Source organism: Fukomys damarensis, unplaced genomic scaffold, assembly GCF_012274545.1.
Source record: "Fukomys damarensis isolate Sample0158 unplaced genomic scaffold, DMR_v1.0_HiC HiC_scaffold_1, whole genome shotgun sequence".
Taxonomy (NCBI): domain Eukaryota; kingdom Metazoa; phylum Chordata; class Mammalia; order Rodentia; family Bathyergidae; genus Fukomys; species Fukomys damarensis.
Window position 1 is genome coordinate 71,577,521 of NW_022900913.1, and position 71,481 is coordinate 71,649,001.

The 71,481-nt window shown below is 45.5% G+C and overlaps 2 protein-coding genes and 1 pseudogene across 4 annotated transcripts; 1 reads left to right on the forward strand and 2 right to left on the reverse strand.

Annotated features, from left to right (window-relative positions):
- Positions 1-2,006: 2,006 nt before the first annotated feature.
- Alox5 (arachidonate 5-lipoxygenase) lies at positions 2,007-48,431 on the reverse strand. 3 transcript variants are annotated; one of them, XM_010622483.3, is made up of 14 exons: positions 48,137-48,431; positions 38,361-38,559; positions 32,701-32,782; positions 22,461-22,583; positions 17,365-17,471; positions 16,034-16,206; positions 13,696-13,839; positions 5,612-5,815; positions 5,275-5,361; positions 4,925-5,103; positions 4,637-4,758; positions 4,458-4,558; positions 4,078-4,248; positions 2,007-2,664 (listed from the first exon to the last, which is right to left on the reverse strand). In XM_010622483.3, the coding sequence occupies exons 1-14, from the start codon at positions 48,284-48,286 to the stop codon at positions 2,485-2,487; spliced, it is 2,022 nt and encodes a 673-aa protein (XP_010620785.1). In that variant the 5' UTR covers positions 48,287-48,431; the 3' UTR covers positions 2,007-2,484. The 3 variants fall into 3 exon arrangements, 2 of the variants coding, with proteins under 2 accessions (XP_010620785.1, XP_010620784.1); XM_010622482.3 differs by having other exon boundaries at positions 2,009-2,664; positions 13,696-13,842; XR_779920.1 differs by having other exon boundaries at positions 2,588-2,664; positions 4,078-4,303; positions 13,696-13,842.
- On the reverse strand, positions 41,005-41,690 carry LOC117285479 (annotated as a pseudogene).
- Positions 48,432-57,427: 8,996 nt separating the features above from the next.
- LOC104861159 (olfactory receptor 13A1) lies at positions 57,428-58,408 on the forward strand. The gene has a single exon (XM_010622481.1). It carries the CDS (start codon positions 57,428-57,430, stop codon positions 58,406-58,408), a length of 981 nt encoding a protein of 326 aa, XP_010620783.1.
- Positions 58,409-71,481: the final 13,073 nt, after the last annotated feature.

The following is a 71,481-nucleotide window of genomic DNA, read 5'->3' on the forward strand; positions in this document are numbered from 1 at the left end:
TTTCCTCAGATACTTTCAGATTTCGAGTCTCTAGGCACTTTACTCCTCATGCTCTTTCCTTGTCTTTCATAATGCAGTTTTATTGCTGACATACCCTATTTTTTCATAAATTGGAGCACATTTCTTTGCTCAATTCTTGGTGCTCAGTTTAACTGAGCACAAACAAAAGCTGTTTTTTAAAAAATGCTTATGAATAACATAAGCCTTTCTTGGGGTCTGTCTTAACTATCTTTTCTCTGGAGAATTAATCATATTTTCCTAACTTGTTGTATGTTGAGTAGTTTTGAACTGTGTCCTGCCTATTTTGAATGTTATTTGGTAGATTCTAAATTGTCTTAACCTTCTTCCAGAGTGTTGACTTCGTTGTTGTTGTCAAGAAGGCTGTCAGCTTCGTTGAACTGAAACTGAAAATGTTTTCAGAGCTTATACCTCACTTTGGTTGCACTGTGGGGTGCGTGTGTGTGTGTGTGTGTGTGTGTGTGTCCCTCCAGAAGTCATTACCCTGGAACTTAACAGCCCGAAGGCACACTAGGAGGCAAGGCTTTGGGAGACCAGGAAGCTGTGAAGGATCCCTCTGAGTGAGTGGATTAACACCCTTAGAGAAGAAGCTTGGGAGTGTCCACCTGTAAGGACACAGCATACTAGGTCCCCTGTTGAAAGAAGAAATCGGACCTTACAAGTCACTGGACTTTTTATGGACTTCTGGCCTCCAAAACTGTAGTAAATAAAGTTCTGTTCTTCATAAATTACCCAGATGTCAGGGTTCTGTTTATTTGTTTTTTTTTTTTTTTTTTTTTTGAGACAGGGTCTCCCTGTGTATCTCAGGCTGGCCTTAAACTCACTATATAATCCAGGCTGGCCTTGAACTCATGGGATTGCCTGAGTGCGCTACCATGCCTGGCTATTTTTTGTAGTAGCAGTACAGATGGACTAAATTCGTTGCATCCTAGGTTGGATGGTGCATAGTGTACCCTATGCATGCATTATGGCTTAGGGACAGGAGTTGGGGTAGAGTCTTTGTGCAGAATTTGGGACTCTTTCTCCTGGGGTAGCAGTGAGCTCTGCTACTCAGATATCCAGTGACTAAATGACAGATGGCTTCAGCTCCACACCTTGGATACATAGTGGTGCTTGTGTTCATACCTTGTCACCTCCACCAGATACAGGCCTTCTGTGCGGCGAGGCTTGGCTGAGCTCCTATTCCCCAAGAACCCTGGCTCCCCTCTCCTTGTACAGGAGACCCACTCCTCCACTCCTGTCTCCTGTTCCTTCCCTGTCCTTCCTGTCCCTCCTCATGGCTTTTGAAGCTGGAACATTAAGTTCAGCACCTCTGCCATGACCAGACATTCAGGACATGTCCGAAGGTCATCCACAGGGTGATGAGAAGATCTCGCAAGGGTCAGATGTAGTGAGTCTGGTGGGAAGGGCTGATCTCAGGCTCTACTGTAGCCATTCCCAGGGTCAAAACTGTACCAGGAGCGTGGCATACCTCCTCCCGTGACAGGTCAGCCTGGTAGGGACCTTTTCCCTACACTGAGCTGCTGGCCCAGCACATAAGGGAACGTGCTAGAACCCTGGATGCCTTGCTACCACAATGCAGAAGCCAGGCTGAGGCTGGGGCTGGGTATGTGTTAGAAGGTGGGGTGGAGTGGACAGCTGCCCCCATGCTCAGGCTAGTGCTACTTTTGGGCCTGGGAAAGTCACGCTGTGAACCTTGCCTTAGGAGAAGATGAGTGCCCTGCTCCCGAGGCAGGCCTGAAGGAAGAGGGAGGAGGCCCAAGGGCTAATGCCAGCCCTTGGCACAGAAATAGACATGGTGGAATCACCATCCTTCCAGGGTGCCCTCCGTGGGGGAGACCACACAGAAGGGTGATAGTGAGGCTGGACAAAGCCCTGGGGAAAAAGCAGCTCTGTCTGGAGGATGAAGGAGGCTTCTCCAGGGGCGGAGGCACTGGATAGTCACCTCCCAGCCAGAGGGTAGTGGGCAGGCCCTTGCCTGGGCAGTCATAGCAATTGGGGCCTTAGGTGGTGGTGGTGGTGGGCCACGAGCTGTTTGGGGGTGCCTGGAACATACCAGGTCAAACAAGACCTGTTTCAAGTGAACTTTGTTTTTATGAAAACCTGTTCTTAATTCACTCAACAGGAATTTATTTGGGCACCTACTACAGGCACAAACGGATTAACCCTAAGTAGAACAGGAAGTGCCCCCACATCTGCAGTAAGAACAGGCTGGTTACCCTGTTGTGCTGTCGCCAACGGCTTGGCCACTCCCTGAGCTGGGCATTGGGCAGAGGCAGGGCTGAGGCTTGCAGGGCTTGCATTGAAGAATGGGATCCTCGGGCCTTGAGGGCAGAGCAGAAAAAGGCACTGAAGCTTTGTTGTCCCTCCATGTCCTGGAACAGCCTGGAGTGAAGGCAGCACACCAAGGTGTGACAGGAACCTGCCCAAGGCCGGTATCCAGTAGATCTTCCTGGAGGGTTGACCTCAGATGGCCACGCTGTTGGGGATCCGGTCTGGGGACAGGTAGTAATAGGGCAGCTTTTTGTTCTTATTGCGCTCTGCAATCACACTGACGACAGCCTCCAGGCTCTTTTGGAAGCGGGCCATGGCTTCCTTCATGGGCTTCTCAATGAAGTGCTCTTCAGGATACATGCCCAGGAACAGCTGAGGGCCAGAAATGGACAGACAGGTGGCTTCGTGTATCGTGGGACCCCATAACCAGGCCTCACCCGACCCCAGGGATCTACTCCCCAGAGGAGCTTCTGCTCTCTTCCCATTTCCTCTACCCTCTGCCACCTGCAGAAGAGACAGTCACAAAAACGACAACATCCTGTCATTTGAAACATGGTGAACCTGGATGTTTTGGTAGGCGAAATAAGCCAGGCACAGAAGGATGGCGTGGTCCCACTAAAAATGGAGTCTGAACACCTATGTGGCTACCACAGGGGGAGAGGTAGGGAGAGCCAGGTCAGTGGGTACAGGCTGCAGTCAGGCAGTAGGAGGGTTCTGGTGGGCTGTGGCACAGCAGGGGACTCCAGTTGACAACATTGTAAAGCATGTTTTGTAGTAACTTGGAGCCTATGTGCACCCACGAGGTGATGGTGTGTGAGGTATTGGATCTGCTAAACACATAGACTGGTCATTACCCCGTGTGTGTGTGTGTGTGTGTGTGTGTGCTTGTGCGTGCGTGTGCATAGACATCATACAGAACTAGAAGTATGTGTGAGTATAATGTGTCCACCAAAAACAAAAGGAAACTGAAAGCCAGGGCATTGCTGCTTCCCTGAAGAGGCTCCAGGGCCCAGACCTGGCTAACAGGTTAAGTAGGAAGGACCACGTCCACTTCTGGGGCCACAGAGCCAGAAGTGGTGCCAGCGGGACTGGATATGGTACCCTAAGTGATGCCCACTTGGGTTCCAGGCCTGCAGGGCCCCGAGCAAGGGCTCTGAGGGTCAGGGAATTGCAGGCAAGAGCCTCTGGGGGCCTGTGTTCATGTTCCTACTCACAAAGATGTGCACAGTAATACTGGACTCATCTGTGAAAGCACTACTAGGTTACAAAACCAGAATATCTCAGGTGGAACAGCAGTGGGATTTGGATGTGGTGTGAGGGGGGAAATTCAGTCCGTGAGATCTCACGCCTCGGAATACATCACACTGACACAGGTACAAGGATGGCCAGGAGGGACCAGCACCAGGCTGGTGACTGGCTCCTGCTTTCCACACACCCAAGATCCTACCAAGGGCTGTGTCCACCCAGAAGCACCCCTGTTTTGCAGTGGGGTACAAGAGTGCACCTCTTTCTGGAAGGAGCCAGGATTCTTCTCTCCCTTCCCTTGGCGGTCAGAGGGACCACATCGAACAGTTTAGCTGTCACTGCGGGAAGTGGGATGGGCACACTGCACCCTCTACTGGCAGTGAGTGGGACAGCACCAAGCCACTCCTGCCCCTCGCTCAGGCCTGGGACTTGATGGCACCTGTTCCCCTCTGCCCCTGCAGGCTGGCACCCAGGCTCCTGGTTTATAGGATGGAGTGGTGGAGCCTGTCCTCCAGCGCCCTGTCCCCGCCTGCTCCTCACCTCGTTCTCCTGCACTTGGCTCAGCGCCCACACGGCGCCTAGGTGCCAGCACGAGCGGCCGCGGTCAGGCAGTGTCTCCACGATCTGCTGGATGGTCACCACGCCTTTGGCCGTGGGCGGCGGTGCCCGCATGGTAGGGGGTGCGTTGGGGATCCAGGAGTACCAGTCGTACTGGGCACACACAGCGTGGACACACGTGGGGTCCCGGAGTCCAGCTGCGGAGCAGCTTACGACCCACGCGGGTACTTGCACTCAATTGACTGCGGGGCTCCGCGCCCCTCCCAATGCCCCGCCCCTCGCCAGCGGGGACGCGTCATATGGCCCTGGGTAGGTTGGGCAGGGTTAGGGTTAGTGTCAGGGTCAGGGTCAGGGCTGCCCACCTGCCCGAAGTTGACGGCTGCATGCTGCGCGGATGCCGTGAAAATGATCACGGTCAGGTACTCGGTCAGCTTCTCCCGGCTCCGCAGTGCCTTGGGGAAACCTGGGGAGCAGGAGTTGCGAGTCAGGGTTGAGCCCACCCGACCTCAAGCAGAGCGACACCCATCAGTGTGATGCCCACCTGAGGCCTTGCTGCCTCGCATGCCGTACACGTAGATATCCTTGGCGAAGGCCTGGAGCTCCACATCCTCTGCCACCACCTGATCACTCTCATAGTAGAGACCCACGACCTCAGCCACGAAGCTGGAGATGGGCAGCTGATCAGCATGGCCGTCCAGTCCCAGGCACCTCCTAGGGTCTCCCTCCTGGTGGTCCTAACACCACCCCCACAGTCCAGTCCACAGGGCTCTCCAGCCCCCACCCCCTTCTTGGCCCCGTCCTCTGGCTCCCCAGGTCCAACCCCGTGCACCTGTGGATGGACTCCCACACCAGCAGACCGTCATCTCGGTAGAAGTAGTAGGGGATGTCCTCCGTGCTGTCCATGCCCCGGGCCTTGATAGCCTCAGGGAAGCACAGCGAGCTGTAGGTCAGGTCCTTCATGGCTCGCTGCACCATCTGCACATGCCCGCCACCACCTGTGGCGTTGGCCTTCAGGAAGGGGCACCACTGAGCCAGCACCCTGGGTACTGGGGCAGCAGGGTGGGGATGTGGGGCAAACCAAGTTGGGGGAATGATCAACTCAGGAAGGACAAGCCCCCAGCCCACCTCCTAGTGGGACCTAGACCCAGGTAAGTGGGGGCACAGGGTTGGGGTTTGCACCTTGTCAAAGAGGCCATACTCGCAGATGAGCTGCTCTCGGGCCTTGGTGTTGATGGCGATGGTGAACCGCGTGTGGGCCACCAGCAGCTGGGGGACAGGGAACCTCAGAGAGGATTGCCACAGCACCCCAGCCCAGCCCAGGGTGCTGATCTTCCTGCTGAGAAACTTCAAGGACTTGGGACAGGGCTTCAGTGATCACCATGGCATTGTGGCATCATCTGCACTTGGCTACTGCCTTGGCCTCCTGAGCATCTCTCCAGGGCTCTCTCCCTGAAGCTACTCCCACATACCAGCCCCTGACAGGTAGTGAGGTCCCTCCCCCGGCAGCTGGCTGTACCTTGAAAATGGGATGCACAGCAGGCAGCTGGCGGTACATGGCAATGCCAAACACCTCAGACACCAGGTGTGTGCGCAGCAGGTGGGTGATGGTCTGGTGGACATGGAAGTCACTGGAACGCACCCAGATTTTGGCCAAAAGCCAGTCATATTTTGCATCCGAAGGGAGAAAAATAGGGTTCTCCTCTCCTGGGGTTTGGTTGAGCTGACAGGTTGAAAAGAGAAAAGGTGTTGGTGCGTTTTTCTCCAGAGGAGCTGTAGGACAAACTGCCTCCCAGAAATCCCAGAAGCATCTAAGCATCTTCAGCAGCAACTCTCAGACCTCGGGAAGACTACGGAGGTTCTAGGAGGAGCCAGGACTGGTGCCTCCTGTCCCAACCATGTCACTGAGTACATGTGCCCATCTGGGCTCTGGCTCCTTCTTCTAGGACAGGGGTGTTGGCAGAGGTGGCCTGGGCACTGCCTCGGGAGTACAGTGCAGTGACTGTATCCCCTGCTCACACTTCTCCCTCTCCACTGCCCTTGACTGCTGCTTGTCCTCAGCATTTCCTCAGTGCTCAGCTCCCCTTCCTGCCCTCATGAGCTTCTCCAGTGCCCAGGGCCTCCTGGAGCTGAGTCCACTAGTCCTGATCAGAATGATGGCTAGGCCTGGTCAGCAGCTGGACCTGAGGCACAGTGTGCTGCCATTCCTTTTCCTTGACAGTTCCATCCACTCTGGGGCCAAGGTAGCTTTGCTCTAAAATGCAAGTCAGGTTGTGTTGATCTTCTCCTGAAAAGCACACTTAAAAAAAAAAAATCCTCTTGGTGGGGGTGGAAACCAGGGCCTAGCACATCGCTCTTTCTGAGCTCCTGCAATTCAGCACCTGACAGAGCAGGCCTGGGGAGATGGGAAAGCTGGAAGGCACTAGTATCTACAGGAAGGTCTGGAGTGCTAGCATTTAAGGTGACTTGGGGGAGCACTGCATCACCACAGGTGCTGAGCCAAGAGCGAGAAAGGGGAGCTCTGGAGATGGGAGAGAGGCCCACTGTTTGACACTTGGCTTCATCCTGCAGGGATTTAGCAGGTAACTTCCTTGTCTGTCCCTCAATCCAAACAGAGCTGTCTAAAAGAAATGTAATGCCAGCCCCACAGGGAATGTCAATTTTTCAGGAAGACACATTTTAAAATATAAAAGGAAAACAGGTGAAATATAGGTTAATAGTCTAATTTTATTTTACCAAATATATTCAAAATATCATCTCAATATGAGGCCAAATTTAAAATTATTCAATAATATTTTCCACATAGTTTCCCCACTCTGAAATTTGGGGTGATCAAAATATGTGGTGAAAGATTCAATATAAAATTTTATTAAAGTAGAAGACACATTGCCATTAGTCCCCTTAAAATACTTTCTCTTGCTTTGATCACATTTATCCCATCGTTCCTGCCACTTTCTGAAGCAGGTCTGGAAGTTCTCTTTCATGAGTGTCTTTATGAGGAATGACTGGAAATATGGTAAATGCTGCTGCCAAGTACCATGCAACAGAAAGGCAGGCTCCTAAAAACATCACAGTGTGCCTTCATCCATCTTATTCACTGAATCTGGCACCACTGGACTTCCAGCTCTTCTCCAAAATGAAAATGATCATGAAAGGTAAATGGAGAGCAACCAGACACTTGGCAAAGAGGACCTCCAGAACAGCTTCTCCAAGCAACAGAGAGTATATTGAGGGAGATGCATAGTGATGGTCTTTTTCTGTAATAAGTTTTAAAAATTTGAATATTCAAATGTTCATTTTATATATATGTATATATATATATATATGCACACACACACAAATATTAATTACTGTTGTACTTTTCAACTAGAGTAGCTCTTGGTTTGGACCAGCTGAGTCTCAGTTCTTGCACCAGGCAGGGACAGGACAGCTCTAGCAGCTGCCTTGGCTATTCCTGGAGGACATGGAAGGTGGAGGAGGGAAGAGCAGCTGCTTATCTGCACAGTACTGTTTATGAATGAGCTTAGCTCTCCAGCTTAACTGTCAGGTAATTTTTAGGTAAAATTTGGATTACCAGGTAGGAGGCTGGAGAACTTCGCATCTGTATTCTTCTCACAGGGACTTAGAGGCTGGGCCTGCAGCACCAAGTATGTGGCCACTACCTTCATTTTTATTTATCTCTTTTATTACTTTAAAATTTTGGGTCAGGTTCCTGGTTAGTTCTGCACATAGGCATGTGCAACACTTAAGAAGTGTCACAGTTACTCTTCGAGTTGCTGAGACAGCATACCTGACATCCAAAGTAAGGAGGAAAGATTTGTTTAGCTCACAGCTCATAGAGGCTTCAGTTTATAGTTGGCCAGTTCCAAGGCAAGGGAGCATGGCAGAGGGGAATCTCAGAGGAGAAACAGACCGTGGCAAAGCAGGGTGGGCACAAAGCAGCAAGCAGCAAGCTATAAGTGACCCTCTTTCTGTCTCTTATATTTTATTCAGGCTACCCATCCTTAGTCCATCTCTAAGAGTTGCCAAAGTCCTAATAGTTTCAGCATTGCTGAGAAGTCCGTGTTCAAAGTCTCCTCTGAGATTTAAGGCAAACTTAACTTTGAGCCCCTGTACAAATGAAAAAAAAAAAGTTAAATACTTCCAACATACAATAGCACAAGACAAACACTACCATCCCAAAAGGTACAGCTAGGGGGATATAGTGGAATGGACCAAAACAGGGAAAACAGTAAGTCTTATAGTTTCGTGGGTAGCATCTAAGGTAATATGTGGCAAGATGTGAACTGTAAAGGGCTTGCCCCTGTGACACTGTTTACATGGCTTCTTTCTTGGGCTGGTTCCGCTCCTTCCTTGCAGTTTCCCTTGGACAATCTATGTTCTCCAAACTTCTGGGGTTTCCACTGCACCTTCAGCTTCACATTCACAGCTTCACACACTCCCCTGTCAGGGGCACACTGCTTGGCCTCTCAGGTCTTCTTCTGAAATCTGCGTGGAAGCCTTCCTGACTCCACAACTCTTGCATTTTGCATGTGCCTAAAACCAGCACTGTGTGGATGAGACCAAGATCTGCTGCCAACTGGAGCAGTAGCCAGGCTTCCTTCTCTTGGCTGTAGGTTTTGAGTGCCTGTGAACCAAATGCTGAAGAACAACTTTCCTAGGCCACCACAATGGTACTCTAGAGCTCTCTTCTCAAAGCAAAGTCTTTCACCTTTGCAACTTTGAAGCTGCAAAGTCTGGAATCCTGCTGCTCCTTGTGATGCCCTCAGGCCACCTTTTCTAATGTCCTCTTCTGAAATACTTGATATTTTCTTGGTAGTCTTTTAAGAGACCAATTTCTCTTCTGTTCCATCCTTGCAAGCCACAACTTTACCAGAGCTTCCTTTCTGGCAAAACTCAAAACATTTAAAATCATTTTTCTGGACTCTTTGCTTTTGATTCTCAACATAAATCTGGCGAAAAGACCCCAACAGTAGCCATGCCAGAGCCTCAACATTAGATTGCTTTGGAATTTCTTCTGCCAGATTAATTAGTTTGATGCCCTTAATCCCAGTCTTGGGAAAAGTCTCTGGACATGAGCAAAATGCAGACAACTTTCTGCCAACCCATAATACACATTTTCTGGAGTCCAACAGCCAATACAGTCCTTCTTCCCAACAGTCCTTATTCTGAGTCTGATCTTACTGGCAGTGTCTCTATCAGCCTTCTGGTCTTCTCAGCTCTGAACAGACTTTCCCATCAAGTATAGCCTAAAGAACCAAGTCTGCTTCTTCAGCCAACATCTCCAAACCTTTCCAAACTCTTCCCACAAGCAATTCCCAAATGCTCCTGAACCACATTGTCAGGTACAGTCACAACAATGACCCCACTTCTCTGATAGCAAATTCTGTCTTAATTACTTTTCTCTCATTGCTGAAACAAAAATATCCAACAAAGGTAAAGGAAGGAAGGTTTATTTAGCTCACAGTTTGCAGAGGTTTCAGTTTATAGTTGGCTGACTCCAAGGCAGGGTGGTATGGCAGAGGGTCATCACATAACAAGCAGGCAGAAGGCAGCAAGCAGCAAGCAACAAGTAACCAGTGATGCTCCTTCTGTCCCTTATATTTTAGTATATGTGTTGCTGAAGTGATTACTGTCCCTTATATTTTATACAGGCTGGTACCCATGCCCTTAATCCTAGCACTGCACAGTGAATCAATCTCAGCATCAAGCCCTTGATCCCAGCATCACACCCTAAATCCAGCCACCTCCAGAAAGCCCCACCTATGACCACATGAGGCTTTGGTGGGACATCTAGATACAAGCCATAAATAACAAAGATAATCTGTTTTAAAAATTTAGAATACAGGATTTATTGATCTTACATATTTATATAACCCGTTTCATCCCCCTTCAAGATCGAGGACATTAGGATTAATAGAACTAAGGAATCTTCAAGATTTTCAGGGTCATCCAATGGCCAGCTTCTAAAGTGTCCTGTTCTAGACTCCTGGAGCAATGCCTGAATTCTGTAGTCAGTGTCCTGAGTCTGCAGTCATCTTGGACTCCAGGAAAGGCAGAGCCTCTCATACAGATCACCCCAGAAAGGACCTAGGGCAGACCCCATCTGACAGGACCCAATTGCCCCTCCAGGCCATCAAGACTTCTCTGGACCTCCCCACCGCAGAACCAGTTTTGAACTCACCACCAGCCAGAACATAGCTCAGCCAGGCCACCTAGCCTGCCCACTGCCCAATCCGCAATGTGAACCCCAACCCTCATCTTTGCACTCTTTTTCTTGAAACTTCAGTGTTCCTCAGCCCCTGAAGACAGATCTTGAACCTGTCTGTGCTTCTGGCACAGCTGTGCTGATTCAAGCTCCTTTCCCACCTCCCCTCCACTGGGTCCTTGATGGATGCATCAGGGCAGGTGATCGAGCCTGGTCTGTTCGTGTCCCAGAACCTGAGCTTTTGCTTAAATTCCACTAGCACTCACACAGAACAATGTTCTTCCTCTTTGAAAGTGTCCCAGTGCTCACAGTCCCCAGGGTCCTCATCTGCCTGCTGTTTCACTCATTGGCATAATCTGTGTGGCCCACAGACTCCCATGGCTGGGCCCTGCCTAGAATGCATGGTGTGGTGAGTTACCTGCCTCAGAGGAAGGAAAAGGTTTCCCTGCAGACTCAGTTAACCATAAATGGCACCGGAGACCTCTCAGGGCAACTGCCATGCTGGCGCTGGCCCAACTGCATGCCACCTGAAGGTGTATCTCTCTCTGTCTCTCTCTCCCTCTCACTGTGAAAATCTATCACTTTATAATGTACTCTGCCTATACTCTATATGGTGGCCTATGTGTCTTATCTAAGACCTTTCATCAAAGACAGAAGAAACCGAGGAGCAAGCATTGCTGGCCCTTGCCGTGTTAGGACCAGGCTTTCCAGTCACAACCCCATGTTTTGTCTCCCACACCCCCACAAGCATCTGTCTGTGTATACAGTGTCCTAGATTCTTGCATCCATTTTGCATAAATGAGATCCTATTTGTTTATCAGTCCCTGTGTCTTGCCTTTCTACTCTGTCAACACATGGCAGAGACATCTACAGGTCAGCAAGGACAGATCCAGTACTTTCATGTTGAAGGTGTGACAGTTTGTGGCCTGGCCATGGAAGGTTACTCGGCTTATTCTTCCCTGCTTTAGAGAGTTTTAAGTCTGTATCCCCCACAAGCAGTGTGGATCATCATCCTTCCCAGCACACCAATGTGCTGTGTCCCCAACACTCTGACTGAAAGATGTGGGACGTGCTAGCTGGGTAGAGCATCCTCTTCCTCCCAGAAAGGCCGGTGCATTCCTGTTCCATGGAACCCTTGTTGGATGGTAGGACATTTAAATGATACATATTTTGGCCTAGATCCCCCACCCAGTCTGTCTCCAGTGGCCCTGGGCATGCCAGCCCAACCCCGTGACCCTCACATCACCTACTCTGTCAGAGCCATGACAGGTACACTGGGTACCAGGTGCTGCAGGACCTACTCAGGTGCTGGCCCAGATATGGTACCAGCTGCAAACACCTAGGTTGCTAGGCTACTGATACTGCCCTGGGCTGTAGGCAGCACCAAGGTGGCTTTCCTTGCTGGCAGTTCGGTGTTCACCATCTTTTGTTTTTGTCCACCTGGTATCTCATTGTTAATTTTACTTTGCATTTCCCTAACTGCTGGCTGAGAATTTTCCATATACTGATGGCCAGATTTCCATTTCCTCTTCTGAGAAGCCCTCTGTATATATCTGCCCATTGTTCTAGGAGGTGTTTGTCCTTCCTTATCAATCTGCAGGAGCTCTTTGCATGTTGTACGTTAATGATATTCACCCCTTAGCTGGCACTTGTAGCATAGTTATTTCCCCTAATTTATTACTGCCATCTGGCTTTGCTTGTAGTGCATTTTACCATTCAGTGTTTAAGACCTTATGTAACCAAGTATGTCTGCTTTTCCCTCAAGACTTCTTGGTTTTACTTTTAAAATCTCCCTAGTCCACACATGATCCACTGTTTCCTATCTCCTATTTCACTTTTTCACTTTATACTTTACTTATTTGCCTGTCCTCATGCAGCAGCCAGCCTTACTTGTGCCCTCACACCGGTCCTTTCTATCCTGCAAGGAAAGTGCTCTGTGGGGAATCAGGATAATTTTCCTGTTGTTTCTTTAAAGCCTTCAGTCCACTGAGTGGGGAGTCTGCAGTGGGACACAAACTTTCCACTGTGTAAGCTACACCCCAGAACCATGCATCCATCATTGGGTGATCTAACCACTCATCATGTCCTGAACAACACCATGTGTTCCCCGTTCCCATAGGATATCGCAAGTCCTTCTCAAGCACATACATATCTCATTCTGATCTCCTGACATCAGGCAGACCCCATACATCTGTCAATTAATTTCCAGACACATTCCTTACGCAAAAATCTCAGCCTCCCACCTCAAGGACACAAGGTCCTCCTGGACTTGCCTGCAGCCCCAAGTCAGTATTCTTATTTATGATTTTAATAAAAAATGGAGTTGCACTTTTCCGAATGACATTTGCTTTGTTGATTGACACAGTTGTAGTCTTTCCCTCACTGGTGGAATGAATCACGGGCAGTTCTCCTGAACCACCTGGAGTAACTTCCTTGGAGCCTAGGGCTCATTGTCACACTTCTATGTTCACTTTCTGTACTCGTGACTTCTTTAGATTTCTTTTTAAATCCTAGATGGTAACTTAGCTTGGTTTTCAGCCTCCCTTTGCAGGCCCCTGGATCCCACAGAGGCTACACTAGTGGCATGGAGTGAATCTGGGGGCTGATGAGCCTTTGAAGGCTCTGGGAACACCCACTGCGCAGAGGCCGGCTAAGTCCAGTGCTCATCACACCCACCAGGGATGCAGTCTAGAGTTTCATCAACTTTCCAACTGCTGGTGTGGAAACTGGCCTGTTTTCCATAGTTTCTTCTAATTTATATTATCTTAGCTTTTAAAACTGTTTCTTCTAGTGTATCTATTTTTTTTTCCTAACAGTTACTCTCTCTGTTTAAAACTTCTGATATCACAATTATTCTTTTTACTCTCTCCCTTCTTATTCTCCTCCATGCACAGCTCTGGTTTTCGAGGTGGAACCCAGGCCTCATGCTTGCATAGCATGAGCACTGCACCAGCTTCCCCTCCAGCCCTCACTTTCTCTCTTTTGCCATCAGTCTCCAGACTTTTCAAAGAACCAGATTGTGGAGTTATTGTACTCTGACTTTCACCTACAGGCCTTGTGGTGGCCCACTGTTCAGGCAGCCAACAGGAGGCTAGAAACTTCCCACTGTTACCTGTCATTGTCCTTCCCCTTCACTCTATTTCTCAAGCTCAGGCTTCCTCTGACAACAGTCCGTGTCCTTGGCCCAGTGCTGGGCCCAAGATGCATTGGGTGGGGGCCCAGATGTGCCAGGGCCGGCCCTCCCTCCACTGTGGGGTCTGGGCTTCTGGGACTGGAGTCTTTCTGCTGGAGGGGAGGGGGACACTGCACAGGGGCAGAGCTCCTCCCACCTCTTTCTCTGGGCCCTTTCCTCCTGTCTCGAAGACAGCCCCAAAGAGAAGCCTGTCACCACCTACCTGGATGGCTATGGGCACGATCTTGTTGGCCAGGTTCTTGTACAGCAGGCAGATGGGTGCCGCCAGGAACTGGTGTGTGCAGGGGTCTGTTTTATTGGCGTCTATGCCATCCAGCAGCTCATAGTCCACGATGAAAATGTTGCCCTGCTGCGGGAAGCAGACAGGCCTTGTCACTGTCAGCGGGAGGCCGCTGCCTTTGAGGGGACCCACACCCCCCCCGTTCACTCCAGGAGCCCATGGCCATAAGGTCACGGCTGGGACATCCTTGCTGCGGGGCGGACAAGGTCTGTCACAGGCTGAGACAGGAGAGTTAATGGGTGAGAAGTTCAAACCCGCTAACACCTGGACCAATCCCGGTGCCCTCTAGGGGGCGCTGCATCCTAACCCGGGGCGGAGGTGGAATCCCTCAGGGGGCGCCACAGAGGGGAGAGTCTGAGCTGGGTTGGGGCCTCACTTTCACCTAAACCTGTGCACACTCCGCCCTCCTCCCTTCCTCTCCTCTTGAGGGGTGTGGCATGGGGCCCCTCAGTCCTCCGAGGGAGGAGGGTGCAGTGCTGTCCAGTCTGCAGCTGCCAGGAGCACAGTCTGCCTTCAGGGCACCTGGGCCCCAGCTGGGATCAAGACCGGGCTGTGCCTCATGTCCTGAACCGCCCCCCCATCACCCTGCTTCACACCAGCACTGACCCCGACCCAGCTGTCCTCGAGCCTTCTGGCAAGTGATCCCCACTCTCTGGTCCTGACTGCAGCAGGAATCTATCTCAGGACACTGGCTGGCCAGGAGGATGGGGCAGAGACATCAGTTGGGGCAGTGGGCAACAGGACCTTCCTTTCTGGGAGTGGGTGGTGTTTGCTAAACCGAGGGAAGCTGAGTCTAGAGCTGGTGTCATTAATACCCCCAGGGAGCACCCTCTTCAGGACAATCTCCTAGGGGCAGAGCAGTGGGGAAAGAGGGCCAGTCTTCACCTGCACTTTGATCTGGCTGTGCCTGCTCTCGCTGTTTTCACTGCTGCCTGCACCAGAGGTATTTCTTGGGTTAAGCCAGACTGAGTTTGACTTTGTTACTCAAAACCAAAGAACCTAATATAAAGTCTAAGACACACAGCAGTCTTGAAGAGCTGTACCATTGGATCAAAACCAACCATAGGAAAATGTACAAATATTTTGTGTCAAAAAAGAGGAAGTTCTCTACTTGTGTTCCAAAGATAACCAGCACGGTAGGGATAAAACAAAACAAGTTTTAGGCCACACCTTACCATAGATTGCTATGGGGCCACCAAAGAGGGGTGGTGGGAATGACTTGGAATTAAGCATTGTGCCTGATAGGGAAGAGGGGACAGCCGAGACAGGATCAGTGTGTGTGCGAGGGACAGTCCCTGTGGCTGGTAGATTCCTGGATTATTGCCCAGATTCTAACCATAGCTGAACATCAGGACCACAAGGGGGCAGCAAAGGGAAAATGTTCCTCAGCTCACCTCCTCTGGAAATGCCAGGAACCCCCAGGGCAAGGCTATGCCTGTCTGGGGCCAAGGAGGGGCCTGTTCTTGGTGGGGGCACAGATGGCTGCCAGGCCCTTTCAAGGCTCGGATGCTCTGGATTTAAGGCTCTGTTATTCCTTAAAGTTTGAAACCTACAGCTATGACTCAAGGTTACCGTATTCAGCAACTAAATCTGCAGAGGATTACTGTTGTGGGGGTAGGGGGCTGGGTGGCAGGAGGTCCTGTCAAGCTGGGTTCAGCATGGATAGCCAGCATAGGCAGGTGCAGAGACACTGAAGGCTAATGTTGGGACCATCAGTCCCCAGGGTAGAAGGTCCCACCAGATTTGGGAGGAGTAGATCCGAATCCACTCCAGCTGCCTGGGAACTGAGGGGCCAGGAAAGGCTAGGGAAGGCTAAGGCAGGAGCAACACCAGCATTTTTCATTAGAGGGGTTAAATTCAGTCATCTCCAGTAGTGTTCTTGCATGAAGGCTGCTTCTTTCTCTGGTTTCCTCACAGGTAGCAATTTAAGACAGTAAGTACAAAACCCCTGTCACGTGCCTGGCCCACCATCAGCCCCTAGCCAGGAGCAGCCCTTGTAACTCTTGACATTTATATTGAAAATTGTGGCATCAAGTTCCTAGATGCAAGCTTCATGGAGAACAGCTCTTCAGATCTTGATTTATGAGACCGAGGATGGCCCACACCACACCCAGGACCTTCATCACTGCTACCAGGAAAAGAAGGAGGCTGCCCGTCTCTTGATCTCATGTGAGTGGCCAGCCGGCCAGGCTTGGAGGTGATGCCTGGGGACCAGCTGGCTGTAGGAGGTGGCTTTTCTGACCCCACCCGCACATCCTACCTCGACCTCTTGCTCCAAGGTAAGCTGCCTCTCCAGGCTGCACTCCACCATGTCTGTGGTCACTGGGAGCTTCGGGGGCAGCTGTGTGCAGCGCCGGATGAGCACAGGGTTGCAGCCATTCAGGAACTGGTAGCCGAACATGAGGTCCTCCTGCCAGTGCTGCATGACTCGCTCTAGAGAGGAGGCTGGGCTACTGAGCTCAAGCAGAGGCCAGCAGAGACACAGCCCTCCTGACACCACCCCAGAGCAGTCTCTGCAGGCCCCCTCTCCCGGGAACCAGAAGGCCAGCTGGCCACAGGCTGCATCTGCCATGCCCAACTGCTGTGGAGACACCCAGTCAGGTCCTGCTGTCAGCTGTCCACCCTTACTGGTCCTTAGCAGCTTCAGACTCCAGGGGACCCTCCCCTCCCAAATGTCAGCTGCTCTCAGCACGGGGGAGGGGAGCACACTGGAGAGGCGTCACCCAAGGCTCTTTGCTGTGCTCCGTATACCTCCTTCCTTAATTCCTGTGGCTGTGTGTCCTTCCCATGCCACCACTGCCCACTGTGATGCCAAGCTCTACCAAGCACATTGTTAGGGTTTCCACCTGGAATCCCCCAAAGCCTCATAGGTGGGGCTTTTGGGAAGCGACTGGATCATGAGGACTGACACTCATCAGTAGAGTAGTCCGCTGGTTAATTTATAGCTAAATATGACATTGGGAGGGGAAGCCTGGTGGAGGAGGTGGGTCACTAGGTATGTGGCCTGGAAGGGTCTGTCTTCCTCCCTCCCTTCCTGCCTTGACCTCTCTCTGCTTCCTGAATGCCATGAACTGTTCTCCTCTGCCATGCCCCTTAGCCATTCCACCCAGCCTTGAAGTTAGCCGACTATAGACTGAAACCGCTACAGTCCATGAGCCAAAATAAACCTCTCCTCCTTAGAGTTATGGGTGTCAGGTGTTGTGTCTCAGCCACAAGACAGTAAGACACGCATCCAGGTCCAAAGTCTCCAACTTTAAAAACAAGCATTTCCATACAAGGTGAATATCACCTTGACTTGGATCACAAGTATCACTAATGGCTGATTTGTGTAAAGAAAATGTTTGTTGTTCCTGAGGCTTTTGATGATGAAATGAGGTCATGGGTGCTAGAGATGGAATGTCCCACTGGGGCCTCTGGGCATGAAGTGATCACTGTGAGGAGGGTGGCTTAGGCCCCGGGTTGGGGTGACTGTGGTGAGGCCTGCATACCCCCGAGTTGCAGTTTGTGGAGCACTCTTGCCTGTTTCCTGGCAAATGTAAGACGGGGAAATGTCCCCCTGTCCTCAAACTGCAGGGCTCCACGCACACTCACCAGAAATGGTGTTGCTGATCTTGACGAAGATCTTCTCGAAGTCAGCAAAGTCATGCCAGGAGGACTGGAACATGTGCATAAAGCGGTTGATGAATAAATTCTCCATCCTGCAGACAGAGAGGGCGGTGCTCACGAGGCGCTGTGCCCCCTAGTTCCCAGGCAGCCAGGTGACCCAGGCACCTACATGACCCTTGCCTGTGAAGGGGCCAGCAGGGGCCCCAAGAAGAGCCTAGAACTTCGAATCTGTCCTCAGCCGCACTCATCCCAACCCACATCCACCCACTGCGTCCTGTCTCCCCGCACACACTCACTGGTCCACTGAGTCAGCTCCAGCCCTGTTTGTCCCACTCATTCCCCGGTGTCTACTGCTGCTTAGCAGCCAATTCTGTGTGAGCATCCAGGGAGCACCATACAACTGCTACCCAGGGCCCAGCTTTGGGAGTGTGCAGGTCATTCATTTCCTGCCTGGACCTGGCTCTGGGCATGGTGCTGAGCAGGACATGAGCTCAAACCTTCATCACACAGGATGGCCCAGCAGGAACTCACCATGCTCACTCATAGGCTGTAGGTAACAGGTGAGATATGTGGCCTGAACAACCCCATTTGAGATGAGCCCAGGAAAGGTGGAGTGGGGAGGGCCTTTCTCGGTCTCCTACGCATCCCAGGTGTGGGCAGGACAGAGGCTGGGCAAGCCTGACCAGGCCTCACTGGGACACCCACTGCCTCAGTCTCTCTCTGGCATGCGCAGCAAAAAGGAGGAGGACGGGAAATACACGGACATGTGATTGGGGCAAGTGGGGCGTCCAGGGGCTCCCTGCAGAGTCTGGAGTTGGAGGCTCAGGCCAGAGTGGACCTGGCAGACAGGACAGAGAGCTAAGATTCATCAATTCTGTTGTCCCAGGGGAGATGCCCTGTGGTGTGTTTGAGGCAGCCAACAAGGCAGGCTGTATGCTGGAGAGCTGCAGTGTATGGGCTTATTTGGACATTGAGTATGGTTCTAAGAGGTGTTGGGTGTGAAGTTGATGAGGCTTGGTGGCTTGCAGGCCACCCAGGGGGTTGGTGGAGCACATTCCTGGGTGTGTCTGGGTGCTTCACAGAGGTATGGCCTTGGCGTCCATGTCTAGTCCCTGCCCGTTTCCGCACTGGCACTGTTCCCTGCTCTATTTCCTGGCTCCATGAAGTGAGAGATTTTCCTCCACCATGCCCTTTCTCCATGATGCTCTTGCTGTAGAGCCAGCTGTGTCTGGACTGAATCCCTGGAAACTGTGAGCCAAGTTAAACCTCTTCTCCCTTAAATCTAGTATTGTGTCTCAGGGATAGGAAAGTGACTGACTGGTTCTCTCCACCTCTGGTGCTTGCATCACTTTGACCTACCCTTGTGGAGAGGAAAGCACATTCTCACCTGTGACTGTCCTGCTATCCAAGCAAGCAGGGAAGCCTCATCACCAGCCCAGGAATGTAATGCCCCAGCCCAGCCCCCTTTCCACCTGGCCACCTCCTTCCTGGACCAGCTCCTTGGTTATCTGGGCATGGTGGGCACAATCCCTGTGCAGCAAGAGGAATCAGACCTTCTGTGGTCTCTGGTGTCCCAGTGGGGTGGAAAGGATTTATTTCTGTGGGAGGAGAGGCCTTCTAGACCTCTGAGATTGTGCAAGGGCTTGAGGAGGGCCTAGCACCACATGGTGCCTGGAAATGAGATCCTGTGCCAGGGTGGTCACCCTAGGACCTTGTGGGGAGCTGGAGTGACTCACAGCCTCCCCGGCTGGGCCCTCTGGCATAAGGCAGAGGTTGGCACTGAAGTGGGTAGAGTGTGGCCATCCTTAGGGGAAGCCATAGAGCCATGAAGAAGAGGAGTTGGGAGGGGAATATTTGCCTGGCAACTAAAGGCAAAATACTTCTGTATACTTCAGGAATACTCAGGACTTCAAAGATCTGAGTTTGCACAAAAGACGAAGGTGCAGCCCGGACAGCACATCTGGCTGGTTCAAGGGGCACAGTCAGGCAATGTCATAGCCAAGTGACAGCCTGGCCAGGTAACAACACAGCTGGCAGGCACCTGATGCCTATCTCACAGCCTTTTTCTGTGGTTTCTGAGTGGATGCCGACGTGGCTGAGCATTTACTTCCCCTAGCCACACTCCCTCTCCCAGTTCTTCTTTTCCATTTCGAGGTTCTGCCTTTGGGGTGAGGACAGAGCTCATAGAGCAGGGCTTGGCCCTTTTCTGGGTGCAGCAGATGGCTGGAGGAAAAGCTCATTTCCCAGAAGTGGCCGGAAGCCAAGCTGTCCAGAGTGGGGGTTCAATAGGGAAGGGCTTCACAGTGACCTTGGCCATGAGTTTCAGTTTTGCACCAGGGGAGGGGACTCGCTGACCACAGCAGGGCCTGTGCCCAGCTGGTCCAGGAGGACAGAGACTGGCTCTTAGCTCCTCAGGGAGGGGTCACATGAAACTTAGAGTCTTCATCCCCCACCATGCACACAGAGTCTAGGCACAGATGCTGCATGGGCAGGCCCCGCAGGCACAAGCGAGCTCCCTGGGCCGTCATCCCAGCACAGGCCCTCGGGACAGTCCTGAACCTCGCAGTGCTGTGACTCCATCTATTAAAAGGACCAGAAGTGTGGGCTGGCCTGACATCCACAAAGCACTGGAGTGAACAGGGTGACTCTGACCTATTTTCACTTCCCACTGATGAAGTCACAATGCCCAGCAGCCCCTTTCCCCTGCCCTTCCTCACATTTCTTCTCCTTTTTTTTCCCCTTACCCTTCTCTGCCTCCGTGGAGCCAGTGCCCAGGGTGGCCACAGCCAAAGGCCTGGACTCTCAGGAGGGGCCTCCTAGCACTGTCTCATCCTTTCTTGATACCTCAAGTGCCAACCTCCAGGGTCCCACCTGTCCCCATACATGCTGGCCTCTATGCCACCTCCTGGCCTTGGATCCTTGGCTGCATGGTCCTACAAAAGCCTCACCTTGGTCCTGCACTGACAAGGACCTCGTGGCCCCAGTGCCATCTGTGCTTCATATCTGCATATCTGCACCCACCCGGGATGTACCAGTGCGTTGGGCACTGCCCACCTGTCACTAGTGCTGATCTTGAGTATCAGATAGGCTATCAAGTTTTGCAGTGCATAAATGTGAGGAAGTCTTGCTTGACTTCATAATAGCCTCAGATGCAAGAGGATGCTTCTGGCACCCTGGAGATGCCAGCAGAATCTGTGAAGGGCTTCCTCTAAGTGACAAGGGAGTGTCAGTAAACAGGGCAGATACACAGAAATACGTTTTATAGACAACACTTAGCAGGAAGAGGGTACTATAGTTGATATTTGGATGTCCCACCAAAGCCTGGCACTCAGAGGTGAGGCTTGTGGCAGGTGGTTGGATTAAGAGACAGAAGATGTGGTCATGGAGGTGTGGCCTGGAAAGGTGCACCCCCCGGCTCCTCCCTTCTCTCTGCTTCATGGCCACCACAGTGCAAGCAGCTTCTCCGCCCAGACCCTTCTACCCTGCCTTCCTGCCTTTGAGCCAGCCAACTACGGACTAAAACCACGAGGTGACATAAACTCCTCCTCCTTAAACTGTATTGTGTCCCAGGGACGAGAAAGTGACTAAGACAGAGGGGACTGTTTTTAAAATATTTAAGCAGCACAGCACTTGTGGGCAGCACATGTGAGCAGAGGGAACAGCACCATGACCCATGGGGTCCAGTCCAAGCAGAATGGCAGTGACAGGCTGTGGGCTTCTCTTCTTCCCATGCAGAGCTCACAGCTGCCTTCAGTGCCATGAGTCCCCGGCCTTGGCCTTGCTGCCCCGCTTCCTCCTCCATGGAGACTAGGTGCTGTCCCTAGCTGCTGCCTTTCTCAGCCACCCCCCACCATGGCTGCTCTCTCCTCTCCTTGGCACCCGCACCTTCCACAGAGGCCACACAGCTTGGTAAAATGATTCAGAATCTGCACCAGACCTAAGCATGTTCAGCTACCTTTGAATTAGTCCTCATGACCCAAACACCTGATTTCTGTTGATTTGAGGTGACAGCTGTTCTGTTTAGTGACAGGATGAGGAGGACATGTGTACTGTTGATCCAGATGCCATTTCTTATATAAGACTCTCAGTTCACAGTCAGTGCAATGCAAGGACATGGCCCACAGGACAGCACAGGTCCTAGTACAAGGACAAGGGTGCTCTGCTCCTGCCCTAGCCCATATGTCTATCAGGGTGAGCTGGACCCTCGTCACCTCTCCTGGGCTTCGTCCCTTCCTGTGCAGTCCTGCACCCTAGGAATGAAGCTCTGTAGCAGTGTCCCTCAAAGCAGATGCCCATATTATCAGCCTACATGTGAACAGTAAGCACACGAGGTACCCCTCCTAGAGGCACCAGGAAATGTCACAACCCAGCGGTCCTATGAGCGGGGCCAGGTTCTTCCTGCCCTGTGGTGCCTGCATATGTCTTCCCAGACAGTGACAAAGCCAGGCCAAGTGCCCTTGACAGTGAAGCCTTTCTGGCCCACCAATGAGAGAATGTAAGTGGGAGAGGCTCCTAGCACCCTTGGGTATGATCAGATAGCACTAGGTTCCGGGGTCCTTGTCAGCCTCTGAAGTGTACAGATTTCCCCATGGGATGGACCATATTTGAGCCAGGATCTCAGGCCTTGCCTCTTTAGGGATGCGCTGCAGTGATTCGGGGCAAAACCTAGCAGCACAGAGCTGAGTATCTGCTAACTTCCTCAAGGTGCCTTGTGGGCAGTGCTGGACCACCCTCCATGCACAGCTTCTTTAACTGCAGAGTGGATGGTGACTGTGGGGGCACTGAGATGGGTGGATGGGAAGCCTAGCACCCAATCAGCACGGCAAGGTCACCTTAGTGACAGCCAGGCCCCAGAGGGGTAGCCATATGGGTGGTGACAGGGTGTTCCCCCAAAGATACCCTGAGCTGGAATTCCCTGGCCTTGGCTGTCTGAACACAGGTCACCTCAGTGGCTGGGCACTAAGAACCCACCCTTGGCCAAGATGATAAAACTTGGCAGGAGCTGCCAGGCTGACAACCACCCAGGCCCAGGTCCTGTGGGAAGGGGAGAGATGCTGCCACTGAAGCACTTGGAAACTCACGCTTTCGAGTAATTCAGGATGAAGTCCACGCCTTTCTCGCTGTCAAACTGGATGTCTCGGGGTAAATCTTTGTGGCATTTGGCATCTATACTCAAGGGGAAGCCTGGGTTCCATTCCATCCACCTAGTGGGCAGAGGAGAAGCAGTCCTGGTGAAAACCAAGCTGTGCATTAGCCTGGAAGCTGAAAGCAGCCTGTGCTGTCACTGATATACCCATGACATGGTCAATGTGTCACTGGCCAATCCTGCACTGGGGAGGTCCTGTGAGGGGAATGGTGTCACCTGGGCAGAAGGAAAGGAGAGGGAAGCCTTGGAGACCTCCCTTGTCGGATCTAACCCTGAGCCCTGTCCCCCACAGAGCCCACTGTGCCGATCCAGAAGTCAGAAGTGTGACACCTACCAAGTCACCCCAGCCTGGTCATCAGCTTGGTCAGTGTGTGCTCCTGGGCTGTGCATGGGTCCTGCCTGTGGTGGTCAGGAAGCTTTCATGCCTGTAGGCAGTAGGCAGCAGCAGACATGGGCAAGGACTCCCAGGCAGCAACTGCCAAGGGACTGTCCCCTTTGATCTTCCAGCAACAGCAGGATTACAGACTGACGCAACTGAAACAGCCCAAATCCAAGAACTATGCTTACATTCAGTGACCTTAGTGGAACTAATCCCACCATAATGGGCAGTCATATTTTACTTTTCTTTTGGTTCATTTATTGACCAATCTTGAGCTATGACAACAAAACAAAAACACCATTAATTTCCTTGAGACAGGAGAAAAGAGTTTGTGCCTGTTGAAAGCCAGAATTTACCTGAGGTTTCACACTTTTTACTTATATTCCTGCCTCTCCTTCCTTTTCAGTCTCTCCTTAAGAAGGAATATTTTAAATCATTAAGTCTTGTATATTTTTAATTGGATCTTGGGGTTTTCCTGCTTCAAAGGTCCCTGCTGTTTTTCATGGTGTCCCTGGCTCCCAGAGAGACTCTCTGGATTGTGACAGGTGAGCAGGAGCTGGACAGGATCACTCAGGGACAAGGCGTCGGGGGAAGCGTGCCCTGTCACGCAGCACAAGGGCATCTGAGATGCTTCGTGAAGGTGCATCCCGTGCACTTCTCACTGTGGTTTGCCATGGCATTCTGCTTGCTCAGACATTAAGAAACTGGCTGTTCTGCTTGTGTAATGTCCAGGTTGGCAGGGACAGCAATGTGCACAAGTATGCAAAGCATTTCCTTCTGTTTCCTTAGGGAGTAGTCCAGGCATCTCCAATATACATGTAAGTAGGGCCAGTGCTTCTGGGAGCTTGGACAATTCCTGCAGGAACTGTCTTCTCCTTAACCATAGCCAAGCATGGCAATGTTAGCATTCCTAATGAGCTCCTCCTGACCACTGGGCAGCTCAAGGATACTAATGAATTTTTTTTGAGGCAGGGTCTCATATTCTAGTCCAGGCTGGCCTTGAACATCACTATATATCCTAGGGTGGTTACAAAATCATGGCAATCCTCCTGCCTCTGCCTCCTGAGTGCTGGGATTACAGGTGTGCACCACCACGCCTGGCTCACTAATGGTTTTAAGAGCTTAATAGAGTTGGAGTTTTTTAGTATCAGCAAGGGGCCAGCGAGGGGACAAGTGCCTTTAGTGGTGTCCATGTCTTTGTAGGTGAAGTTTGCTGGGAACAAGGTCAGCTCCTTTATCTGTACAGACAGAACTGTCCCTGCCACTGCGCCCCCTACCCCGCCCCCGGCTCCTTAGGTTCAGCCCCCAGGGTCAGTGATGCCACAGTGCCAGTGTGAGGCAAGGAGATAACAGGGCTTCCATACAGGGACAGAGCAGTTGGCCAGATGCCCGTGATCCTTCCTCAGTGGCTGAGAGCCCCTGACAGGCTGGCCAGTGGGAGCCACAGACATGATAGGTCCTGGGGAGGCAAATCATGCACTTCAATGTAGGAAGACTCCCCCCAAAAAACCAATTTATAAATTAAAGATCTCAACAGAGAAAAGTAAAGAGAACAGTCACTCTGAGACCTACTCAGTTTCCTGGAAGACAAAAGTCTAATTGTTCTGCATGAAAGTTTTGGGCAACTCTCAGGGGCTGGGAATAGAAGGGGCTGCAACACAACACACACAAGACATGGAGCCACGAGTCAGACAGACACAGGCAGCCAGATACAGGAGATGGAAGATGTGAAGAGCGAGAGCTCCCAAAGGAGGTGGAGGGAGACACCTGGAAGTAAAGCAACCAAAGAAACAGAGAGAAACCTCCTGGAGCTAAACAAGACTTCTGTTTCCTGAGGTCAGTCCTGGATAGAAAGAAAAATGATTGAACTGTTATCGGTGTTCTCACTGATAATGTTGAAAATGGGAAGGCAGTGTGATATATTACAAAGTTGCTTTGAGGAACATATTCTTGTACCAGATAATCAGAAAGGATAGGCTTAGGTGTGATGCTGCCAAGGCACATTAATGAACAAGTTCAGCTGAACAAAGATTAAATTAGAATGAACCATGAAATGCCAAAATTTTACGGTGAAGTTCCTTTGTTATAAAACAGAGCAAATATGATATTCAGCATAGAAATAAAAACTGGAGAGGGATGTTTGATGTTAGTACTATTGCTTGTTTTGGGAATTCCAGACAAGAAGTAAGAAGACCCACGTTGCAAATAATGGAAATTAATTAATAATTAATTAAGAAGACAAGAGGGGAGGTGGACAGGTAGAGCATAGGGGAAGCCAGAAGCATGAAACCTAGTAACCCCTCCTTATCTCTGATGAAGTACAAAGAATACAATGGGGGAGGGAGCTACTAATTTAAAAGGAAAATTATAGAAAATACATTCACACTTATGCATTTAACACATATGTATGTATTTCCACTGTAGGGCCACTATATTGCTGCATCCCCCTACTTAATCACTAACTCCAAGGAAACTTGTCCATAAGGTCCCTCCCGACCAACCTATAAATGCCAGAGATAAGGCCTTGACAAGGACAAAGAGGTGGGAAAAATTCAAACAAAGCCCACTGAGGAATGTGCATGTAGGCGATAAAGCCCAGAACTACCAAAAAATTCAAAAAAGAATCATGAAATTATGTATAAATACCTGCTTATCATTTTTTTGGTGTAGACATACAGTTTCATGATTCTTTTTTGAATTTTTGTTTATTTTTGGCAGTTCTGGGCTTCAGGTATGCTAGGCAAGTGTTGAAGCCTGGAGCAACACCTCCAGGCTTGGTTTCATTACTTTTGAGTAGATGTCTAGGAGTAGAACTGTCAGGCCACACAGTAACTCTGTTTAAGATTTTGAGGAGTCACTTACCTGTTTTGCTAGGTAGTGGCACTGTTCCACATCCTGCTACCAATAGTGGTATTAGGGCTCTCATCAGCCCACATCCTTGGCCTCCCTGATGTTACCTGTCTTGGCTCTAGCCATCCTCTTGGTTGTGAGGTGGTAGCTCATAGTTTTGATATGCACATTCCTAATGGATGCGGTACTTATTGGCCATTCATACGTGGTCTCTGGAGAAGTGTCTATTTAAATGTTTTACTACTTTTAAACCAAATTGCTCATATTTTTTAAAAAATTGAGTTGTCAGAGTATGTTGCCCATTTTGGATCCCAGTCCCTTATGAGACGTATGATTTGCAGGCATTTTTCCGTTCTATTAGCAGTCTTTTCACTTTCTTCACAGTCCTTTGAACACAGAAACATTAATTTTGACAGAGTCTGACTTGGATATTTTCCTCTTATTGTCTGTCCTGATATTTCTATCTAAGAGGTTTTGCTGAACCAAAGACTGTGAAGATTCGTTACTACATTTTCGACGAGTTTTACTCTACAAACTTTCTAAGAGTTTCAGCTCTTACATTTAGGTCTACAATTCATTTTTAGTTAATTTAAAAATTTTTCTTACAGATCTATTGCAGTATAATTCACATATCATAAAATCAACCCCCGTGTAAAATACACAATCCAAGGCTTTTAGTGTATGTATAGATGAGTGCAGCCATCACCTTAGTCAGTTTTAGGACATTTTTACTTCCCAGAATGAAGCCCTATATCTTTTATCCATCATGGCCATCTTGTCTCCATCCCAACCCCAGGCAAGTGCTTTGGTTTGGAGTAATGTCCCGCAAAGCCCCATCTATCAAAGGTTTGGTCCCCAGCCAGTGGCACTACTGGGAGCTGGTTCAACTCCTAGGACAGTGGTGAACCTGTGGCATGAGTGCTGGAGTGGGCATGCAAAGCCTTCTCTACTGGCATGCAAGCCAAGTTCCCCTAGCAGCTGAGTATAGGATATTCAGGTTTACTGGCAGTGTTGGCATTTTGTAATAAATAAGTGGGTTTTAGGTTATAGTTTGGGCACTCGTCTCTAAAAGTTTTGTGAAGGTAAAGCTTCATGGAGAAACTGGTTATTGGCAGAGTGCCTGTGGTGGAGACAGTGGGAGCCCATCCCTTTCTTGTCTCTCTTTGCTCCCCAGCTGACTTCTTCTTCTTCCTCTTCCTCCTCCTCCTCCTCTTCCTTCTTCTTTCTCTCTCTCCCTCTCCCTCTCCTTCTTTTTGATACTGGGGATTGAACTCAGGACGTTGCACTTCTAAAGCAGGCACAGTGCCACTGAGCTAAATCCCTGGCCCACCTTCCCTCTTTTTAAATTGATTATCTCAGATACTTTGTCACAGTGATTGCTGATGTATTTTTGGTCTTTGAAGATTTCCCTGTTCTGGACATTCCATATAAAAGGAATCATACAAGAGATGATCTTGGGCCAGGGCTTTAGCTCAGTGGTGCCATGCCTGTCTTGCAACCACAAGGTCCTAAATTGAATCTCTGGTATTATGGGGGGGGGGAACATGATTTTTCATGACTAGGTTCTTTCACTTAGCATGTGTTCAGGGTTTATCCACACTGTAGCATTGGTTTCTTTTAAGGAATACACACACCACAGTTTGCTTATTCACTTGTAAGTTCATGGACATCTGGGTTGCGTACACTTTTTGGCTATCATGGGTTATACTGCTACAATTGTTCCAGAGCAAGATTTACTTTTGTTTGTTTCATTTTGTTTCTTTTGGGTATATGCCTAGGAGTGGAACTGCTGGATCATACAGTAACTCTCTAATAACTCCAGAAGCTACCAGACCGTGTTACAAAGCAGCAGTACCCTTTTACATCCCCACCAGCAGCTTATGAGGGTTCTGATCTCTCCACATCCTGGTCAAGGCTTGTTATTTTATGACTGGTCCTCACTGTGCTAGTGGGTGTAAAGGGGTGTCTCACTGAGGTATGGGGGTCAGCATCTCCTAGATGACTAATGTGCCAAGAATCACCTTAAGCTCACTGGTATTTGCATGTTTTCCTGGAGAAATGTCTGTTCAGGTACTTGCCTGTCTTTAATTGGACTATTTATCTTTTTATTGAGTTGTAAGAGCTCTTTATGTATTTTGCATACAATTCTCTTGTCATAGATGTGATTTGCAATATTACATTTTCAGAATACCACAGCTATGTTGTAATTTTAATATTGGGAAGTGCAAGTCCTCTACTTTTCTTTTCTTTTTTTTTTTCCAAGATTGCTTTGGCTATTTTGGTCTCTTGTACTTCCATATGAATTTTAGGAACAGGTTGCCAATTTCTGCAAAAAATCTAGCTGGAATTTTTAATGAGGACTGTATTGAATATGTACAGCATTTGGGGATTTTTGCCATTTTAACAAAATTAAGTCCTGTGATCCATGAAAGTGAGATATCTTTCAACTTGTTTCAGTCTTTAATTATTTTCAAAGTTTTAGAATTTCCTTCCATTAATCTTAGATTACTTTTGTTAAATTCATTCATAAATATCCTATTTCTTTTGGTGTTATCGTAAATAGAGTTTTTATTTTTATTTTCAGATTGTTAATTGCTACTGCATAGAAAATACTTGATATTGATTTTTGTTTATTGATCTTGTATCTTGCAACCTTGCCAGTTTATTAGTTCTAATAGTTTTTTGGGTTTGGCAAAAAATTACATAGAATTTTCCCTATGAAACGTGTTGTCTATGAATAGTGATTGTTTTGCTAACTGTCATCCAATGCTGTGCCTTTATTTTAATTTTTCCTCTCTATCTTACCTGTGTAGATTCTCCAGGGTAAGGCTGCATATAGGCGACAAAAAAACATCATCCTTATCCTGTTCCTTGATCTTAGGGGACCATCCAGTCTTACCTTATAAAATGTGATGTTAACTGTGAGCTTTCTGTAATATCCTTTACAGGTGGAAAAAGTTCTCTATGATTCTTACTTTTTGAGTGTTTTTATTGTAAAAGGGTATTGGGTTTTTAAACATGCTTTTTAAAAATACGTATTGAGATGATTTTGTGATTTTTGTTTTTCATTCATATGATATATTAGATCAACCAATTTTTAGATGTTAAATCAGCTTTGTATACTAGAGATAAACTCTGCTTGTTAATAGTATGCAAAGCTTGCTAAGATTTTGTTGAAAATGTCAGCATTGTGTAACTAAGGTAGGGTACTGGTGTATTGTTCTATTTCTTTACAATGCCTTTGCATGGTTTTTTGGAAGAGTTTATACAGATCAGTATTAATTCCTTAAGCATTTGCTAAAACTTACTAGTAGAGCATCCAGGCCTGGGGTTGTATTTGTAGTAAGTTTTGTTTTTCTCCTTGAGTATATCGGTACATTTTAGGTATACAGTACAGTTACATTCATCATTGGGATCTTGTACCTTTACATGACAGGTCTTGGTTCTCATTTTTTTCCTCATATCCCTGTCCTCCCTTCACCCCCCCTCCCTTCCCTATTTACAAAAACTTTATTTCCATTTTTTCGTTTTCTTATATTTTTTCTTTTCCCCTGTTTCCTTTCCCCTACCCTTCCCACTTCCCCTACACCTTTAGCCCTTTTCTTCCTATTTCACATTGTCAATTATGCCATTAGGATCTTATGTATGATTATAGTTTTTCACACCAGAGAAACAATTCGCAATTTACACATGTGACTTACTCATTTCACTTAAGAGTATGACCTCGATATGCATCCATTTTCCTATGAATGACTCTAATTTCTCATTCTTTATAGCTGTGTAGTTTTCCATTTTATAGAAAAAACACGTCTTCTTTATCCAGTCTCCAACTGATGGGCAAATGGGCTGTTTCCAAGTTTTAGCTATTACAAACTGTGCCGCTATATACATGGGTGCACATATATCACTGTTGTATGAGTCTTTTAATTCTTTTGGAAAGATATCCAGCAGAGGGATAGCTGGGTCAAATGAAACCTCTAATCCTAGTTCTTTGAGGTATCTTTATATTGATTTCCACAGTGGTTGCACTAGTGTGCACTCCCTCCAAAAATGGAGAAGGGTTCCTTTCTCTCCACAACCCTGCCAACATTTGTTATTGGTTGATTCTTTGATAGCCATTTTTTGTGGGCTGAGGTTGAATCTCAGTGTTGTCTTCATCTGCATCTCTCAAATGACCAGTGATGTGGAACATTTTTTCATATATTTATTTGCTGCTTTTACTTCTTTGCCTGAGAAGTGTCTGTTCATTTCAGATGCCCATTTATGAATTGGGTCTTCATATTTGGGGGGCCTGACTTTTTTGAGTTCTTTATATATTCTAGATAATAGTTCTTTTTCTGAGAAGCAGCTGTTAACAATTTTTTCTCACATTGTAGGTTGTCTCTTAGCTCTGTTGGTGTTTCTTTTGCAGTGCATAAACTTTTTAATAAGATGAGATCCCACTTGTTGATTCTTTGTGCTAGTTCCCATGCTATTGAGGATTTGTTCATAAAGTCTTTTCCTATGTCAATGTCTTCAAGAGTTCTGCCTAACCCATCTTCCAGAAAGGTTAGTGTTTCTTTTTTAATATTTAGATATTTAATCCACTTGGATTTTAGCTTAGTGCATGGTGAAACATAAGGGTCTAGTTTTAATCTTTGGCAGCTTGAATCCAGTTTTTCCAACACTATTTATTAAAAAGGCTATCTTTCCTCCAGTGAGGATGGTTGGCTCCTTTGTCAAAGATGAGGTAGGTGAATACATCTGGAGTTGTTTCTGTATCTTCCAATCTATTCTACTGATCCTCATACCTGTTTCTTTCCAGTACCATGCTGTTTTTATCACAGTGTCTTTGTACTATAGTTTCAAATTGGGAATTGTTATACCCCCTTGCCATGTCTCTGTTGCCTAGTATGGCTTTTGCTATTCTAGGTATCTTCTGGTTCCAAATGAATTTTTGGATTATTTTCTCTAGTTCTGTGAAATATACTCTTGGAATTTCAATTGGCATTACATTGAATCTGTGTAGCAGTTTTGGTAGTATAGCCATTTTCACTATGTTGATTCTTCCTACCCAGGAGCAGGGGATATCTTTCCATTTTCTTATATCCTCTTTGATCTCTTTTCTCAGAATGCTGTAGTTTTCAGTGTAAAGGTCTTTTGCTTATTTTGTTAGATTGATTCCTAGATACTTCATTTTTTAGATGCTATTGTGAAAGGAATTGTTTCCCTAATTTCTCTCTCAGTGAGTTTGTTATTTGTGTATAAGAAGGTTATTGATTTTTGGGTATTCACCTTGTATCCAGATACTCTACTGAATCTGTCAATTAAGTCTAGAAGTTTTTTGATGGAGTTTTATGGATCTTCAATGTAGAGTATCATATCATCAGCAAATAGTGACAGCTTAACTTCTTCCTTTCCTATCTTTATTGCTTTAATTTCTTTCTCTTGTCTAATTGCTGTGGCTAATGTTTCTAGAACTACATTGAACAGGAGTGGTGATAGTGGGCATCCTTGTCTTGTTTCTGATTTTAGTGGGAAGGTTTTCAGTTTTTGGCCATTTAATATGATGTTGGCTGTGGGTTTTTCATAGGTAGCCTTTATTAAGTTGAGACATAGACCATCTATTCCAATTTTTTGCAGGGTGTTTTTTTATCATGAATGGGTGTTGAACTTTGTCAAATCTTTTGCTGCATCTATTGAGATGATCATATGTTTTTTGTCCTTGACTATGTTAATACATTGTATTACATTTATTGATCTACGTATGTTGAACCATCCTTGCATCCCTGGAATAAATCCGACTTGGTCAGAATATATGATCTTCTTGATGACCCTCTGTATTCTTTTTGCCAGTGTCTTATTAAGGATTTTTGCATCTATGTTCATTAAGGAGATTGGCCTGTAGTTCTGTTTTTTAGTTGGGTCTTTCCCTGGTTTGGGAATCAAAATAACACTTGCTTTCAGGAATGAATTTGGAAGTATTGCTTCCCTTTCAATTTCACTGAAAAATTTAAAGAGTAGTGGCAGTACTTCTCTAAATGTCTTGTAGAATTCGGTGTTGAATCCATCAGGACCTGGGTTTTTCTTCATTGGTAAGCTTTTAATTACATTTTCAATTTCACTGATTGTAATAGGGGTGTCTAGAATATTTTTATCTTCTCTGTTTAACTTTGGTAATTCATAAGTATCTAGAAATCTGTCCATTTCTTCTGTGTTTTCCATTTTATTATAGTAAAGGTTCTCAAAGTAGGTATTGATGATCCTTGGATTTCTGCTGGATCTATTGTGAGTGACTTCACCTTTTTCATTCCTAATTGCATGGATCTGAGCCTTTTTTCTTCCCTTTTTTGACAAGGTTGGCTAAGGGTTTATCAATTTTATTTATTCTTTCAAAAAACCAACTCTTCAGTTCATTGATTTTTTTTGTATTGTTTTCTTAGTTTCCATTGTATTGATTTCTTGTAGTAAGTTTTAAATTATTAACTCAATCTCTTTGTGACTGGCACCTTCAGGTTATCTGTTCCTTCTTAGACCAGTTTTGTAGTTTGTCTGCCTGGGATTTATCCATGTCTAATTTGTTGGTGTACAATTGTGTCCATTACTATTTTTATTGATTTTAATTTCTGTATGATTGCTAGTAATTTTTCCACATTTCTAATTTTAATAATTTGATACTTTTTTTTTCTTTTTTGGTCAGTTCACTAAAGATTTTTCAACTTTGCTGTAGCTCATGCATCACTTTTACAACTGACCTCAGCAGGGCACAGACCTCAGCGGGGAAAGCACCCAGGTAAGGCAAGCTCTTGCACCCTGTCCTTCCCATGCCTCGGGGCTAATCCTGAGTGTCTTCCACACTAACTCCCTTTGTCACCTCAGCCGGAAACAGCGACTAGGGTCCTGCCTGGGACTGTGGGGCTTCATGGCCTCCTGGCAGAGGGCCACAGCTGTGGTTCATCACACTCACCGATACTGTTTCTGCCGCTTCTCCAGCTCCTTGCGACGGTGCTGCTTAAGAATGTGGATCTGGTCATCTTGGGCCAGTTTAGCTGCAAAAGAAGCACATATATGAGGAGTCTAAGAGAGAGAGCAGTAATGAAGTACTGTGCCTACATTTCCCTCTGACGCCTGCCCACTCAGATGCTTCCCGTGCTGGGTCCCATTTATGCATTCTAACCAAAACACTTTCATTTACTAAGGTGAGGAAACAGGCAAGAGAATAGGGTAAATAGCTTTGCCCTGGGGCAAGATCACACATCTAATTAGTGAGTTTGCAATACAAAATCCAAATCCCATGTTCTCAGCCATGCTCTTTACAAAAGGCAAATCCACTTCCTTCTCCTCCTGCTCCCTTGCTCAGCACAAGCAGTGCTCCATCCCCAGTTCCCTATGCAGGAGTTGAGTCAGGTTCTGACTGGCTTACCAGGGCTGGAGCAATGGTCCCAGCCTATGTGGTAGGAATAATGGGTATCCCTTTCTAGATTCTCTTCTTCCCCTGGGCCCTGCCTCTGCAGGAATCTCCCTGCAGGAGACAACATCCTGCAGTCTGTCCTGGGTACTTTTAAACCACTGCAGCACAGCCTTGCCCCTCTTATGCTGGGCAGAAATTTCAGCTGATGTGGAGCCTGTGGGGCCTTAGAGAGTAATAGGGTTCAAGGCTCCTGTGTTGCTAAGTGTACTTGGTGGGTTCAAGGAGAAGTGTACAACTCAAGGCCTGGCCCTTGGTGGTGGACACTGTCTTGGCCCCTGTGGTGCCTGCATGAGCCCAGGAAGGAAGCTCCATTCCAAAACAGAATGGGTCTCCCAGGCTGTGGCTGGAGGGGCCACACCTGGGCTGGGACGTAGCCTGGCTATGACTTAAAGCCATGTGACCCAGAGCAAGCTGCCTTGACTTCCCCATCTGTGAGGTGGAGGTGATTATAGCAGTATGGGGCCTCAGGACAGGATGAGGAGAGTGCCCTGTGCAGCCCTACCCTTGGCCTGGGCCCAGTAGGTGGGAAGAGCTGAGCTGATCCTAGTGCTATCCCTACCACGGGCCCAGGATCCATAGGTGACCCTAGGTATGTCCTGCTGCCGGCTGTCACTGCAGGAGTCCAGGCAGGTAGCTGAGGGCAGGCCACTTGTCAGAGCAGGTAGGATGGGATCACAATCACGTATGGGCAAAGCCAAAGATCAGAGTCAACATAATCATCAATGGGAGGAGCCCCAATTTCCTGAAAAGCAGAGAATCATGTATGGAATAGGACAGCACAGGAAATGATAGGATGGGGTAGGATCTCCAGTTCTCTGTGCTAAAGGGTCAGGTTTTAAAAAGTTCCATTCCATCAAACATTGACATTTTTACAAAATGCAGTAGATACAAAACCAAAAAAGCACCTGACAATCTGGGGAACCTTGAGGGCTCAGAATTCTAAATCACTGAGACTTCTCCTAACTGCTTTTGAGTCAAAGCAGGAGGACTTTGACAAATCCACAACACTGAAGATGGTGACACACAGGCAAAAAATGGGAGGAAATTTCCTAAGGTGTTGGAGCTACCTGATTTCTACTACCACTGGAGCTGCCCTTAGGCCAGGTGTGGATAGGGCACCCTCCAAAAGCTTATGATCCACATGCTTTAGTCCATGGGATCTGCTATTCGTGCCACCATCCTGTCTAAAAGACTGCTTTTCAAGAGGGCATGTACCACCTTCATTCCAAACAGAGTTCCTGTAACCCTAAAAAATGAATTTCAGATTAGGGACAAAGTAAGAATGAGGAACCAAAGAAGTTCCAAAAAATGAGTAATGGGTTTGAAGAGCAAGGCCCTTCAGTGATTTTCCAGGGAATCTGGGGAAAAGGGCAAGAATGCCCTTAGTGCAAAACCAAGAGGGGCAGTATGCCCTAACCCTGGCAGAATGCCAGCCAGCAGTGTCACCTCTGATCCTCACAAATAGCCAGTCCCAAAGGTGAGCAGCTTCAGTGATAAGAAAGTGGTTATAAGTCCTAATAAAAAACTTGATGAGAACCCACTTGATGACCAGAGCATAGTCTTTATGAAAAAGGCTTGTCACCCCTATAACTTCTGGATGATGATGACTTTCACTCAGTCTTCCCAAAGCCTAAGGAAAAAGTGTTTCTCAAGCACCCTTCTCCAAGGTGCTCACAGACGAGATTGCAGTCAGATTCTCTCAGGAGGAGCTACTTTCAGAGCCTCCCACTAGTCTCAAAGAACAACTATGGCATTTAACAGCCTAATTTGTATTACCACCCCTTGTTATGACTACATCAGCTTTTGGACCAGCAATACCGGGATTTTACCCCATTGTTCCATGAGCTGTGGAGGCAGCAGGACCACTACATTACAGGGGCAGGGGGGCAGCAAGAGGTTTGTAGGGGGTTACTCCTACTCTATAATGAGCTCCCAAACTATGGCCAGCAAGATGCAAATGACAAGACACAGCCCAGATCCTTGAGCATTTGATTTTTCTAGAAATTTGGAAGCAGAGTCAAGGCAGAAAAATCTATCAAGAGCAGAAGCTAGCATGTCCTAGTAGGTGCAATGGACACATGCTCCCTACTTTCTCACTCATCAGCTTCCCCAAAGTCTCTGCCCACCTGGGCCTGGCCCTGCATACAGGCCAAGCAATTCCTAGAATCCATGCAGCCACTTTCCATATTGTAGCCTCCCTGTATGAGAACAACAGATACCTCCACAGCCTTTAAGCGGAAAAGGAAGAGTTAGGAGTTATTCAGAAAAGGGAGACCAACAGCCTAACACAATATGGACTGGATTTAAACTTTGCCTATGTCTCAGGTCAAAGATATATTCCAGAGTCCATTAAAACAGAAAACTAGAGCATATGCTATCTTCCTCTACACCTCTTCATGAGACTTCTGCTTCTGGCTGGTAGGGTTGGGTTTACTGGGATGAGAGGAAGGTTCAGATGCTATTAATGTTTTACTTTGCGGCCAGAATGCTACATGATAAATGAGAAAGACTTCTCTGCAGCCTATTGTTGAGCAGTTATTGAATAAGGTGTTTCTTCTGCTTGTCTTTTTTTTTTTTAGAGTAATGTTAAACTTTAAAAGTGAGCTAGATTTGTTCTGTTTATCCTCATATGAATTTTACAATTCACTGTTGTTAAATTCATAAATTCAGTGGGCTTTCAACTTGAGATTTCTTATTTCTAAAGACAAAGCTAGTATTTAAACTAAAAGGAAATTGACTTAGACAAATAAAAAGTAGTTACTAGTACTGACCTGCCAAGCAAGGTGTGGGGCTTTTAGAGTCAAATACAGTTGAGCCTGTGCCCGAGGAGACAAATGTTGCATCTGAACTACTGACATCTGTGTAAATTAACTAGTATATTATGATGGCATCTGTTCACTGAAATTGGTCTAACTCTTAAAGTTCAAAGCAAACCACACAGAAATGCTGCTCTTTAGGAGAGCTTCAAAAGTATCAACACAGCAGAAACAGAGAAGCCCTTCAACACCCCACTTGGCAAACAAGAGTCCTCCCTGAGACTATGAACTCACAGAAATATCCGAGTTGTGAACTTTAACTGTGCTACAGAGCACACAGCTAAATCCAGAAGCCCCAGTACTACCTGAGACATGCCATGCTAAAAATGGAAAAACCTCTTTCACTCCTGAAAACTGAATCTGCGGAAAAAGAGTACTCCAGACTTCTCTAGTATGCTCTGCACTCACCTAGCTGGATCCAGAGAAATCAGCTGGCTCCTCCCCATCCAGTTCTCCACTGAAGTCACTTCCGTAAAGAAGCCCTCTAAGCCTACCACTCTGGGAGATAAAAGCCATGATCACAGCATTTAGCCTGTTTCTGAGGCACTGTTGTTAACTTATTTCCATGTTCGTCCAGTATCTGCCCCCAGGAGCTTGTCAGTCTCATGCACCCCTCAATCCTAGATGTTAGAGTAGTGCTTGGAACAGAGCAGGTAGACGATAAAGATTTCTTGGATTCATATAAATGAGTAAGTGATCTCATTAAAACCTGGGCAGTTAACAACAATACTGGGAGAGAGAGCCACGTTAGGAAGGGAACAGAGAAATAAGCAACATGTTTCCAACACTCCTCTCTAATCCCAAAGCCAAGGCAAAGATTAGAGGGATATGATCTAAGTTTCTGTTAGGTGTAATACATTATGAAAAGAAATAAAGTCAAGCCTTTCTAGGAAATGGGTAGTAATTAATAGCAAATAAAATTAACAGTAAATAAAATTGAGTGTATCATAGATTTCCCCTTTGTTGGAAATAAGGTCTTTTGAGGAAGAACAAAGTATAAAACAAACAAATAAACAGTGCTTCATTTTCTTTTAGGACAAAAGAGATTAATGCTATGGGAAAGGAGTGATTTGATTATGGTTCAAGAGAAACCATGAAAAACTAAGCCAGTGATTTAAGAGAAGCAGCTTTTTTCTACGTAATGTACACTTTAAAATAGATACTGCTCAGCCTGTGTCCTGAAACACATGGGGGCCCTGACCTTGTTTTAAACAGTAGTAGAAAACAGGGCTCTGTGCTTATATTTTAGGAAAGTCCTGAGTTGTGTCGAATTCCACAAGTTTTGTCTTAATTATGGGACAGGGCTTTTGCATGCCGTATGATGTGCAGTGTGGTGAGTGCTATGAGGACCCATGAAACGCAGTGATGGAGGAGTATTCAGAGTGCCAGCATGAGACTCCTGGTTCACTCCTTGGCTCTCAGCTCCAATGTCCTTGTGACATTCGATGCCTCTCTCTGCAAAGTTCCAATATCATCTCTCATTTACCTCGCTCACTACCTGCACTCCAACAAGAGACAAAATGACATTTATGTGTACCTAGCACAATGGCGTTACCAAGTGTTTCGGAGAGGAGTGTGAATAAACAATTGCTGTGAGGGCTGTAGATGTAGCTCAGTGGTCCAGCACTCGCCCAGTATGTGCAAGGCCTTGAGCTGGATCTCTAGTCCACCCCTACATGCACCAGAAAAAAAAAAACAACTTACGTTGGTAAGTATACATTCAACAAGATAAACAAGGATATACACGATGAATGTACTCTTTCTTTCAAAAAAATTTCTTTCTTTTTACCTGGGAAAAATACTTTTCTAATCTATTCTTTCTGCAACCTTCCAAATCCTGGCTGCCCGAGATAAAGTGAATTTTGTGAGTTTTTCCTGCCCTGAGGTTTAGGAATAAAGAAATCCTCCTAGTCCCAGACATCCAGTTGAGAAACACTGGAATTGGGTTTCTTAAGTAAAACTCCACATCAGGAACCATGGAGTGTGGTCTGACGGTGGAAAGACACCAGCTAGAGGACTTTCTTCCTCATCACAAAGTGGGTAATGATTGTCTTATCTCCTGTACCACAGCTTCTCTGAAGAAAGAAATGATCCAGAGAACCCTGTTCCTGGGAAGTGGTCAAGGCTGTTCGAGCAGAAGCAGTGCCTGACTCCTTATGGGGGCACAGTGGGACTCAGCTGGTCCTGAGGCCTCTTTTCCAGCCTGGGCTAATCAGGATCGGAGGGAGGAGGATGGCACCTCCTACAGGTGCATCAAAGCACAGAGCAGAAGTCCGCCCAGGGGGGCTTCAGGCACAGGACATCCCAGGGGACAGCCTCTGGCTTGGGTCCTGAGCTCACCGCGACCATCCCGCAGCACGATCTCGCTGTCACCCGTGATCCAGCGGTAGCAGGGGAACTCCACATAGTCCCCGTGGGGCGTCTTCAGTGTGACATACTTCAGGTACCAGTCATCATGCAGCCAGTACTTGCGCTTCTCAATTTTGACCAGATGGATTTCTCCCAGCTCCTCGTCCACAGAGATTTCGTAGGAATCGACCTGGGCAGGAAGACAGGGCTGTCAGCCATCAGGGTCCCTGAGCCTGACCTCAGAGAGGTTAAGAACATGCCACCCTAACAGAGGCTCTGCAGATTCAACATCCTGACTCAAGGGCACTAATAATGGTGATGAAAGAAAGTACTGGACCCCTGGGAAAGGCATTCTCTCAACTCCAAAGGTAGCAGTAGCCTGTCACTGGGGTGGGTGCAAAAGTGACCCCATTATCCTGGCCCTCTCCTCTAGGACCCTCCTCCATGCATCACCACCCTGCCCAGCCCCTTCCTGACCACAGCTCAGTACACTTGAGATTGGCTCTTGGTGCATTTTCAGGTTTTTGTTTTCTTTTGGGGGCCCTGAGCCATGTACACCTTGTACTGAAAAAAATCTGTACATCTCCTGCTAATTGTCTTAGGTCAACTAAATTCTCAGGACCAGCCAAATGGGCAGAGGTAAAGTTTTACCATCCACATGGTTGATTTAGCTAAGTTTAAAAAAATATCCATTGTTCATAAATGGAATATGGTGTGATATTTTCATGCATATATATAATATGCCATGATCAAACCAGGTAATTACATTTCCACCACCTCAAACATTTGCCTTTCTTTGAAACATTCAAAATCCTCCTTTAGATTTGTGAAATTATAATGATTTATTATTCACAACAGTCACTTTCTGTGCTGAGCAGAACATCAGAACTCCTCCCTCCACTCTGCACCGTGGTACCCATGCTGCAGCCCCCATTCCCTCTTCCCAGCTTCCAGGGACCATGATTCTCCTCCCACTTCCAGGGAACCCATTGTCTGGCTTCATGTGGGAGCGAAAATGTGTGGTACTTGTCTGTCTGTGCTTGGTCTACTTCACTTAGCATGATGACCTCCAGGATCATTCATGCTGCCACAGATGTCAAGATTCTATTCTTTTCACAGCAGACTGGCATCTCACTGGTGCATGCCTACATACATGCCATACTTCCTGAACTCATGCAACTGTCCCAGACATCTCAGTTGATCACAGCCCTTTAGCCAAGATTCTTTTTTTTTTTTTTAACATTGATATTTTTAGGAATGGCTTTATTAACAGTACATTTTCATGCATTTAAAAATGTTGTTCTACATGTGACAGGAGCCCAGCAAAAAAACAGGGGCAGCAATCTTATTGGCAGACAAAGTAAATTTCAAACCAAAACTGATTCTAGTATTTTTGATGTAGGACGGTACTGTATCATACCTCTATGAATGTAAAATATCTTATACCTGCTTTATGATACATAGTAGGGACTGTGCTTTATCAGAGCTACATTTAATGATATTACTCTAGAATGTTCTCTTTCCAGATGATGATTAAGATGCTAATAAAACAAATGGTGCCAGGTACCACAACAGCAACAGAACTTTGCTGTTTTCTGAATATTATTCTTTTCTTTTTGTTTTGTTTTGTTTTAATGGAATGTGCTGAATGCCTATAATTTTGTTCAGATGACTGCAGAACCTGGAAAAGCTGTTGCTGCTATCGATGCACTACATACTGCTTATTTTGGATTTTGGGAAACTTTAACGGTGCTGCCAACTTTGGAAAACGTCATCCCAATTTACTGTGTTGAGTTGACATTGTACAGAAATGGAAAGCCATATTGGTCTAGAAATGTTAATTTTTTTCAGTTTTATTTTTTTATTTTTTTTCCATGTATACAGGGGTAACACATCGTACTAAATATGTAAGGACATATCTACATGCGTTTGATTACAGAAACTAATAAAGCATTCTCTAAATAATGAAAAAAAGAATAAGATAAGACTATAAGAGCAAGAAGCAATTTAAATATGTTCACGGACCATTTTCATCTCCAGAATTAAGGATTATTTTAATGTTACATCATTGCCTTTTCTCTTTTACTTTTCTTTTTAGTTTTATTTTAGGATTCCCTATTTTTAATGTTCATAGAGATTTCTTTAACTGAAATACCAAATAGTTTCTTTGGTGTGAAAAACTATAATAGTACACAGGATCTTAATGAGATAATTAATAATGTCAAGTAGGAAGTAAAGGGCTAAAGGTGTAGGGAAAGTGGGAAGGGTGGGGGAAAGGTAATAAGGGAGAGGAAAAAAATATGAGACTGAAAAATGTGAAGGGAGGGCAGGGACAAGGGGAAAAAATGAGAATCAAGATCTATTATGTAAGGTACAGAATCCCAATGATGAATGTAACTGTATTGTATACCTAGATTGTACCAATAAACTCAATAAAAAGAAAAAAAATGTTGTTCTAGTTTTGATATTCACAATGTTTGATTCAGTTCAAATCAACAAATATTCAAGCCTACAAGAGAGGATATAAATATATTTTACATAATAAGCTAAGTTCTTTTTAAGACTAAAAGTTAATATTGAGATTCAAAACCTAAATTTTCAGTTACTTTTGATTTAGCCATCAATGTATCACTACTTAGGCCACAGGACTGCCCATTAATCTCTCTTTTTGGAGAGCAATTCATCTCTTGAACCCCCTCAGCTTCAGCTTTTTCAATAAATAAATATGGATGAGCCAGAGAATTGTTATCTTGGTACTTGATAGCAGTAAGGATGCTGCTAGGGTCTATTTCTTTTTGACACTGGGTGGATCATCAACTACAGATGCTGCTCCTGATATTGAAGTTGTATGTTTCACTTTACTAGGTCCCACTGACTTTCTGACTTCTTTACTTGATCTGAATTTCTGCTGAATAAAAGAATCACTTTCAATAGCTTCAATCACTTTCAATCATTTTCACTGTTTCACCTATGGGATTGTGGACGAGGTCTTGACCTGGACCTTCTTGTTCTGCTTTTAGACCTAGATCTCAACTCTGTAAGATTTCCTTCAACCTCTTGAATGACTTCAACTTCATTTTCTTCTAGCACCATGAGAAGAGCTACTGCTTGACCAATGCCTGCATCTTCTATCATAAGAATGAGAATGAGGTTGAAGATCTCTGGACCAAGATCTTGACGTTGATCTTGACTTCCTTCCACCTTTCTTTCAGCTATATGTTCTACTATCTGAAGAACTGCTGGAAGATGGCCATGTATGATGTTTCTTTTTATTCTCTCCTTTCTGCTTTCTTCTTCAGTGTCTGATGGCCAGCGTCCCATTTCTATAAGCTGGGTCCTGACCTTCGGGCTTGCGCTTCCTGCTGATGTGCAAGTGCCATGGACCTGGAAATGTTTCTGCAGATTTGGGCTCCACTGGCATCCTCCAAACTCGCTTCAGTTTAAGCTTAGCCCTAGCTGAGATTCTTAATGAGCCCTGCTTACTGTGAACCTCTTAGTTCATTTGGCCTTGATGTTCACCCGGTGCCTGACACTGCAAGACTGTGTGCTTCTGGGAACAGCAGAGGGCCCTATGCATGTGTAGGTGGACACTGGTGATCTGAGACTGTGTCTGGCCACTCCGAGGCTGTGGCTGAGGTGGTGAGAGTCCTTTATAGCTCTTCAGCTCTCATTAGGGCCAGGGAAGGAGATGGCAGATGGGGCTCAGGGACAGGCAGGTGGTCCAGCCCAAGTCACAGCCACAGGCAGATGCCAAGGACAAACAGACCATCTCCTGGTAGGTTTTGGCTACTTTACTACTGGAAGGTGGTACCCTAGGCTGCCACCCAGGTCCCTGGGACTGAACTGCTGGGCTCCCTGGGCATGGTGGACTTCTGCTCCCAGCCCCAGGGCACCGGCAGACTTGGCAGCAGTGCCTCAGCTTCTGCATGGCTGGTGTGAAGCAGCTGGGGAGCAGACAGGAGACAGGTGGGGCTCAAGCACTGTGCTGGCCTCAGTGATGAGCAGGCACTTCCCAGGCTGGGTTTCCCTAACCCTTTCCCTGGCCCCAGAGTTCTGGGGGGAGGGCTGGGGTGTTCACCCTCATGTGATCCACTGTCCCTATCTCTTCCTGCCCCAACAGCTGCTCAGAGAACTCTGGGTGGCTTCCCAAGAGCACTGGGAAGTTGGAGACTGCAGACCTCTTGGCTATGAGCATACAGAGCAGCTGGCATGTGGTGGTCATGGCCCAGGCCAGACGCTGTAGCCCAGGCCAGACGCTGTGGTCAAAAGCAGAAGCTCCCTCCCTTGGCCCTGTGGTCTGGGCTTAGGTCGTCAGTTAGGGACAGTCCCTGAGAACAGAAGCCATGCTGATTCTTGGATAACACATCCTGGTCCTTTCTCAAGTGTAGGAGCCTCTGGTCCCTGCAGGGAAAGGACAGGTCTCATAGTTGCCTCAGAAAGAGCCCTTGTATAAGAGAGCAGGAGCCACCAGAGAGGCTGCATGGACAGCTCACTGAGGTGGGCTTGAGGACCTCAGACACGGCCCTGTTTGTGCCATAGGTGGAGCCCAGGGATGAGCTTGTGGGCCCAGGGCACTGGGCTGTGAGCCAGGGTTTGGGAGAGGAAGGGCTGTCTTGTCTCCTGGGGGCCACTTCCAGAGTGGGAGAGGAGGGGGATTGGAGCTGTGCAAAAACCCAAAACAACAGCCAGATGCTTACAGTTGGTCTGAAGAGCAGGGTGAGGACAGGATGGTCCTGAACAACACTGGATCCAAAGAGACTTCAGCACAATGAGGAATGGAGGGTGGCGTGACCAGAGGCACAAGTTAGCACTGCAGGTCTGAGCTCTGAGTTACCATCCTAGCTCCAGAGTGATGGTTGAGCCTGGGCCAGATGCCTCACACTTTGAGGCTGTTTCTTCATCTTTCAAACAAGATAAAACCTAGCTGGCAGGATTACTGTGAAGTCAAAGTGACTGGATGTCTGGGTGACTCTGGCTGTGTGGTCCTCACTCCCCCAAAGCAGAGGGTCCTGGGCCATCGACCCACTCTACCTGGGCACAGGGAAGCCAGGGTCCCACCACCATGCATGTGCATCCCTGTACCAGGCAGAGCAGCCAGGGCTGTGTGTGGAGGGGACACTGCCCTGTGTGCACCCAAACCCTCACTCAGAGCCTGCTGGGAGTTCCTGTGTGGGTGTAGAAGGGGCTGCCCTCCGGGTAGGCCGGCTGGGGGAAGTCAGCATGTGGTCAGGACTGGAGAGCTGGCGGCACCACAGCTGCTACAGGGGAAGTGGCTTTCCTGGGGATCCTGGGGGTGAGAGAATCTGGGATGGAGGCCAGGAAGGCTAGGGACGTGTTGTCCTTTCTAAAGTAACAGTTGCATAAGGGCCTGGAGGGCCCTCTCTGAGGGGAGGGCAAAGGGGCAGCTATCTGGCTGGCGGTGGTAGCCCACAAGGAAGAGATGGAGTCATTTCTCTGAAAGAAGGGACAACAGGGTGCCCCTTTAGCCCTTTGTGGTACAGTCACAAGAAAATTGGACCACCCTGGTCCCCCATAGCACCTCCCCAGGCGAAGTCCCAGACCTTGAGTGCCTCCATCTGCCACGGACATCTCCCCAGGGTGGCACTAGGCCACAGGCTGGTGTTTCTGGCCCAGCTCAGGCCTGGAGGGAACAGCCAGAATCCAACTCGGGAAGTCTTAGCACAGTCTGGGGTCTGTGGCTCTGAACCCCAAGACAGAGGAAAGCCTCCTCCAGGAGGATGGTGGGCCCACAGTCAGACAGCAAACATGGGTCTCTGCTTCCTCTCTGACAGCATGCATGTATGCGTGAGAATTCTGTGTGGAGGACGAGATACATAGGGCACAGCCCATATCGGGTGCTCAGTGAACACTCAGCGCATTTCACTGAGAGAAACTGAGGCCCAGAGAGGTCAGCTGCTATGGGGCCCAGGAGGAATTGCCACCCCATGACTAGAACCTACACCTGTGTGAGGTCCCATCCAATCCTGGTGGCCAAATATCCAGAGAGGCACTAGGTTGAGGGCAGAAGGCCTGGCTTGGCCCTGGATCAACTGCAAGGGAGGACACTGTGAGGCCTTTTGAGAGACAAGGAGGCTGAGGCTGCTCTTAGGGACTGGTCAGATTCAGGGGTGAGAGGGTCAGGAACAGAGGTGAGAGAGGAGGTATGGGGGGCATTTCAGATGCAATGAGCCTCAGGAGCAAGATTCCATAGCAAGAGTTCATGGGGGCATGGATGGCCCAGCACAGAGGTCCTGGAGGCAGAGGTGAGATGTTGGAGAGACTGAGGTATGGACATCACCAGACTCAGGTCCAGAAGGGCTGGTGTCACTGTACTTGCTGCTTTCAACTCTGCTGTGGATTATGGGCCTAGAGCTCTGGGATTCAGTCACTAGTGCAGCTGCGGGACAGGGACATGGCAAGACAATAAAGCCACTGTGGAAACATCATGGCAAGTGCTGTGCAATCCTAGATGGCATGGCCACCTGTTGTCCTAGCCGCACGGGCAACAAGATGCTATGCCAGTACTGTGGGCAACTGCAGCACAGGGGAAGTGCTCATGGATCTAAGCACATCTGAATAGGCACAGCAACAATACAGGGGACAGGAGTTCTCTTCCCTACCATCACCCTACAGGCCACCATTACACATGCCACCTGTGGCTGTGTGGTACGTGGCTACATCTCATCAAAGTGTTGGTTGATCTTTTCCATCTGACTTTTTGATCAACTTTTAAGAAAGGGCATTTGTTCATGCATGAGTCTCGGAGCAGAGACAGGAAGAGAAGGTTTCCATGGAGCAAAAGACCTGGGCCACCTGTCCTGGAGGGGAACTCAAGGGAGGGATCCTAGGAGGCAGACAAAAAAGAAGGAAACCCAGGGGGCAGAGAGAGGGAGAGGGTAGTGGCTCGGGAGACTTAGGGGCAGACAGGTCAACATGGGACAGAGCTGGGGCTGGCCGTCAGGGAGACTGGAGGACAGAGGGGGAAGTAGGGACTCAGGAAGAGGGGGCCAGGGTGTGGGGAATAGGTGGGCAGGGACACAGAACAAGCCTGAGGACTTCAAGGAAGAAGTATTTACTCTCCATGCACACATTTTTCTTCCTGAGGAGATATTCTAGAATTTGTCCTTCATAAATATAAGAATATTCATATATGTATGAATATATGATATTCATGGATATATGTAAGAAGCATTATCATGACTAACTCATACTTCCTAAATATGTCCAAGAATCATATATTAAATATCTATTCCTCCATTCTCTCTCCCTCCCTTCCTCCCTTCATCATGATGGGATGGAGCCAGGGCCTCACATAGGTTGGGCACAGCTCTCCCTGAGCTTTCTTCACAGCACTGTCCTGGTGTGAAATGGGCTGACCAAGGCTCCCCAGAAGTCTCCAGTCCTATAAGTCATCCCATCTGACTCTGACTACCTTCCATTTATGGAGTTAAGGAACAAAGCAATTTATCAAATGTGCTTGAAGTTAGGCAGCTGCTGGGCAGAGGCTATGGTGAGTGGGACCTAGGCTCTCCTAAGTGGGGAGGGAATCAGCGACCTGTGCCACTTACAGGAGGAGCCATGGCAAAGGACTCCTTCCCAGTCCTGACCTGAGTCACTGTGCAGGAAAGAATAATCAAGGTTTTGTACCTCAGTTTGTTGTAAAAGAAAGAAGGAAAGCAAACCAGTCCTGTCCAAGCTGTGCACTGAGGGAGAGAGGTGCTGACTACCCACAGCCTGAAAGGATGTAACGAGCAGATAGAAATCACCTTCCTGGCTTTTGCTCTACTGTGCTGAATAGAAGCGACTGCAAGCACTCTTCCAAGCAGGAAGTGAAGCTTTATCTCCTTGCCAGACTTCCTCCAAGCTGGTCTTAATCTCTGCCCAAAAGGGATGTCTTGTTGTCAGACACACTGTCCAGAGAAGAGGAAGTAGCTCTAGGCTGTGCAAGACCAGCATGGGGTAACTTTGCATCAACAGGAACTTTCTCAAATGCTCACTTTTCAAAGGTCTTTCACACCCAACTGGCCCCCACCTGGTGGCATAGAGCCCCTCCTGACTCAGCCCAAGGGAAATATGACATGCAAATCTCTCTAGGAATTTGCCTCTGGGATCCTGATGAGGGGTTTAATCACAATGTCATTTAAATGACTCCTCAGAGTGGGGGGACAGAGAAAAGGGAGTACTGCAGAACAGAGGCCACTGTCCACCTAGTTACCCGTGATGGCCACTCCTGCCCTCCCCATCTCCTGGAGGACCCATCCAGGGGGTTCCCTAGCTGCATGCCTATGGCCTATGGCTCTAGAATGTTGTGGTGTGAGGAAGAGAACAGGGTCTGCAGGGTCCAATTGCTTGTCTGTCTTTTGTGTTGAGAAATCCATGAAAAAATGGACATAATGAAGGTGTCCGCTAGGAAATGGCAGACAGCATCATCCTCCCAAATGGTGACATGTTTGGCCACATTGCACTGTGGCCTTCAGGGCCAGCTCCCTGATTGAGGTGACTAAGTAGTGACCAAGGTTATGGCTATGCTTTCCTGAGTGGCACACACAGCCCTCTGAGCCTCGCTATGTCCCAAGTCAGGGGACAGTGGGCTTCCAGCTGCGGGGAAGGATCAAGCCCTCTGGGAGGATGGAATCTACAGCAGCAGACTGCTATGGCCTGCAGGCTCTGCAGACCTGAAACACACTTCATAGATTTTATCCAAGAAATATTCAGCTGAAACACCAAACCGCCAGTTGCACTGGTCACAAATAGTGAATTCTAAGAAATTTCATATGGATTCACTAATAATGAACCTTTAGTCAGAAGGCATCTGGTAAAGTCTGTTTTCTTTCTGGTCAGATTCAGAAGCTGAGCACAGTGGAAAGGAATGGATATTCCCTGAGCACCCGTGTATCTGGACATTGGCACAGATACACTGGCGAACTTCCTGTGTACCAGGTACTGGGAGAGATGCTGAACCCCTGCTGGCCCACACCCTGAAGAGAGCCATGGGCTAGGATCTTCGCCCTCAGCATCAGGGGCAGCTCTGGAACCAGCTCTCTCCCTCACAGACACCACAGCCCTGATGTGTGAGGTGCATGAAGGTCGGTGAAGGTGAAGGCTGTCCATGCCTGGCTCTGGTCTCTACTGGGGAGCAGTAAGGGAGGCCCTTCTTCCTTCCCCCTGTGTGTCTACTATTGGGAAGGGCTGAGGGCTTCATTCCCCTCCACCCCTGGCTGGATTTGCTCTTCCTTGCCTTTGAAGTCCCTTGGGACTCACCCTGAGCATCAAAGACATCAGCCACTCCAGCCACCAGAGGGGACAGTGCTCCCCCTTGTCTCAAGTACCAGCCATCGACTCTACAATGGGTAAACTGAGGCCAGAGAAAGGACTGAGTATGCCAATGCACAAGCCAGGGTGGAATGGAGCCGCGGACTCCGATGCACTACCCTCACGTTGTCTGTCTCGGCAAGCCCAGGACTCAGCGCCCCCTCCCTAGCATGACCTGAAGTTCTGGCTCCAGGTCCCCAAGACAGAGAAGCCACACTGAGACAGAGAAGCCAGGCTGTGCTGCGAAGACAGAGACCGTGTGTGGTGTCACTCCCTGTTCCCTCCGTTCTCCCCACCCATGTCCGCAGGCCCCGTCCCTGTCCCTGTCCTGTCCCAGAGACAGAGAAGCCTCACTGCATAGACAATGACAGTGCACAGTGTCACTCTCTGTCCCCTCCACTGCCCCCGCCTCCGTCCGCCAGCAGGTCCCCGTCCCGGTCCAGTTCCCGACTCACCGCGCCACGCTCAAAGTCGTTGTAGAAGGCCTTGTCCAGCAGGTGCTTCTCGCTGCAGCCCGCCGAGCCCACGAGGCTCAGGTAGATGTAGTCGTCGGTGCCGGCGAACCACTGGCTGCCCGTGGCCACAGTCACCGTGTAGGATGGCATGGCGGGGCGTGGGGCTTGGGGAGCCAGGAGCTCAGCTCCAAGTCCAGCAGTCCTCGGAACCTGATGGGCAGCGACCCTCTCGCTGCGGGCCTCACCCCTAACGCAGCCCCCGCCCAGCGGCCCCGAAACAAGTCTCTGCCCAAGCCCTGCCCCTAACCACAAACCGCTATCACCCCTAAAGGCCCGCCCCACCTCCAGTCCCGTCAGCTGAGCCCCGGCCACGCCCCCGGCCACCTCCCTGACTTACACCCTATCCCAGTCCTGTCGTGGTGGCTCCCGCGTCTCCAGTTCCCGCGTCCTGCATGGTCCGTGAGATTCCGTCTCCGTCTTTGCAGCCCTGGGACTGACTGGGCCACCTCGCCGCTGTCCAATTTTCTTCCCGCAGTCGTTCTACTCTTTCCTGCTGCCCTGCACCTGCCTGCCTCATCAGCCAGTGACTTCTGCCCGTGCAGGGCCTTGGAGCGGGGCGCCCTGAGGGAATCCCACCCCGGGAACTAGGTGCTCCTTCGGGAACCCCATTCCATCCCACCCGATCCCGGGGTGCCCCCCCCCCGGCAGCCTCTGAGCCTTGGGCCGGGGGAACAGGGAGGAGTCCTGGCTTGGGGGTTCGGGTTGAGGTTCTCCAGCGCGGGTGGCCAGGAGGGGCGGACCCACGCGGGCCCGACGCCCCACCTCAGACCGGGCGACCTGGAGGGCGGAGGCGCGGAGGTGGGGTTGTGGCCACTGGGGCAAACCTGAGCTCCAGTTTTGGTGCTGCTCCCCTGGCCTGGGCGTGAGCTCTGATAATCGCTGCGCAGAGCTGGGCGCAGACACGCTCAGCAAGAGCGAGGCGAGGGGGTGTAGGCAGTCAGGCAAGGGCAGAGGCCAAGGCTAGCGCCCCATTTCAGGAGCTGGGCGCCACCTGTCTTCTCACCGCCACAGGGAGAGACTTGGCTCAGCAGGATGCCTGTGTCCATCCAGTGGGGGAGCCAAGGCCCTGGACTGCAGGCTGGGAGGACTCGGGGTGTGGGGCTGCTGACTGCCCAGCCCTTCCAGGGTTCTTTGCTCCCGGAAATCCATACCCGGGAATGTGTATTTGTGGAGTTGCCCTTCAAGTCCAAGAATTAACTGGCTATTTTGTTTTGTTTTTTTAAAAATAAATACTTTATAGTAGTATTTCTGACAAAAGTATGAACTGTTGTTTTAGAAACGTAAAAAAGAAAGGATTGACACAAGCAAAATGACCAACACATAGAAAAAGCACCATGTTTTGCAGAAGTTTTGTACATTAAGAGTACATTGTATCTGCAATTTCGGGCCATATTTCCATTTTCCTTAATGTCACAACATACACTTTCCTGTGCAATTTAATTTAATGTATTTTAACTGCAGAATCTTTGAGTATATGGATATGCCACCATTTCCTCATTTGTTCATTATTATTGGACATTTAGGTTGTTTTCACTAAAATGATTCTGTACATAATTTGTGCATAAAACACTTAAAGTTTTTCTTAGGACAGGAACCTAGAAGTGGTGTATGAACATTCTGAGAATTTCGTTACATGTCATGAAGCCACAAGGACTGAACTTATACAGAATATGGACCATTTGTTTCATAAAAACTTCACCACGTGATAATTTCCCAAACTTGTCTACATGTTGTCTTCTGTCTCCACCCTAGTTCAGGCCCCCTGCATCTCCTATATAGGTTATAGCAACAGTATCCTACCTAATTCCTGTACCAAATCAACTCATTGCCTTACTTGAAGTAGATCAGTACTTCCTTCTTCATAGCTTTAAGGAGTTGTAATTAGCAGCATGCCATACAATTCATCCATTAAAAGTGTACTGAAATTTGAATCTGAGTGAGCATCCCTGTTTCGGATGATGTCAGAATATCAAAGTGACAGATTCATAAAGTAACAATCAAATCTTCCTTTTCTTTTCATGTGTAATTTCTAAGAAATAGAGCCAACTGATTTTTGTAATGTAAATACCAAGAGCAGTTTACCTGGTACTAAGCCCACACCTCAGTGTGGCCCTCCCCTCTTCTCTCACCCCGCTTTCTTTCCTCCTATCCTGGCCTCTATCTCCATTGTGTGATCCAACCCTGCTTCTGGCTGCTGTCAGCAGATCCCAGTGAAGGAGTATTGTGTGTTTAGGACTCATTTCTTTGTCCTTTTCCTACTCTGTTCCTGGCATTTGCTGATTTCTAGTGTATACTCTGTAGTCTCTGTCTGTGTTTGATTCCATTCCATGGAAATAAAAAATACATGGTCCATACTGCTGAGGAATTGTCTTGCAAGTTAAGACTTTACCCTCTACTATAAGACTATAAATAAAAACTTATTTTATCCTTTAAAAAAGCGTCAACAAGCAGTTCTAAGAGGGAAGCTTATAGCTGCGATTGCTCATATTTAAAAAATAGCGCAATCACCGAAACCTAGTGATGTATCTCAAGGTCTGAGATAAACAAGAATAGTCCAAATCTAAAAATAGTAAAAGTAAGAAATTACAAAGATCAGTAGTAATGGACATTGTGAAATGGGAAGAAAAGGACTGAAGGTGTAGGGAAAGTGGGAAGGGTAGGGGAAAGGTAATAAGGGAAAAATATGAGAAAATGAAAAAAATGGAAATAAAGTGTTTGTAAATGGGGAAGGGAGGAGGGGGTGAAGGGAGGGCAGGGAAAAGGGGAAAAAATGAGAACCAATACCACATGTCATGTAAAGGTACACGATCCCAATAATTAATGTAACTCTACTGTATACATAAAATGTACCAATAAACTCAATTAAAAAAAAAAAAAGATCAGAATGGGCCCATGGATTTAGCCACTGCCTGCCTCACAAGCACAGGGACTAAAAAAAAAAAAAAAAAAAAAAAAAAAAAACAGAATGGAAATTAATGAAATTGAAACAAGAGGTAGTACAAAAGATCAATGAAAACTGGGGAGACAGCTCAGTGGCAACATGACTACCTGGGAAGAGAAAGGACCTGAGTGTGATCCCCAGTACCAAAAAAGGAAAAAGAAGAAAAAAAGATTAATGAATCCAAGAGTTGGTTCCTTAAAAAGATAAATAAGATTGGTAAATTATTTGGCAAAGTAATGCAATTAAAATTAAAAGGTGAAATCATAACAGACACTATCAAAATTGAGGATAATAAAAAACTACTTTGAAAACATATCCCAATAATTTGCAGCACCTAGAAGAAGTGGACAAGTTCCTATACACATATAAAATACCAAAATTCTACCAAGATATAAAAATTTTGACAAGACAAGAAACAATACTAAAAACTTTACCAACAATGAAAAGCCCAGGATCAGACGGATGCTCTATAGAGTTCTAAGAGTACTTCAGAGAAGATCTAGCACCAGTACTCTGAATTCTTCCCTGAATTTGAAACACTGCTGAATTCATTTCTGGAAGCTAGCATTTCCCTGATACCAAAACTCGACAAGGATTTAATTTAAAAAGGAAATCTACAGGCCAGTCTTCTTAATAAACATAGCTGTCAAAATCCTCAACAAGATACTTGCTAACAGAATGCAACAAATCATTAAAAGATCACACATCACGACTAAGTCAGGATCATCCTGGAGATGCAAGGATGGTTCAGCACACATAAACCAATAAATATAATTCATCACATAAACAGAAGCAAGGACAATATCACATGATTATCTCAATAGGTTCAGAAAAGGCTTCCGACAAAATCACACATCCTTTCATAATAAAAATGGGTAAAGAAGGACCTTATATCAATCTGATAAAGGTAATTTATAACAAACCCATTGCCAACATTACATTAAATGGGGAAACCTTGAAAGTATTTCCTCTAAAATCAGGAACAAGGCAAGGCTGTGCACCCTCACCACTCCTGTTAAATACAATATTCAAACTTCAGCCAAAGCTATCAAATAAGAAAAAGAAAGAAGTAGAAGTCAGACAATCCCTATTCATATGCGACATGATCCTTGACATGAAAGACCCAAATAACTCCAGGAGGAAACTCTTAGAACTAATAAGATCAGCAGAGTAGCAGGATACAAAATCAGCACACAAAAATCAATGGTATCTCTGTATACCAACAATGAAGCCACAGAAAAAGAAACTAAAAAAACTGTCCCATTCACAGAAGCTTAAAAAAAATAAACACCTAGCACTCAGCCTAACCAAGGGAGTGAAATGCCTCTATGATAAAAACTCTAGTACTCTGAAAGAGACCAATGAGGATATCAGAAAATGGAAAGACATCCTTCCTCTTTTTGTTTTTGTTCCTCCTTTACTACTTTCCTTTGTACTGAGTAGATAACTTTTAACATTGAAATTCTTTTAATTATTTTTGCTTTTGCTCTATTGTGAGTTATTTTCTTATTTGATGAATTAGGGTTTACAATATATTTTTGAACTTACTAGCATTTACCTCAAATTTATTGTAACAATTCTAATAAGATATAAAATACTATCCAAATACAGGTTTATTTCTTTTCTCTCTCTTTTTCCCCTATTACTATTATATTATACATGTACAAAACCTGACAATTGCCTTACTCAGCTTTATATTTTTTAAAGAAGACTGAGAGAAAAAAATATACCTATAGAATATGTCATCTTGAACTTCTCATTTGTCAACTCTTGCTGTCTTGATGTCTTCTGCAGGCGTGAGTTTCCTTACTGTACAACTTCACTCCCGTTTGTTCACTCCTTTGAGCTCTTATGTAAATGTGCTGCATCCTGTCTATTAAAGCTCCAACAATACTACTGAGTATATCTTATTACATACAAATTCTTGTTAAGTTAGTTAAGTGAAGAAGGGAGAAAAATACGCAAGTATATTGGCTTTTGGAATTATCCACAGAACTACCTTTGCAGCTTTTTTTTATTTCTTGGGGTGGATTCACATTACTATTTGATGTTTTCATCAGCTTTCAGCCTGAAAAGCTCCCATTAGAATTCCTCTTAAGATGAGTTTGCCACCAGGAAATTGCCTCCATTCTTGTTATTTGGCAATACATCTCATCTTTGAAAGAATTTTGCTGGATAAAAAGTTCCTTTTTTATTGTGAGAAAATATATAACACTAAGTTCACCCTTATTTTCTCTTTTCATTTCATGTTTGTAGCATGTTTGGATAACATGTTTCTAGCATGTTTGGACAGAAAGAAATTATGGGGACAGTAGCTTGGCAGAGACAAGGGACATTGAGGGATGGTGAGGGACAAGCTCCAGAAAAGGGGTGGGGTATGTGGGCCAGCAGAGGGACGTTGGCCCAGCCTCTGGACCTATGTGAAGCAGCTCATAGATGTCAGCTGCTGGCCCAAAGCTCCCCCAGTACAAGGGGTGAACTCATTGCTCTGAGTACCTGAGCCTAGGTTGCCCCGCCCCAGCCTCTTTGACCAGGGACACAGTATGCTACCTGTGACTCTACTGGGGCTCCCACTATTTCTGCACATTGGAGTGAAGACTGAACTGGCCTTTGTAGAACACCCATGACAGCCAAGTCCCAGCAAAGAGGGACTTGACTTAATTGCTCCTTCAGGGTCCACTTAGAGTAATGCCTGTTTTTTTCACAGGTGTCTCCCACAGGCAAGGACACATTTTACTAAACGAGTCAAAAATGCTTGGCAAAATCAGCTTGTTAAATACAGGAAGGAAAGCTTTGTCCATCTAGACTGGTCTCGCACTGCCTCAGTGCCACGGTGTTCCCAGGCTCACTCACTGTTGACAGAGAGGAAGGCCACACCTCTGAGCCCTGTAGAGGTGCAGTGACTTCCTCAAGGTGACTGTGCATGTTCTGGGGGAGTCTTCTGTCAGGTGATGCAGAAAGCAGGAAGGGATTGAACCTGCTGGACTGACTCAGTGAACCTAGAGCAGTGACATTTGAGTATTTCTGCCTGTTAATTATTACTGCTTCATCAGTAAATAAAACAGTAGAGGAAATGGGATGCCGAAACTGGCTGAGAGTATAGGGCTTGCACTCTTACATCTCAAACTTAAAAAGAATGATATCAGCTGTTGACTCACATTTAATTTCCTTGGCTTCTCTTTAACATTTACTGGGTTTAAGGAAGCAACTGACAAATTGCACAGCAAAGAATCCTGGGTGGAGCCTGAGCCCAGGGAACTGACAGGAGCTTTGTCCCTAATACCAGGTCTCTTGGAAACCTTTTGCTTTCCTAGTAGCCATGTTGGACAGTCACTTTCAATTTGGCTTCCTGCTGAATGTGTGAAATTTTGGCATATTCTGATTTTTAGTTTTCAGTTCTTGAAATATGTTTGCAACAGGAATAGCTACCTTCCTATGTAATAGGAGAGCACTGAATTGAGTATATGCTTGTGAAAATCTTGAATCCTCTTAGAGATAAAAGTAGAACAAGTCAAATTCTGTTTTATTAAGTACCTTAAAATAGTAATAATTTCCCAGATGTCAAACTATGAACAACACAGTGGGACTAAAGTAAGATTTCACAAAAGTAAATTCTATTTCATGTAAAATTCAATCTATCTTTAGGAAAAGCCCAGTGAAAAGTACTTTTTTAACTTCAGGGATTTTGAAAGTGACTATTATTTTTTTGAGCTGATAGAAACCATCTGCAGTGCATTTTCATTTTCTAGGAAGCTTAAGCACAAAAGGTGTTGATAAGTGTGGACAACAACCTCTGTCTCAATATGCGGTCACTTTCGCAGGAGGTGAGCCACTGTGTTGCCTGAATAGAGCAGGTTTTAAGTCACTGTTAGCTGAAATCATGTTCCTTCCCTTCTCATCCTTGGTAGTAATCTTGTTCTTTGTGATGAATTAAAGCCAATACCCAGAGAACCTTGGGAGAAAAGACTGTTATTTCCAGAAAAGCTCCCTGGGTTTCAAGGGAACCAAGACCATTCCAGTGGAACGAGTCTCTGTGTCTTCATTCTTTAGCCAGAGATGGGGAGACTGCCCAGCTTCCTGGAACCACATCCAGGGTGTAATTATTCTAGGGTCACTTGTCCCCTAGTGTGGATAGGTCTGTGGAAATGCTCTTCTGTGCAGCAACTGTTCAACACCCCCCACCCCCAGTTATGCAGCAGAGGTTTTCTTCCTACCTCACAGAGTCAAGAGAGGCAGGTTAAGGTTTCCTGCCTCACAGCGTCCTTGTTGCCTACATGACAGAACTGGCCACTGCTAACCTGTAAGTGTTGGAGATACACTTGGCTGCCTCCTCAGGCAACTCTGGGTGTCTTAACTGCGAGCTGTGGTGTAGACTGTGATGGCCGAGGTGTCAGAGACCTGAAGTCCTGGGGGGCATTAAAGGAAGTGCAGAAGCCTGCACTGGGTGTCAGGGGGCAAAGCAGCTCTGTTCCTGTCCAGCCTCCCAGTGTCTTTGGGGATAGACAGGGCTGCCTGGCTGTGGTGAGGTAGCAAGTGAAGTGACACTTCTCCAGACCCCAGGCTCAGACTGAGTGAAGGTGGCTTGATTCACCGTGGTCACCTCATTCACCACTACAAGGGTGCTGCCTGGTCCTTGCTCTGGGAGGACACAGGTGGCCTGGGGCACTGGGTCCAGCTATGTGTAACTGTCCTGCTGCTCCAGGTCACAGCTGTTCTGTGCTCTTTGAAAAACACTCTGCCTTACAAGGGTTACCTGACTGGATTTGTAGGGAATATTTGGTCATTTTGTGTAAACCTTTTAATGTTTCAGAGGTAAATATGGTTTTTGAGGTTTGACAAAATACTGAACTTTTCATTAAAAACTGAACGAGTTCTTAATTTTTTAAACGAATAGAGTTGTAAAGAAGGACTGGGTTGTGCTGATCTGATCTTTGACAGCACACAGTGTGAACTGATCCCCCTAGAAGTGATGGAAAAGTACTGCTGCTATCCATACTAGACTGCTCTGTAGCATCACCTCACCTAACACCCATGGATGCCAGGCACAGGGCTGGAGGCCAAGGAGGCTGTCCAGAAACAAATGGGCCAAAGTCCACAGGCAGGGAGGCTCAACAGGCAGTCAGGTGTACTGAGTCCTAGGAGAGATGTTAGCCCAAGAACCCAAGGGGAAACAGGAGGGATGGTCCTTCCTCCCTAGGGGACTGTGGTGGGGCTGCATCTGGGATCCAAGAAGGAGGGCATCTGTGGCTAAGGGGGTCCAAGAACAAAGCCAGGGACACCCTGTGGGAGAGCTTGGCAAGGCTGCAGCACTGATCTCAGCTTTAAGCCCTGGCAGCGAGGCTGGGAAGAGGCAGCCCCAGCGAAAGACTTAGGAGCACTGGCCATCAACAGTAAGGGGCCTGGAAGAATTGTTAAGAGATTTATGTATCACACATGCCTTTTGGGGACTAGGGTTATTGGAGAAAAAAATTAGGAGACACAGATGAGCAAAAGGAAGAAAAATCAATCACACCCCACCCCAGGGCTCAGACTCTGGTACCACTTGCCAGTTATTTTTCTTGCACAATATATGCAGGATTTGTTTTCCTTTAACTCCAATATGAGGTCCTCTTGTGCACATTACCTTTAATTCTTCTTATTCCATTTAAGAAGTTACCAGTGAGGGCCAGGGATTTAGCTCAGTGGTTGGGCCACCAGCCCCGCAGGTGCAAGGTCCCGAGTTCAATTCCCAGTACAAAAAAAAAAAAAAGAGTTACCAATGAGATACTTCCAGCATACTATTTTGATAACTATGATGCATTCTATTTTACCAATATGTATTAGAAATTAACTGTTCAGAGTATAGGTTGCTTTTAAATTTTTAGTCTTAAATGGTGTAGCTGTAACAACTTAAAGATGTTTTAAATTATTTCCTTAGGAAACATTTCCAGAAAGCAGAATTCTGGCTCAGAGAGAGCTCATGTTTAGAAGCCTTGCATCGTTGTGCCTGAGTGGATGCCAGTCACTGCCTCCCTGTCCTGCTTTGTCCCCTGGGGGATGATGGGGAGTGGGCCATGGATTTGCTCTTCATTTCTTTGACTGAAGATGAATGAAGCTCCTTGAGTTTCACTGGCCACTTGTGTTCACTTTTAGGAACTAACAAGTTCATGCTGCTTGCTGCTATGACACTGGTGCCTTTGCCTTAATTTGTACATCCTCATGGTATCATCCTCGACACATTGTCAGGAATGAGGTAAGCATGGCAGCAGGCCTTTTCAGGACCCCACTTTTCTCTCTAGCCTCAAAATCTCATGAAGCTGCTAGTGGAGATGCACCAGAAGGTCCCAGAGACAGGGATCAACCCAAAGATGATGAGTAACCAGACACTGCTAACACAGTTTATCCTGCAGGGCTTCTCAGAGCACCCAGAGTACCAACTGCTCCTATTCTGCTGTTTCCTCTTGCTCTACACGGTGGCCCTCACTGGCAACATCCTTATCATCTTGGCCATCTCCCTCAACCCTGGGCTGCACACGCCCATGTACTTCTTCCTGTTCAACCTGGCTACAATGGACATCATCTGCACCTCATCCATCATGCCCAAGGCCCTACAGGGTCTGGTGTCACAGAAGAACACCATCTCCTTCGGGGGCTGCATGGCCCAGCTTTACTTCCTCACATGGGCTGCATCCTCAGAGCTACTGCTCCTCACGGTCATGGCCTATGACCGCTATGCTGCCATCTGCCACCCTCTACATTATGGCACCATGATGAGCAGAGCGTTCTGCAGCCTGCTGGTCGCCAGTGTGTGGATGCTCTGCGCCCTCAACACAGCCATCCACACAGGGTTGATGTTGCGCTTGGACTTTTGTGGCCCCAGTGTCATCACCCACTTCTTCTGTGAGGTCCCCCCTCTGCTGCTCCTCTCCTGCAGCTCCACCTATGTGAACAGTATCATGATTGTCCTAGCAGATGCCTTCTATGGCATCCTGAACTTCCTGATGACCATTGTGTCCTACGGCTTCATCATCTCCAGCATCCTGAAAATGCAGACTGTGGAGGGGAAGCAGAAAGCCTTCTCCACCTGCTCCTCCCACCTCATGGTGGTATGTATGTACTACACTGCTGTCTTCTATGCCTACATCAGCCCTGTCTCCAGTTACGATGCAGAGAAGAGTAAGCTGGCTGGGGTGTTGTACACCATGTTGAGCCCCACCTTGAACCCTATTATCTATACTTTGAGAAACAAGGAGGTCAAAGCAGCCCTCAGGAAGCTTTGCCCTTTCTTCTGAAATTAATTTGCGTACTTGCTGGCTGCCGGGATTTACCTTCCTAGTGGTCTGAGGGGCCAGGTTTGGGCTGAAGTTCAATAAGCCCACCTCTTGCACTGCAGTGGAACATCTGCAGGGATGAGCTCAGGATGTTACAGAAGGAACTGGTAAATGACTCACAGAGATGCAGAAGTGGGTAAAACAAAATGTTTACTTCACTAGCAAAGGCTTGGCCTGGGTTGGGTTACAATCTGCCTTTTATAGGAGTTCTAGAATCATGTCCTCATTTTAGGTGATAAGACATTCTAGTTCCCGTCACAAAACATGTTACAAGACAGTTTCAATGTTAACCCAAATGTAGCAATTTCTTTCAGGATGTTTGTCTTTAGCTATTCCAGCCCACAAGAGTGGAGGCCAGGGTTAGGAAAGCAGGCTGGTGATATTCATTTCATCTTAAACCCTTTATAGTCTTATGGTTTACAGAAAGTTTTATGGCTGAAGGACTGTTATCTTAGCTTGAACATCTGGCTCATCCTGGGATGCTGCTAAGCCCCTCTGACATTTGTTAATTTTAAACTGAGGCTATGTGCCTTTAAGCTTCAGTGGTAAAACCCTGGGTGTTTTGTTAAACAAGCAAAGCAAAGAAAATTACAGAAGCAAAAGACAGTGATTATTCTATATTTTCTTTAACATTTTATAGGTTTCAGACTACAGAAGTTTTTTTCTATCTTTCCTCCCTTTGTCTTTGGGGGGTAATTCCTTACTCCTTGTTGAATTCATTCCATTTTTCATTATTCCACATAATTAGCATTTGATAATGTTAGGTAGCGGCTACCCTATGGTGTAGGTATGAGTTTAGATATCCGTTGTACTATACAGGGACCAAACATGAGCAGCAGTAGTATAGTAACTATTGGCCCCACTAGAGTGCTGACCCAAGGTTTCTGTCCCAACAAGTTGAAGCCAAAGTTGTATGTTGGGTCCTCAGGACCAAATTCCTTTTTGAGCCCCTTACTATGATCCTGTAATTTATCTAGTGATTCTTGTATTATTCCATATTTGTTGGCATAATAACAACATTCTTCTCCTCAAAAAAAAAAAAAAAGGTAGGTGCCTCCTCTCTGAGCAGTAAGTGAGTCAAGGGCTCATCTATTTTGTAACACCACATTAGCCAATGAGTCTAACTGAGCTTCTAAGGCTTGAGTACCATCTCAAATTTCTTCCATGTCCTTCCTGATTTCTTGTCCTAAGGCCACAAACTGTTGTTGCCCTAATCCAAGGGCTGTGACACTCAGAGTGAGGCTGCCAGCTATAGCTAATCCTGTTAATATAGGGAGGACAATTGGGTCTCTCTTTTTTCCTGTCAAGCTATTAGTTGCAGTGATCTGTAGAGGCACTTTTTTCATTGTTGAGAGGGCATAGACAAGTTGGGGATTAAGATCCCCAAAGCACGTAAACCTGTACAGTGTTTCAAAATCACTCTAAAAACACAATTTTTACAGAGAAAGAAGGTTCCATTTGGAGAAGAGTAATTACCAGTAGTCGAAGAAAATCAATAATATTAGTGTAAACTGCTGAGATGTTGTGTGATTTTTTGAATACCAAGAAAGCAAGTTCCAATACCAATTACATCTAATGGGTAGCTAAGCAGGGCATACATAGCAAGTTTCACTAGTGCTAAAGGCAGATCACTTATGATGCCAATTGCTTGATAAGTCATCATGGTGAGTGGTAAACAAATCCAGCAATCAGAGGATAAATTCTGTTCTGCTTGTAGCAGCAGTGAATGAGTCCCATTAATTAAATCCATCATATCTATTTCTGTATAATTCTTTGGATGTCTTTTAAGTATATCCTGTATCTCCTGCAGCACAGGAGGTTTTTATTTCTGGAGGAGTGTTTTTCTAGACCACTTTAATGTGCAAAATTCACCTTTTTAATTTTTGAGGTCCATGTCTAGCAGTTGACTAGTATCCAATATAAACATGAAAATCACTCCCTGTAATTAAGTCACATCCCTGGGTCTATCTATATATATTTAAGGGATTACATTGTCCCTGTTTACAGTTACCATAATTAGGAGTGTCTCTGGTCACATCAGAATTATTTAACCATATTCAAGTTTTATTTGAACAGTATGCCTTTATTGTGTATATCTATGGTACCAGGATTTCCATCATGTTCTCCTGGGCAGGCATCAAAGAAGGTGTGAGAGGATCTCCCTCTGGTTCCTATTTAGTAGTTTTGAAGGTTACATATTGTTCATCAAACCTATCGTCTTTAGGCATAATTAGAGATTCTTAATTTAAAAACAAAATAACCCACAACCATCTGACATAATAAAAGAGTCCATAATATCCTAGTTGCAGTCCTCATTCTTTAGTTGTGTATTGACTGTCTGCCTCTGGAGTGATGAGAGCAGGGCTTTGAGTGTGCTTTCCTTTGGGGTCGCAGTTCATGGAGTCCTCTGGGTAAGCTCGTTTTACTCTGGAATTATGGATCCATGGTTGGACTTCAGCCATCTTGACAGCTATGGAAGTAACCATAAGTGTCTCACATGGTCCTTTCCATATGTATTGTTTAGGGGTCTTTTTCCAATTTTTAACATAAACTTGGTCCCCTGGTTTTATCAAATTGGCAGGAGTTAACATAGGGAGATCCTCCTTATTTCTAATTTGCCCCTGTATATTTTGGAATACTTCCCCCAACTCTAATAATTGTAATTCCAGAGTGGAGGAGCCTAACTGAGATAAATTTCCAGTAAAGTCTCTTAAAATACATAGCAGTCTCCCAAATAAGACCGCGTATGGGGAGAATCCAGTATAAACTGGGGTGTTTCTTATCTCACGAAGGGCTAAAGGGAGCAAATTGACCCATGGCACCGGTGCTGTCAAACAATATTTAATTAATACATTCTTAATAGCAAGATTTATCTTTTCTACTTTATTGGAGCTCTGGGGCTGATATGTAGTGTGTAAATACCATTTTATGTGCAATAATTTAGCTAGGTCTTGTAAACCTCTGCTACAAATGCTGATCCATTGTTGTTGCCTATATAGAGAGATAGACCAAACCTTGGGATTATTTCCTTTAATAAAACTTTGCATACTTCTGAAGCCTTCTCTGTTCTTGTAGGGAAGGCTTCAGGCCATCCAGAGTAAGTGCAAACACATACCAACAAATATTTATAACCTCTGCAAGGAGAGACCTTTGTAAAATCTATTTGTATGCCCTCAAGGGGAGTTGTGCTCTTCCGTTATATTCCAGATAGTGCCCTGGGTCCTGAAGTCCGATTTATTTTCTGACAAATTTGACATCTTTTTGAGACTTGTTCACACAAGGCAGAAATCCAAGGTATGAAGAAATATCTCTCTAACAGTGTTTGGGGCCATTTTCTCCCCATGAGTCAAATCATGATATCTTTCAATCCAATAGTTTGTTTGTTTGTTTGCTTGCTTGCTTGCTTTTTTGAGACAGGGTCTCACTGCATAGTTGAAACTTACCTGGAACTCACTATTTGGCCAAGGCTGGTCTTGAACTCACAGTGATCCTATTGCCTCAGCCTCCCAAGTGCTGGGATTACAGGTGTGCACCACGGCTCTTTTAATCCAATAGTATGACAGTGCCTCTATTATCATTATGCTGTGGTTAGGTAGGATCCAAACAAATCCTTGTTTCTCAGACAATTGTTCCTTGGCCCATTCGTTCTCTTTATCTGAATATTCTATAGTAGCTAGAGGGTTTTGTATCTCCAATTTTCTTTTATGCATGGGTGAGCACGGTCATCTGAAGTTTCTGTTAGCTATTTTTTGGCTTCTATATTTGCCTCAGATTGCCTTTTGTCTTTGCATGTCTTCCTTTTTTTGTGCCCAGAGCAATGCATCACTGCTATTTTATCAAGTTCCCACATGGCCTCCAATAACTGCATTATCTGCTGTTTATTTTTAATTTATTTGCCCTCCACTGTGAGAAGACCACTCTTTATGCATTATGCCATGAATATGTAAGGTAGCAAAGGCATAATGGGAATCTGTACAAACATTTACCCTCTTTCCCTTTGCCCATCAGGGAGCCTGTATGAGTGCCCAAAGCTCTGCTTGCTGAGCTGACCATTGGGTGGGGAAGTGGTCCTGCTTGGAACACTTTGTTTTGGGTCATCACTGAATAGCCAGCCTAGCATTCCCCATTTTCCATGAAATTGCTCCCATTGGTGAACAGGATGAAATCAGCATCAGGTAGTGGGGCTTTTGTTTTTCTGGGACTGGGGATTTAGTTCATAGTCCACTGCCTGCTTCACAGGCACAAGGTCCCAAGTTGGTCCCCAGTACCAAAAAAAAAAAAAAATCAGACAATTTCTAAATTAAATGACAATGCCAATACAACATATCGGAATCTATGGGACACAGTGAAAGCAGTCTTACAAGAAATTTATGGTAGCGAATACTCATATTAGGAAAACAGAGTGAATTCAATTAAGCAGCCAGATGCTGAATCTGAAGCTTCTAGAAAAAGAGGCTCAGGACAAACCCAAAGCTCATATAAAGGAGGAAATTATAAAGAACAGAGCAGAAATCAATGCAAAGGAGACTAAGAGAATGATACCAAAAAAAAAATCAAAGAAGCCAAGAGTTGGTTCTTTGAAAGAATAAGCAAAATTAACAAACCCTTTGCCAGCCATATCAAAAAAAGAAAAAAAGAAAAAAGAAAAGGTGCAAATCTATGCAATTAGGAACTAAAAGGGTGAAATTACAACAGACCCAGCAGAAGTCCAGAGAGAAGATCATCAGTACCTAATTCAAGAACCCATAGACCAACAAGATGGAAAACAGAAGAAATGGACATATTCCTAGATATGTATTAATTACCAAAGTTGAACAAAGAAGACCTACAAATTCTAAATAACCCAATATCAAACAATGAAATTGAAAATGTAACTAAAAACTTATCAACTAAGAAAATCCTGGGCCCTGATGGTTTGTTTCACTGCTGAAGTCTACAAGACATTTAGAGAGGAACTATTGCCACTACTGTTTAAACTGTTCAGTGAAATTGAAAGGGAGGCAATACTCCCAAATTTATTCCTGGAAGCAAGCATCACCTTGATCCCCAAAGCAGAGAAAGTTACAACCAAAAAGGAGAACTATAGGCTAGTTTCACTAATGAACATAGATGCAAATATCCTTAATAAGATACTGGCAAATAGAATGCAGAAGATCATCAAGAAGATTATACATCCTGACCAAGTGGGATTAATCCCAGGGATGCATGCATGGTTCAACATACACAAATCAATAAATGTAATACATTATATTAATAGAGCCAAGGGCAAAAACCATATGATCATCTCAATACATGCAGAAAAGCATTTGATGAAATCCAACTTGAATTCATGATAAAAATCCTACAAAAAATTGGAATAGATGGTCTTTATCTCAATCTAATAAAAGCCATCTATGAAAAACTAACAGCAAATATCACACGAAATGGTCAAAATTGAAATATTTTATGCTAAAACAAAGAACAAGAGAAGGATGCCCACTAGCATCACTTCTGTTCAATATAGTTTTGGAAACATTAGCCACAGCAATTAGACAAGAGAAAGATATAAAAGAAATAAAGATAGGAAATGCAGAAGTCAAACTGTCATTATTTTGAGATAACATGATACTCTATATAGAAGACCCCAAGAACTGCACCAAAAGTCTTCTACACTTAATAACCAAATTTAGTAAAGTGTCTGGATACAAAGTAAACACACAAAAATCAATAGCTTTCCTGTACATAAACAACATACTGACTGAGAGAGAAATGGGGCAAAACAATTCCTTTTACAATACCATCCAAGGCTGGGGATGTAGCTCAGTGGTTCCAGGGCCTGCCTCACAAATGCAAGGACCCGAGTTGGATCCCTGGTGCCAAAAAACAACAACAAAAAAAGAAGAGTCTTACAATAGCATCCAAAAATTGAGATACCTAGGAATAAATCTAACAATATAACTCAAAGACCTCTATCTGAAAACTATAGCACACTGAAAAAAGAGATTGAAGATACTATAAGAAAATGGGGAGACATTCCTTGTTCCTGGGTAGGAAGAACCTACATAGTGAAAATGGCCATACTTCCAAAACTGTTAGATTAAGTGTAATTCCAATTGAAATTCCAGCAGCATACTTCATGGACCTTGAGAAAACAACCCAAAAATTCATTTGGATCAAGAAAAGATCTAGAACAGCAAAGCAACTCTAAGGCAATAAAGACAAGGTGTGGGGGCCTCACAATCCCTAACTTGAAACCATACTACAAAGCTACTATGATAAAAACAGCATTGTACTGCCAAAGTAACAGACCTGAGGACCAGTGGAATAGATTAGAAGATGCAGAAGTACCTCCAGATGCACTCAGCCACCTCATCTTTGACAAAGAAGCCAAACACCCTCATTTGAGGAAAGACACCCTCTTTAATAAATGGTGCTGGAAAAAATGGGTTTCAACTTGCTAAAGATTAAATCTAGACCTACTCTTACCATGCACTAAACTAAAATCAACATGGATTAAATATCTAAATATTAAAACAGAAACACTAAACTGGTTGGAAGAGAGGTTAGGTAGAACTCTTGAAGACCTTGGAATAGGAAAAGATTTTTATGAACAAAACCTCAGCTGCACATGAAGTAGCACAAACAATCAACAAGTGGGATCTCTTCTTATTCAAAAGCTTCTGCACAGCAAGGGAAACCAACAACAGTATGAAGATAAAACACACAATGCAGTTCCTAAAAGGTCTACTATCTAGAATACATAAGGAACTAAAAAGAAAAAAAAACAGACCTCCCAAATTTAAAGATCCAATCCAAAAATGAGCATCTGAAATGAACAGATATTTCTCAGCAAAGTAAGTAGAAATTGCCAGTAAACATGTTCAACATCACTGGTTATTCAAGAGATGCAAATGAAAACAACACTGAGTTTCCACCTCACCCCAGGCAGAATGGCTGCTATCCTGAATTCAACCAATAACAAATGCTAGTGGGGCTGTGGGGAAAGAAGCACCCTTCTCCACTGCTGGTGGGAGTGTAGACTTGTGCACCCACTATGGAAATCAGTATGGAGATACCTCAAAGAACTTGTATTGGAAGTTCCATTTGGCCCAGCTATTCTCCTGCTGGGTATCTTCCCAAAATAATTAAAATAATCATATCACAGTGATATATGTGCATCCACGCTCTTAGCAGCACAGTTTGTGATAGCTAAAACTGGGAAACAGCCCAATTCTGCATCAACTGGAGACTGAATAAAGAAAATGTGTTTTTGTAATAAAATAAAATGGTGTACTACTCAGCCATAAAAAACAAGACATTAAAGACATTTAAAGCTAAATGGATGCACATTGAGGCAATACTCTTAAGTGAAATAAATAGTACACATATGTGTAAATACCTAATTGTTTTTCTGGTGTGAGAAACTAAAAGTGTAAATAAGGGCTAAAACGTAAAATAGATAATGTGAAGTAGTAAGAAAAAGGGCAAAGGGGAAGGGAAAGTAGGAGGGGTAGGGGAAAGGAAAGAAGGGAATGGAATTAACATGAGAAAAAATGGAAAGAAATTTTTGTAAATAGGGAGGAGTGGAAGGGTTAAAGGGAGGCTAGGGGAATGGGGAAAAAAATAAGAACCAAGATACATTATAAAAAGGTGCAAATTCCCAATGATGAATGTCATTTATTGCATACCTTAAATGTACTAATAAAATTAATAATATAAAAAAACTGTGTTCCAATCTAGTTATTATCCTGATGTCCATTAAGCTTGAGTTCTTTACCAAAGTCCCTAGTGAGCAGAAAAACTCAGTATTACAGAATCTCACAGCTACCTGGTCATGGATTTAAGAGAAACTACATCTAAATACGGGGAAACTTGTCCTGTTACTTCATTGTCCATGCTTAGTGGACAAACTTCATGTGGGTAAATCAGTGTCACTGTCATTCCTCCAACTCAATGAAGGAGCTTCCTTCTGCTGTACCTTCAACACTTCTTCCTCTGCAAACTTTATTGTTACATTGGCAGATTCTGGCATGGCTGAAATCACACCTGGATGCTCCTCACACTCACTAGAAGAACAATGATGTTTAAGCCATGACCTGGTTTGATAGCAGATGAACTAATGTTTAATCTAGGAGAAAAGCTTCTAGCATCTTCTGTAAGTCAATGCTCTAGTGAATCACTCACCAAATTAAACTTTGTTTAATTCTTTTTTGGTGGATTTTTTAATAGAGTTTATTTTTAATAGTTGGGGTTTATAAGAATATTGATCTTGAGCAAAAGGTAGAGATTTCACATATATCTGCTTACTAATACACTCGCATAGCCTACCATATTGTCCATTCCCCACCAGATGGCATGTTCATTTAAATGGATGTGCCTATGTTAACACGTCACTGTCCATTGTTTACACGAGGTTTCACTCTTCCTGTTGTAAATTCTTTTTTTTCTTTTATTGAGATTATTGGTACATTTTAGGTATACAGTACAGTTACATTCATTATTGGGATCTTGTACCTTTACATGACAGGTGGTCTTGGTTCTCATTTTTTCCCATTGTCCCTGCCCTCCCTTCACACCCTCCTCTCTTCCCCATTTACAAGCACTTTATTTCCATTTTTTCATTTTCTCATATTTTTCCCTTATTACCTTTCCCCTACCCTTCCCACTTTCCCTACACCTTTAGCCCTTTTCTTCCCATTTCACAATGTCAGTTATCTCATTAGGATCTTATGCACTATTACAGATTATTCAAACCAGAGAAACTATTCGGTATTTACACATGTGTGACTTATTTATTTCACTTAGGAGTATATCCTCAGTATGTATCCATTTTCCTATGAATGAGTCTAATTTCTCATTCTTTGTGGCTGAGTAGTATTCCATTTTATAGAAAAACCACATCTTCTTTATCCAATCTCCAACTGATGGGCAAATGGGCTTTTTCCAAGGTTTAGCTATTACAAACTATGCCACTATAAACATGGGTGTGCACAATGAAAGCAGTTCTAAGTGGAAAATTCATAGCACTGAATGCCTACACTAGGAAAACAGAACGAGCTCAAATAAACAAACTAATGATGAATCTTAGACTCCTAGAAAAACTAGAGCAAGAAAAACCCAAAGCTCAAACAAGAGAGGAAATTATAAAGATTAGAGCATAAATCAATGCAATGGAAACTAAAAAAATGATACAAAAAGTAAATTAATTTAGCTGCATGCCACCAGCCCCAGCGAGGAAGGCTATCCTGAGATCTCTCCTGCTGACCTGCTTGGGTGCATTTGGCAGGACCAGATAGCTGCACCCTCCCCTGCCTGCTCTTCCACCAGCTCCAGCAAGGAAAGTAGCTGGGCGGGCACACTTGAGACACCCCCATGACACCCTTCCACCCCACTCTCAGACCTCCTGATCATGCCAGTCCTTGAACCCACACTGCAGAGGCATAGGTGGTCATAAAGGGTATTTTTCTGAGCTCCCAACTTTGAACATCTTTAAAGAAAGGGTGGGGGAAACCTGTAATAGAACTGTGTGGAGTTAAACCCTGCAGGTTGGGGAACTCAATTTGGGCTTTGTGACCTGAGGTCAGTCTGAGTCGTGGGGATCTGCCATTGGCTAGCTTAGATCAGGGGACTTGGTTCTGCACATGGCTGTGCACGTGGTATATTATGACAGCAGAGACATAGTCTGAAAGAGGCCCTTCAAATTCTTTTTTTTTTCTTTCTTTTCCTCATTCCACTCTGCAGATTCTTTCTTTCTTCTGTCCTCCTTCTCCAACTCAGTCTCTTGCTCCACCATATTATCCCTCATCTCCCTTTCTGTTCCTGCTCCTGCCCTAACTCAGACTTCTGTTACCATTTTTTCTTTTTTCTTTATGTTCTTTTCTTCTGTCATTTTACCTCACTCATGGATCAGTAGTTTCAAGGGAAAGCAAGCCCCTGTTACTGTTAAGGGGATATATTCTTGTCCTTATTCTTGCACTCTGTCTATCCCTTTTGAATTAATAGTTTCATGAAGATTGTATGGTCATTCTACATTCTCTGGCTTCACTTGAAACCTTCTCCAATTCTTTCACTTATCTACTCCTCTCATCCTAACTCTGTCTAAGCCCCCATCCTAAATGGTAAAGATGCTATATTGAAAACTGTATTGACTGCAATCATATTTTGGGCTGCTTCTTGATTTTAATTTAATTCACATGGTTTAAAGGTGATAGATTAATGACTATCATAGTGGTCAATTTGCAAGTTGTGCTTGATCCTATTATGCTGCTGAATGTATCAATTGGGATAAAGGATTGGGGTTGATTTAATGAGTTGTTTTCTCTGATATTACAAAAATGATAATCTCTATGAGTCATTAGAGACTCAAAAGCTAAAGCACAACTATATCAGGAATATTTAAGTAATAATACAGAAATTGAACCAAGGACAACCCAACAACAACAAAAAAAATGAGAAAACACTTAAGCAAGACACAAAGACAGACTTCCAGTTCACCAATGGAAACAGTAGGGCAAATGAGGATGAAAAGTCTGATAGTGAACCAGCAGGACACCCTGAACCCATAGCACAAGAAGTAACAAAACAGATCAATCGGGCTCTAGAAAAATTCAAAACAGAAATAATTTCCCAGATTACCATAGAGATGGTGAGAAAATGGAAGTCATGATTTGAGACAATAGAACAGAAACTGAGCAAAAAAATAGATGAGCTCAGGACCATGATAGAAGCCATGAAGGTCCAGAATAAAAAAGAAATGGAAACAATGAATGCCCAACAGAGGAAAGAAATGGAATCCATAAAACAGATTCAAACAGATATCCAGGAGATTAAAAACTCTATTGAAACTGTATGCAACAGAATAAAACATTGTGAAGATAGAATTTCAGATATAGAAGATAGGATTGCAGTCAGTGCCAATGAAAAGAGAGGTCTCTTAAAAACAGTAGGGGATCATGAGAAATCAATCCAACAACTCCTAGATGATGCAAAGAATAACAGAAGACTGATAGGAATCCATGAAGTAGCAGGAGAAAATACAAATGACTTAAAAAAGTTGTTCACAGAATTAATGACAGAAAACTTCCCAAACATAAGGGAAGAATTAGACATACAGATAAGTGAGGCATATAGGACTCCAACTAGTCATGATCAAAAGGAAAATCTACACATAAACATATAATAATCAAGATCCCAGAAATCCAACAGAAGAACAAAATACTACAAGCAGTAAGAGAAAAGAAACAAATCACATGCAAAGGAAAGCCCATCAGAATCACAACAGACTTTTCAACACAAACCCTTAGGTCAAGGAGAGCCTGGAGTGAGGCATTTCAAGTCCTAAAACAAAACAACCTCCAACCTAGACTGATGTATCCTGCAAAACTCTCTTTCAAAATGGATGGAGAAATAAAATACTTCCATGACAAAAACGCCTGAGAAACTTCATGAACACCAAACCAGCACTACAAGGAATTCTAAACAAGATCCTAGAAAAAGACAATAAAGATCACAACACCATGAAGTCTGACAGACCAAATCAAATAGGCAAGGCAAGAAACTAAAAGGATAGTGGGCGGGGGGAGTAAAAAGAGTCATAAAAAGGACAATAACATGACAATATCAAGTCAGTACATATCAGTTATAACCATCAATGTCAATGGCCTCAATTCACCAATCAAGATAAATAGAATGGCAGAATGGATTAAGAAGCAAAATCCAACAATATGTTGTATACAAGAAACACACCTAGTGCCAAAAGAAGTCCATAGCCTGAAAGTGAAAGGGTGGAAAACAACTGTCCATGCGACAGGGTCCCAGAAAAAAGCAGGGGTAGCAATTGTATTCACAGACAAAGTAAATTTCAAACCAAAATTCATTAAGAGAGACAAAGAAGGCTGCTACATCCTTGTAAAGGGAACAATTCAAGAGGAAGAGATGACAATCATAAACATATATACACCAAATGTTAATGCCCCCAACTATATAAAACAAATATTAAGTAACATGAAAAACCTAATAAGCACTAATACAATTGTAGTGGAGATCGAATTACCCCACTATCACAAATAGATAGATCAACTAGGCAGAAAATCAACAATGAAATACAAGAACTGAATCAAGCTTTTGAATGCATGGACTTAATAGACGTTAATAGAGTTTTCCACCCCACAAAATCAGAATATACATTCTTTTTGGCTACACATGTGTCATTCTCTAAGATAGACCACATACTAGCTCACAGAACAGGTCTGAATAAGTGCAAAAGAATCGAAGTTATCCCCTGTATATTATCAGATCATAGTGCAATCAAGCTGGAGATCAATAGCACAAGAAACTGTAGGAACTTCACAAACACATGGAAATTGAACGACACTCTCCTGAACAATCAAGAGGAAATTAAAGAAGAAATTAGACAGTTTTTATAAATAAATGAAAATGCCAATACAACATACAGGAATCTATGGGACACAATGAAAGCAGTTCTACGTGGAAAATTCATAGCACTGAATGCCCACACTAGGAAAGCAGTGAGCTCAAATAAACAACCTAATGATGAATCTTATACTCTTAGAAAAACAAGAGCAAGAAAACCCCAAAGCTTGAACAAGAGAGGAAATTATATAGATTAGAGCAGAAATCAATGCAATGGAAACTAAGAAAATGATACAAAAAATAAATGAAACAAAGAGTTGGTTTTTTGAGAGAATAAATAAAATTGATAAACTCTTAGCCAACCTTGTCAAAAAAAGGAAAGAAAAGGCTCAGATCCATGCAGTTAGGAATGAAAAAGGTGAAGTCACAACAGATCCAACAGAAAGCCAGAGGGTAGTCAATACCTACTTTGAGAACCTGTACTCCAGCAAAATGGAAAACAGAAGAAAAGGACAGATTTCTAGATATTTATGAATTACCAAAGTTGAACAAAGAAGATAAAAACATTTTAAACACCCCAATTGCAATCAGTGAAATTGAAGATGTAATTAAAATTTTACCAACAAAGAAAAGCTCAAGTCCTGATGGATTCACTGCTGAATTTTACAAGAGATTTAGAGAAG

Coding starts and splice junctions, on each gene's coding strand:
- Alox5 (XM_010622482.3), bottom strand. CDS start 48,286: ATGCCATCCTACACGGTGACTGTGGCCACGGGCAGCCAGTGGTTCGCC. Junction 32,783..38,360: donor CGTGCTGCGGGATGGTCGCG/GTGAGCTCAGGA, acceptor CTTCTTTTGCAG/CTAAACTGGCCCAAGATGAC. Junction 17,472..22,460: donor ATCCTGAATTACTCGAAAGC/GTGAGTTTCCAA, acceptor CTCTGTCTGCAG/GATGGAGAATTTATTCATCA.
- LOC104861159 (XM_010622481.1), top strand. CDS start 57,428: ATGAAGCTGCTAGTGGAGATGCACCAGAAGGTCCCAGAGACAGGGATC.